This window comes from Homarus americanus, unplaced genomic scaffold, assembly GCF_018991925.1.
Source record: "Homarus americanus isolate GMGI-L3 unplaced genomic scaffold, GMGI_Hamer_2.0 scaffold48016, whole genome shotgun sequence".
Taxonomy (NCBI): Eukaryota; Metazoa; Arthropoda; class Malacostraca; order Decapoda; family Nephropidae; genus Homarus; species Homarus americanus.
This window is the reverse complement of record NW_024755055.1, coordinates 316,714-382,019: the sequence shown is the minus strand read 5'-3', so window position 1 is coordinate 382,019 and position 65,306 is coordinate 316,714. Positions and strand designations below refer to the sequence as shown.

The window sequence follows — 65,306 nt, the reverse complement described above, 5'->3', positions numbered from 1 at the left end:
GAGTACGATGCTAGTGAACCTTTGAGTACGATGCTAGTGAACCTTTGAGTACGATGTTAGTGAACCTTTGAGTACGATGTTAGTGAACCTTTGAGTACGATGCCTTGATTGTGATGCTAACTAAATCAAATGAATTAACCCAGAAAGTCATCCTTACACTTTGAATCGACTTTCCTGGTTTCGTATCCACATTGTTCCTTCGTAGTCGTCTCCTACACCAATAACAACATTACCAGTTAACATATATAAAAACAACCCGAGCCACCAACCGAGATACTACAAAATTCTGACTACCTGACTCCACACACACACACACCCGCCTCTCTACAAGACCTTCCTCTGAACTTAGTCTCTTAAAAGCCAAGGTGTATGTCCTATTCCAAAAGAAAATGTTTAGTTAATTTCATGGTATATTTTTGGGGGTTTAATTTCAAGGTAATCGCCTCATAAATATCAAGTTGTGTCTCCTGATGGCCAAGAATTAAATGACTCTTGGAAAATCTGACTTTGGCCATGACGACGAGACGAATTCTGTTTTTCTTGGGCATCACGAAAGACAACGTGAGATTTCTCCATTACTTAGCCACCATGTTACGTTAATTTCCACTGAGTTACAACAATGTAAACTAATTATTAACCCAATTTGGTAAACACGTTATTTGTATGGTATTGTTTGAAAAAAAGATTATCACATACTAGCTTGATTTACAGTAGTTGAGACAAAAAAGTGTGAACTAACATACATTTTTCCCCCATGAGTGACTAACGGCCTCAAATTCCCTGATTAGCATAAATATGAATGAACAATACGTGAGGAACCAGGGAATAATTAAGCACCTTACAGCCAGCTAGACCACAAGGTGCCAGACTAACCCTAAATCACGGAGCTTCATGAGTCAGCACAAGTTACAATGTATAGGGCCTGGACACACACACACACACACCCACCCACACATGTCCTGCACATACACCCTGATAATACATATACCCACACCTCTAAATATGACGCCACACTCACATCCTGGGCTCAAAGTAATCATAAACATAACATACCTTCAACTGAGTTCATAACATACATGAACATAATACCCATACACGAACACCAAGACTTTTACGACACAGGTGCACCCACACTCAATACACACACACACACACACAACAGGATTCCTCCACTCATGCGTCTACTACACAAGTTTACACAACCATGTTCAGTGCATTAAACTCTATGAACCACAACACACTGCATTGTGTTTTGTTCCCGGAGGTTGAGGTCGAGTCATGTCAAATCATCTGTTAAGAGACAAACACCACGAAATGTCATCCACCTGTTAGTGTCGGCGTGAGTCTGGTGCTACTATAGGTTACCTGACGTGGGACTACCTTACCTTTTGTCCATTAACACTTACAGCCATTTGTCGCCCCGTCATCACATCCTCACGTTCTTTTATAGCCGTGTGGTGGTGGTCATGAGGACACGGCCGTTCCCCCCAACACCCACCACTACCTCACCCAAACCTTAGCCATAAAACCTCTCTTCCATCCTCACTCCCAATTGAAGTCTTCGGCTCTCAGGTATACAGCCCATAGTCGCTCTACAGTCCACACCCCGCCCCAAGGTAGTGAAATATAGACGAATTGATTTGTGGTAATCGTTCGTAAGGTTACCTGTTTACAAATTCAATAGGAGTCAATCAATCACTCTAGGAAAGAACAGTAGACTCTCCCAGCCTCTCCATCCCCGTCTCGATGACCAGCCTACCTACCCAAGAGGGATGGGCTATCGGGGTTAGGAGAGAGGGGGGGAAGAGGGAGGGGGGAGAGGTAGGGAGGGAGGGTGAAAGAGAAGAAGATTTGGGGGTCCGCTACAGGTCCCGGCGTCCGAAACCCTCCCAACAGGTTATTGTTTTCCATACATTCTTCTCACGTGCTGAGATTATCACCAAACTTACCTCACACCGAGACAAAACACATCCATGGTAAACCAAATCCCAACAATGAAACCTTGACCAATTTCCAGAGACGAATAACAACAAGAGTCTGAGGGCTGAAGAAAGAAGGTTGTGTATATATAATTATAAACATTGGTCTGGGGAAGAAAAACATGACCAGGGTGTCCATCTCGACCCCCCTCTGGTCTTGGGTCCAAACGATGACTAAAATTTGTGACTAGAGATAGGAGAATGCACTCAACTGGTTAAAGTGTCAGATAAATCATATAACCTCACAGAGTATTAAACAATTAACGTACAAATCTACTTGAAAAAAACATACATTACTATTTGGTGTTACATGAGCGAATCTAGTTTAGGATTTAACCGTGTGATGTTATTTTTGTCCCTAACCTAACCTTGTAATGTTATTTTTGTCCTGACCTCTTGTAATGTTATTTTTGTCCTTAACCTAACCCTAACCTTGTAATGTTATTTTTGTCCTTAACCTCTTGTAATGTTATTTTGTCCTAACCTAACCTAACCTTGTAATGTTATTTTTGTCCTTAACCTAACCTATGTAATGTTATTTTGTCCTTAACCTAACCTTGTAATGTTATTTTTGTCCATAACCTCACCTTGTAATGTTATTTTTGTCCTTAACTTCTTGTAATGTTATTTTTGTCCTAACCTAACCTTGTAATGTTATTTTTGTCCTTAACCTAACCTTGTAATGTTATTTTTGTCCTAACCCTAACCTTGTAATGTTATTTTGTCCTTAACCTAACCTTGTAATGTTATTTTTGTCCTAACTTAACCTAACCTTGTAATGTTATTTTTGTCCTAAACTAACCTTTAATGTTATTTTTGTCCTTAACATGTAATGTTATTTTGTCCTTAACCTAACCTAACCTTATGATGTTATTGTTGTCCTAAATTAACCTTGTAATGTTATTTTTGTCCTAACCTAACCTTGTAATGTTATTTTTGTCCTTAACCTAACCTTGTAATGTTATTTTTGTCCTTAACCTAACCTTGTAATGTTATTTTTGTCCTTAAACTAACCTTGTAATGTTATTTTTGTCCTTAACCTAACCCTTGTAATGTTATTTTTGTCCTAACCTAACCTAACCTTGTAATGTTATTTTTGTCCTTAACCTAACCTTGTAATGTTATTTTGTCCTTAACCTAACCTTTTAATGTTATTTTGTCCTAAACCAACTTAGTAATGTTATTTTTGTCCTAACCTACTTGTAATGTTATTTTGTCCTAACCTAACCTTATCAATGTTATTTTTGTCCTTAACTCAACCTTGTAATGTTATTTTGTCCATAACCTCACTGTAATGTTATTTTTGTCCTTAACTAGCCTGTAATGTTATTTTGTCCCTAACCTAACCTTGTAATGTTATTTTTGTCCCTACTAACCTTGTAATGTTATTTTTTCTTTTAACCTAACCTTGTAATGTTATTTTGTCCTAAACTAACCTTGTAATGTTATTTTTGTCCTAACCTAACCTTGTAATGTTATTTTGTCCTTAACCTAACCTTGTAATGTTATTTTGTCCTTAAACTAACCTTGTAATGTTATTTTGTCCTAACCTAACCTTGTAATGTTATTTTTGTCCTTAACCTAACCTTGTAATGTTATTTTTGTCCTTAAACTAACCTTGTAATGTTATTTTGTCCCTAACCTAACCTTGTAATGTTATTTTTTCCCTAACCTAACCTTGTAATGTTATTTTTGTCCTAACCTAACCTAACCTTGTAATGTTATTTTTGTCCTTAACCTAACCTTGTAATGTTATTTTTGTCCTTAACCTAACCTTGTAATGTTATTTTTGTCCTAAACTAACCTTGTAATGTTATTTTTGTCCCTAACCTAACCTTGTAATGTTATTTTTGTCCTTAACCTTTTCAGTTCCTAAGGCCATTAATTGATTTTATTCTAGGCAACAACAAATGATTTTTTCACCTGAGTCACAAATGTTAGGGCAGTCAAATGATGAAGCTTGAGTCAAATGATGAAGCTTGAGTCAGATGATGACTTAGTCAAATGATGAAGCTTGAGTCAGATGATGAAGCTTGAGTCAGATGATGAAGCTTGAGTCAAATGATGAAGCTTGAGTCAAATGATGAAGCTTGAGTCAGATGATGAAGCTTGAGTCAGATGATGAAGCTTGAGTCAAATGATGAAGCTTGAGTCAGATTCATTCATACATAGACACTTGAAAGGAATATATACCATAATTTCTAAATCCAGACACTGATGCATAATATCAGACCAATTTCCTGTGTCTTCTCCACGCAACTCTCCAGACAACAAAAACAATGTCTCCTATTGTAAATGCTACAATGGTATGTCTCCTACCTATTGTACTTATGCTGTCACTATATACCAATACTACCAATGTTGGCTTCAAGTACAATGATCAAAGTATTTCCAGAAGGAGTTATTTCCCGGAATTGCCAGTGAAATACCATCGCTAATTTCCTGCTTGCTGGTATAAATTTGCGATTACCTAATCTCTCATTTACCCGCTTGCATTGAAACTCATCGGTCTTATTATTATTATTATTATTATTATTATTATTATTACTATTATTATTATCATCATTATTATTACTTTTATCATCATTTTTATTATTATTATTATTATTATTATTATTATTATTATTATTATCATTATTATCATCATTATTATTATTACTTTTATTATTATCATCACTATTATTTTTATTATTATTATTATTTTATTTAGCACGATAACCTCCACACCTGCGTTTTATTATAGGAAACAAATTACGTTGCCGTCACACAGACAGCAACCGACCAATAGACTGGCGCCAAGTTCAATTCGTTATATATCACGGGTCTGAAGCGCGATATGATTGGTCCAATTTGAATACTGTACTTGCGTCAGGGTAGAATGTGATATTAACTGAAGGACTCACACACACACACACAAGAATGACCTGCAGATGTTTGACTTTTTATTTTTCACTCGTAAAAATTCACCTGACTTCAATTCGTTTCCAAGGCGGAGCGAAGACAAAACCTAACCCTACCTACCTAACCTCTAACCTAACCTAACCTACCCCAACCTAACCTAACCTAACCTGCCCAACCTAACCTAACCTCAACCTAACCCTAACCTACCCCAACCTAACCTAACCTACCCCAACCTAACCTAACCTCCCCACCTCCTAACCCCTACCTCACCTCCCACCTCACCTCCCCTCCTACACCAACCTAACCTCCCACCCACCTAACCCCACCTCTCCCAACCTACCTCCCCACCCAACCTAACTCCCCAACCCAACCCTAACCTCACCCCAACCTAACCTACCCCAACCCCTAACCTAACCGTACAATACTCGTCACTTTCCGTACAATAGTCGTCACTTTCCGTACGTCGTCACTTTCTGTACAATACTCGTCACTTTCGTACAATACTCGTCACTTTCCGTACAATACTCGTCACTTTCCGTATATCTGTCACTTTCTGTATGAAATATTATGTAAATGTTATTATTTAACGTGTATGGACAGAGTAGTGAGCAGATCAGTAGGAATGGACGGAAAAAAAAACTAACAGGGCAACCGTCAACTAGTGTGCCAGAAAGAGAAAATTATGACGGAAATCCACAGCTCGTCAGAACTTCTCACCTCTCTCTCTCCCTCACTCCTTCCACCTCTCCCTCACTCTTCCACCTCCCTCACTGCACCAACTCTCTTCCTACCTAACCTAACCTAACCTATGCTTTAGTACAGTAAGTAAGAGATGTATTGACAATTTACTGGAAATAATATGAAACAATATTAACCTAAATATCTCTGTTCATATCAGTAGGTTCCATCATTTAGAGAGAGAGAGAGAGAGAGAGAGAGAGGGGGCTAGGTCACTTCCCATATGACCCGCATTTACCTTGACCTGATGCTGTCAATCCACCCACAAGTGATTTGACACCGCGAGAGTAGCCTGACCTAACTACCTTGTCCTACACTATCTTGTCCTAACTACCTTGCCCTACACTACCTTGTCCTACACTACCAGATGATCAAGCCCTTTCAACAGCATATCCTGACCTGTTTAAATCATCCCTAGAATAACCTGATGATTATACTCTAACTTATTTCACCTTAAGAATAACCACCCTAACATTCCTAACCTAACACTAACCTAATTTAACCTAAACTAACACTAACCTAACCTAACCCCCAGACAGCATTAGTGTGGTTTGTCATCAGGTTGAAATAAGTTTGAGGTGTGTTGAGTGTAAGATATTTCGTGAACATTTCTGTATTCATCCCTCAGTGTCGGTATTGTTTTGTTTATAAGAGGTGCCAGAACCTCTTGAACCCCCTCCTCCCCCACCCTTTGTAAACCTTCTATCATCTTCACCTCTACGCATTTGTAAATTTCGGCTTCTACCTCTACGCATTTGTAAACTCTCGCTTCTACCTCATGCCTTTGTAAACTCGCTTTACTCTACGCATTTGTAAACCTCGGCTTCTACCTCTATGCCTTTGTAAACTCTCGCTTCTACCTCACGCCTTTGTAAACTCGGCTTCTACCCTATGCCTTTGTAAACTCTCGGCTTCTACCTCTATGCCTTTGTAAACTCTCGGCTTCTACCTCTACGCATTTGTAAACTCGGCTTTACCTCACGCCTTTGTAAACCTCATCTTCTGCCTCTACGCCTTTGTAAACTCTCATCTTCTACCTTAACCTTTGTAAACTCGGCTTTTACTCCTATGCCTTTGTAAACTCGGCTTCTACCTCTACGCCTTTGTAAACTCTCATCTTCTGCCTCTACGCCTTTGTAAACTCATCTTCTACCTTTACACCTTTGTAAACTCTCGCTTTCACTGAATTCTATGCCTTTGTAAACCTCGCTTCTACCTCTACGCATTTGTAAACTCTTTCTACCTCTACGCCTTTGTAACTCTCATCTTCTACCTCTACACCTTTGTAAACTCTCATCTTCTGCCTCTACACCTTTGTAAACTCTCATCTTCTACCTCTACACCTTTGTAAACCTCATCTTCTACCTCTACACCTTTGTAAACTCTCATCTTCTACCTCTACACCTTTGTAAACTCTCATCTTCCTCCTCTACGCCTTTGTAAACTCTCTATCTTCTGCCTCTACGCCTTTGTAAACTCTCATCTTCTGCCTCCTACGCCTTAAACTCTCATCTTCTATCTACTTGTAACCTTTCTTCTACCTCTACGCCTTTGTAAACTCTCATCTTCTGCCTCTACACCTTTGTAAATCTCATCTTCTGCCTCCTACACCTTTGTAAACTCTCATCTTCTACCTCTACACCTTTGTAAACTCTCATCTACCTCGCCTTTCTACTTCTCTACGCCTTTTCTAAAAAACTCTCATCTTCTACCTCTACGCCTTTGTACGCTCTCATCTTCTACCTCTACGCCTTTGTCTCTCTCATCTTCTGCCTCTACGCCTTTGTAAACTCTCATCTTCTACACCTTTGTAAACTCATCTTCTGCCTCTACGCCTTTGTAAACTCTCATCTTCTATCTAGCCTTTGTAATGCTCTCATCTTCCTCTACGCCTTTGCTCTCATCTTCTCTTGCCTTTTAAACTCTCATCTTCCTCCTCACACCTTTGTAAACTCTCATCTTCTACACACCTTTGTAAACCTCATCTTCTACCTCTACACCTTTGTAAACTCTCATCTTCTACCTCTACACCTCATGCCTCTATCGCCTCTACGCCTTTGTAAACTCTTCTTCTACTCTACGCCTTTGCCTCTCATCTTCTGCCTCTACGCCTTTGTAAACTCTCATCTTCTGCCTCTACACACTTTGTAAACTCTCATCTTCTGCCTCTACACCTTTGTAAACTCTCATCTTCTACCTCTACACCTTTGTAAACTCTCATCTACCTCTACGCCTTTGTAAACTCTCACTACCTTTACGCCTTTGTAAATTCTCGGCTTCTACCTCTACGCATTTGTAAGCTCTCGGCTTCTACCTCTATGCCTTTGTAAACTCTCGGCTCCTACCTTTACGCCTTTGTAAATTCTCGGCTTCTACCTCTACGCATTTGTAAGCTCTCGGCTTCTACCTCTACGCCTTTGTAAACTCTCATCTTCTGCCTCTACGCCTTTGTAAACTCTCATCTTCTACCTCTACACCTTTGTAAACTCTCGGCTTCTACCTCTATGCCTTTGTAAACTCTCGGCTTCTACCTCTATGCCTTTGTAAACTCTCGGCTTCTACCTCTACGCCTTTGTAAACTCTCATCTTCTGCCTCTCCGCCTTTGTAAACTCTCGGCTTCTACCTCTACACCTTTGTAAACTCTCTATCACCTTCTACTTCTCTAAATCTACATATACTAAACAACCTCCATCTAATACACAGGGTTACCACTCTTCTTCAATGACTTACTCACTAGTCACTGAAAAAAATTATCTATTACAAATTGTGTTGGAAAAATATGACACAAAGGACGAAGGATTCTGACAACCGTAACGAGACAACAGGAGTCGTAGTGTTCATTGTGGAATTCATCGATCACCCCAAGTACAGATAGTTTTTTGAGTGACTGTACAGTATATCCTAATTACTTTCACCCTTATCTCCATGGTGTGTATGTGTGTGTGTGTGTGTGTGTGTGTGTGTGTGTGTGTGTGTGTGTGTGTGTGTGTGTGTGTGTGTGTGTGTGTATGTATGTATGTATGTATGTATGTATGTATGTATGTATGTATGTATGTATGTATGTATGTATGTATGTATGTATGTATGTATGTACCTGATTCTTGACGACATTCTAACTCCTATCAGTAGTAAAACCTGAAACACAAACATCCAGAAAATATAATGAATTTCCTAAAAGAACTACAGTTACTACAGCATACTACAGAAGTTCATATAGATCAGTTAGGCCTGTACTTTATGAAATAAATTTCAAATACAGGAAATTATGCCACTTATCCCGGATTACCATTTAGTACGGCCCATTGAGCTGTTTTTATATACGACACAAAAGAATATTTCTACCTGAGTGAGGGCATAAGGTAGGTATGTGAGATTGGTAATTAGTGAGGTGAAGTCGGGACGCACACTTGATTATACGCAAGTCAAGACGCACACTTGATTCTACACGAGTCGAGACGCACACTTGATTATACGCGAGTCGAGACGCACACTTTATACACTAAGACGCTAGGTGCTGTATGGAGGCTTCTAGCTACCTATGTCTACTAATATATACACAAATTAGACTCAACTTATTGCTACTTAGTTTCATCCTTAACTTCAGTCAAGTTTCATACATAAATTCAGTCAAGTTTCATACAAAAATTCACTCAAGTCTCATAAATTCACTCAGTTTCATCCATACATTCACTCAAGTTTCATACAAAAATTCAAGTGTTTCATAAATTCACTCAAGACTCAAATTCACTCTCGTTTCATACATAAATTCTGCTTAAGATTATAAAAACCTCCATAAAATTCCACACAAATCAAACAGAATTAGCATTAATACCTCACAAACGTGTCATAAACCGGTTCCTAATGACACAAATTCTACGAGGCTACAGTAGGGGCGGGCCAACTACTCGGATGGTGCAGTAAATGAACACCAGGGCCATGATTCATAAACTCCTGTATGTGAACATTGTACCATTGTCCCTTTACAGGTTACAAGAGAACGTATCTAGTTAATGAAGTCTTGGTATTTTTATGTGTTAAGAGTTTTAAGTGAATTAGTTAAATGTGTTTTTATACTTCAGTTTGGGGGAAAATTTAAGTCATGAATATCTGAGAATCCATCTTGGCGCAACAGCTGAAGTAAACTATTTATACAGTATATGTTCTCACGTCTACAGTTACAGTGAAACCTCTATTTAACCTGACTACGTGGAGAAGATAGACCTTTATATCGAGGGTCCATTAGATGTGAAGAGAGAAGTCCGCTATTTGGAGGGGATTTTTAGCGTACCGGACAATAATAATCTAACAGTATCGTAGCTCAGGTGAAGGTAGATGCGTTTATACATCTGTAGTTACTATGAAAACCTGACGGACGACCTTTAGAGAATGAGAGCCTCTTCTACCCTTCCCCCCATCGTTACCCACCACTGCCAGCTGACGGGATTGACAACCTCGGGGGGATTAAGAGAGTAATCCCTCTGGCTAGTAAATTATCCAGCCACTCCCTCGCTCCCTCTGCCGCGCGCTGCAAGGCTGGGGCGGGGCAATGACCTCAGTCCTAGGAGTTGTTGTGCTTGTGGGGGAGCTGCATGTTGCCAGACCCTCATCTAACTCAATACCTTACCATCAAAAATTAGGCCCCTTAGGAATGAACCCAAATCCCAAGGGTTATGTTAAGTGAGGGTCTAACAGGTCTGGGGGCCCATTAATCACCGTGGGGCCCACCATCCTTACCGTTCACTGTAAAATGCAAATGTACCACACTTCATTGCACACTTAATCGCCGATGTGTAAATCCAGTGAAGAAATTCTGCGTTCAACACACACCTTATTTGGCCTGATGAAGCATTCCTCCCGCCACACGTCTCTCTACCGGACAACTAATAACAATTACCTCGGCTTATTTAGTACTCAAGAGTGAACGTTCGTCGGTTAAGGCAGAGTTTTACCCACCGTTTTCAGACTATTGATCACATCTGGAAAGTTTAAGTTGTTGCCAGTAGAAACCCGGATTAAATGCACAATGCGATTAAATAAAAACAAAAAAACAAGCCAGGGTAGAAGGCATTAAATACGTAGTAATCAAAGCAACAAATTAATAACAACAACTAATCTTAGGGTGAAAATTATACTTCTACCGATTTGTTATTTTTCGTTTTAAGAAAATTCGCCGAGTTGCATAAAGTTTCGCTCAACAAAGAAGACGGCGACTGTTGCCTGAATCACTGGACACAAGTAAATATTCCTTCTTGCTCAGGAAGTAAAAGCGTCTGCATGTGGTAGGTGTCGCAACACTCAACCAAGTAAAATTGTCCTAATGAACACGCTAAATACCCCCCCCCCCACACACGCCAGACCCCACCTACAGTACTGGACACAAGCCGCAGTGATAAACTATAGAGTAATTATAGCCAAATATGTAAAGGTACAGATATAATGGATCACATGAAGAATCTCCACCCCAGCTTATTTCACCTGAAGATTAAGCACCCTAACATTATTTATACAGTCAATAAATATAATGTGTTATATATTTTCTTTCTATTCATATATAAGATTGATATTATAAAGTGGTTATATAACAAGATTCCGGGTATATATCGAGTTGGCTATATTGCTGGTTATATAAGTGTACAAAGTTGACGAGAGTAACTTTGTATTCTAGTCACTTCAAGTAGGAAATATATCACTAGAGTTTATTATCTAAGTCACTAAGCAGGTGAATGAAAGCCGAGGAACCTGGAGCCTCTTGTATTGATAGATTCATGTGCAGGTAAACACCGCTTTTCGTATCAACAACAAGACGATAAGTCAGGCGAGGCATCATCTCAAATTGCCACTCAGAGTAAAGATTGTCATTAACTCATTCACTATGAGGACGTCGCTAATAATACTTTGACTCAAGCCAGATGATTTTATTCAGCTCAGAAGGGGACCCGTATACAAGGTGTTAGTAGACTATCTCCACTAACCACGTCTGACTTGTCTCTGGGGTCTTGACAATGAGATAGAACCCTAACGCATGACTCCATAGTACCTGACCAAGATCTTCCCCAAGGCCAAGTTACAGAAAGTTCAAATCGTCAAAGTAAAAAATAATAATAATAATATAAATCACCACCACGTACAGCATTTACTTCAGTGTATCTTCTATTAAGACACGTGGCGTTTAATACAGTAATGCATTTATAATATGTAACGGAGGACATCCAATTCAAGCCAACCTGAATTACAACAAAATAATGTCAAAATATTATTAATGTCAAACGTGATTTTAAATTCATCTTCATAATTCACTGTATGGACTTCCTCTGTCTTGGTATTTTTTTAGTTTAACATTTCATTGGAGTAATTAACGTCTATAGCTAATACCTCATTTGGTGTTAGGTTTGGTGAACAGTCTGAAACATCAACAATGAACAATAGTCTGTAAACGGGGCTACCTATATCCTTGTAATTAGATATTCAAACTAACCTAACCAAACCGATTCCCAGCTTAACCGAAACTAAAATAATACCAAATATTCAGTCCACGGGGCCCCTTTTATCATCATTATTCACTAAATTCAACCATTTATCACGAAGAATTTATTCCTGCAACAACCATGGGAACACGCAACCATAATACCCCCCCCCCCTATATCTTAACCCACCTCAAGTATAGAAAATGGATTTATTTACGAGATACTTTCACTAAATACAACAAACTCGTTATAAAACCCTCTAACGTAAATCAGTTAAAGACACTGTACTTCAAAAAACCAGCCAGTAAGACCCAAACCCAAATACGGTACACAAGACTTGGTACCTGGTTTATCTTTGCGTTTCCAGTACAAAGTTGACCATGTAAGGCAATTTAGCAGATGTCCTGACCGCCCACTGAATACCTTATCTCTGACATGTGTAAACGGCTTCTGTCTTAGGTTACACCATTCACCAAGATCTCTGCCTCGCTTAGTCTCTCTGCCGCCGCCCTGGGTATGGATTTCAGTTTACTTTTGCTGGAGAGTCGGTTGAACCATAGCCTGTAGGTCCAGTACACAGTATAAACGACCACTGCACACTAGGGGCCGATATGCAGGGAGCAGCAGTGTAATATACAGCACAAATCAAACCTAACCTAACCAAATCAAACCAAACTTAACCTAACCGGAGATTGTTGGGTTGGGTTTAGTCACGTTACCCTCTGGTTGGTTTATGTCTGCCGCTATATGTGGTTACTCGTACACGATTTTGCACATCTGGTTCTATAACAAAATATTAATTGAAAGTCGAATCCCAGCAGGCAGACACAGATGTTCTTCCTTGTATCTGAAAGAGCGGAGAGAGACGCACACTGTTTTGGGGGTAATTTCAACTTTCCTCAAGTGATGATCTGAGTTTGTCTTCCCTTTATCATCCATTTACTTTGTTTTGGTCATTCCCGTTTACAGGTATGAAGGATCTAAGCTAATTTACCGTTGTTTGACATGAGTTACTGCATGTTTGAACTCTGTCTGTAAGCAGTTGTATATTATTTACATTTCGTTGTATACTGTACAGGTATATGGCATCTTATTAACACACGGATGACGAACACCTACACTTATGGGTACCGCCAAACTCTACAACAATATGAATACTCCAACATGACACAAACAATTAGGAGGAAAAACAATGTTATTACCTACCTGTTCTATACTGTGACGCACACGAGGTGACCCACAGGGAGAGAATCCCAAGAAGAAGGGAAAACATTTTCTAAATAGTCTCAGTATCCCTTCATAACGTTAATAATTCCATAAACATCAAGAGCCACTCAAGGATACTGGAACACTCGAGTCCTACGTCTCTACCCGGTCACTGCCAAGACACAACTGAGTGAGTGAGGCGAGTCGCGAGTGAGTGAGTGAATCGTTTGCCGTTTGGTATGATGCCAGCGCCGTGCCCAGCCTGCCCCGCCATCTACCCGAGATCAGACATACTAACACTGCACCTTACCCAACTCAGCCAGTCATGTCTGGGGCGGATCCAGACGGCGCGAGTCACTGAGAACTTAAAAACAATGGAGACTTGGAGAAAAAAAAACTCATTCAAAAGTGGTGGGGACATGCTGTGCTCCTTCCTAAACACACACACACACACACACACGTTGATAACTTTACATAACGAAAATGTTTTATTTACATTTACCAGTTTGTCTTTTATAATTACTAATATAACCTACATAAATATTTCGCTCCGCCTCCAGGTGACGCGAGAATAGCTCCAGTAGACAGACAGACAGACAATGGTTAACTCTGTCCAGACTAAATCTTGTACACAATACTGACCAAGTACTGTGACAAAAACAATTATTTCATTTTTTCCTCATATTAACCCCCTCCCCATTTGTATGTTCTATAAAGTAAAATAAATTATTCTATTCAAATTAATAAAATATTCAGGAAATAAAACAGAATATTTTATAGATAATTAAATAATCATATCAGCCTTCAGTGTCATAGAAGCAGAGGATGTGTGGGGAGGATGTGGGATGGGGTGTGGGGAGGATGTGTGGGGTGTGGGGAGGATGTGTGGTGTGGGGAGGATGTGTGGGATGTGGGGAGGATGTGTGTGGTGTGGGGAGGATGTGTGGGATGTGGGGAGGATGTGTGTGGTGTGGGGAGGATGTGTGGGATGTGTGTGGGGTGTGGGGAGGATGTGTGGGATGTGTGTGGGTGTGGGGGAGGATGTGTGTGGTGTGGGAGGATGTGGGGAAGATGTGTGGGGTGTGGGGAGGATGTGTGGGGTGTGGGGAGGATGTGGCAGATGTGTGGGGTGTTGGGAGGATGTGTGTGGGGATGTGTGTGTGGTGTGGGGAGGATGTGTGAGGAAGATGTGTGGGATGTGGGGAGGATGTGTGTGGGGTGTGGGGAGGATGTGTGTGGGGGTGTGGGAGGGATGTGTGTGGGGTGTGGGGAAGGATGTGTGTGGTGTGGGGAAAGATGTGTGGGGTGTGGGGAAGATGTGTGTGGGGTGTGGGGGAGGATGTGTGTGATGTGGGGAGGATGTGTGGGGAAGATGTGTGGGGAGGATGTGTGGGGTGTGGGGAGGATATGTGTGTGGGAGGATGTGTGGGGTGTGGGGAGGATGTGTGTGTGGGGAGGGATGTGTGGGGTGTGGGGGGGAGGATGTGTGGGGTGTGGGGAGGATGTGGGGTGTGGGGAGGATGTGTGGGTGTGGGGATGTGTGTGGGGTGTGGGGAGGATGTGTGTGGGGTGTGGGGAGGATGTGTGTGGTGTGGGGAGGATGTGTGTGGGGTGTGGGGAGGATGTGTGTGGGAGCATGTGTGTGGTGTGGGGAGGATGTGTGTATGTGCGTGTGTGAGGTGTGGGGGAAGATGTGTGGGGGTGTGGGGAGGATGTGTGTGAGGGTGTGGGGAGGATGTGGGAGGATGTGTGAGGGTGTGGGGAGCATGTGTGGGGTGTGGGGGAGGATGTTTGTGGAGTGTGGGGAGGATGTGTGTGGGAGGAATTGGGAGTGCGGAGTGGTTGTAAAGATTACACCCCTACACACACACACACACACACAGGTAACAAGAGGATTATTAATACTAGGTGATGAAAGAATAGAAGAGGTATAGAAGAATAAGGAAGATATGATAAACATGAGAAGAAAGGATAAGTGAAAAGGAAAACGGGACGACAATTCACACTTACTGGACAAAATACAAGTCCACTGAAATGACTCGCACAATTACTACACCATATACCTGTATCTAAGTTTTTCTGCCCAAGGTTATTTTTGAGTGTGTGTTTCAGACTAAATTATGATGACCTCACAAGTAAAGGCTAAATACGTGTTATGGACGACCGAACTGAACGACGATTCCCTACAACGTTTGACCAGGAACCAACGACCCAATGAGACCTGTGAGGAGACTAACAGTGTACTAAAACAACATGGTGGAGGAACGCCAAGAACATCGGAGGAAGAATGTTGAACCCACACAGGCTGCCATCGGAGGAAGAATGTTGAACCCACACAGGCTGCCCTCCACAGAAACATAAGGAAGTCCATCCGCCGCTCCAGCACCGAACTGTAAATTCCACGTTCAACTGTGCATTAAGTAGTGCGTATACGGCTACAGCTCTACACACTAAGCTTCAACTGGTTCAGCGTCTCAGAGTGGATGATCATATCAAATGGAGAAATTATACCATGCTCGTGTGCCACAGTCTGAACAACACCCTGAGTACGCGAGCTGATGTGTCATGTTCTCCGGCGGGGCAACATACACACACTATTCTGGGCGGGTTATAGACGATCTTGGCGTGATGTAAACAGTATGGGCGGGTTATAGATGATGTGGGCGTGATGTAGACAGTGTGGGTGGGTTATAGACAGCATGGGAGTGATATAGACAGTATTGGCGTGATATAGGCAGTCAAGGCGAGACATAGACAGTGTGGGCGGGATATAAACACTGTAGGCGTGATATAGACACTGTGGGCGTGATATAGACACTGTGGGCGTGATGAAGACACTGTGGGCGTGATCATGTATGACTATAGGAAGGGAAGATTAAGGATAGAATCAAAGTAAAACAATATTAAAACAAATATCTCAATGCAATGATTTATGGAATGCTTATATGACGAGCCCCTGTAAACGCACAAGTGAAGGGGACTGTCCATGTACTGTATTTGCACTGAGTCGAAGAGTTCTAATTAAGCCATATATATTAATGTGGTTATTATAGCAATTAACTTTCAATTATTTCGTTCTGGTTAATACTATGTCTGGTAATAAACTCACTAATCAGCTACAGTGGTAATTAATCTCTTAGTCTCAAACGAGCTAAGGTAATTCGCGAGATAATTTCCTTATATCTAGCAATAATTCCCCTCAACGCCGCCAGAAAGGTCTCGTAGTAATTATCTCGTGTTATCTCAGGTGTAAGTGGTGACCGCGATGACTCTCCAGCTTAAACAATTTACTGGACTTAGTGTGTATATGTGGAAGTGTGTGTGTATGTGGAAGTGTGTGTGTATGTGTATGTGTGTGTGTATGTGTATGTGTGTGTGTGTGTATGTATGTGTATGTGTATGTATGTATGTGTGTGTGTGTGTGTGTATGTGTATGTGTATGTGTATGTATGTGTATGTGTGTGTATGTGTGTATGCTAGTCTTTGTTCTAACCTGGCCTCCCTACTCTTCCAGTCCAGCATGAAAACATTATAACAACATCCACATCTAATGTTTATCCTCGTATGTTATTCTGAACATTCATTACTGTCAAGGTAACTCAAGCTTACATGAATCTGTTTATTCCAAGACTGAAATTCCTACACTTCGAGACGGCAAGTCGAAGGTCAAGGCTCTAAACCTAACAGCTTCTGGTTAAATGGGTCCCAACCTATTCTAACCACCAATAGTGGGACTCCTTGGAACTCTGGCTCGTTAGAACTTGATCTAAAACTTAAGGATTAGATCAAGTTAGGGTAGGTTAGGTTAGGTTGGGGCCCGGAAGGACAGAGTACCATCTAACTACTATCTGGTGTCTAATGACGATCGAGACGCCTTGAAGCACATTGAATTAGTTAAGATGACAATCACCTGTGTACAACTTGGACTATTATACAGTAATAATTTGTAAGCTGTAAAACTAATAACACGTTTACTGTCACATAACTAACACCAAAATGTAGTTATATTTGTTCAAGCTATCACGTTTACATTGTTCCTAACGTACACGAGACCACAGGGACAGACAAAGGAATACTACAGTAGTTCTCTATCTTCCATCGTGCAGGAGGAAAACACCCCAAGCAAAACAAGAAGTTAAACTAAACAGTATAATCCCTAACGAGGCTACAGGTACAGCCTATGTTCCTCGATAATTCATAATACAAGTTTATACAATCGTTTCATTTTGTATTTATCATAACGTAGATATTTATTTTTAATCTACATAATCATTCAGGAGTGATCACCATAGCCTCCCCCCACCCCTCTGTGTACGCGTTATTTTCATAAGTCTACTCTCAACCCGTAAAATTTTCTTCAATAAGCATCAAAGAAAATGTGTTATTATTACTGAGTAGCTATATTATTTCACTCACTGTTAGTAATATTTTTAAACGTAATAAATACATCTATGTAAACAGTTTGTATGCTGGTCTGGATATTTGACTGATATCTGGTGTTTTAGAACTTGGGTTGGGTTAGGTAAGGACTCACTGGACTCACTAATGATTTAATTCACTGTTTTGCTTATCTCAGCCATCATCACCGTCAACACTTATAAACAAACAAGGTAAATATAAACAACAATAGCGGGTTCAACCTTCACTCTGGTAGTTTACAACCCTCTAAGACAAACCAACCCTAACCTAACCTAACTCTCCAAACCTTAACTTAACCTAACATAACCTAACCTAACTCTCCAAACCTTAACCTAACCTAACATAACCTAACTCTCCTAACCTAACCTAACATAACCTAACTCTCCTAACTTAACCTAACCTTACCTTACCTAACTCTCCTAACCTAACCGAACCTAACCTTAACCTAACCTAACCTCAACTGAGATACTGAGTCATAATTCACCACACATACGCAGTGCTTATGTATTTCCATGCAAATTCGACCATTCAGGGCCATGCGATTCTTACTAGGGATTTAGATAGATAGATAGATAGATAGATAGATAGATAGATAGATAGATATTCAGTAAAATTATCAAAATGTTCACAAATTGATTGACGTGTATATAGAAATTCAGGTATACAATTCAGCATGCATATAGAAAAACGCAGGTATACAGTACTTCACTAGTGCGTTAACAGGGGTTTGTTTACATTCGACAGAAGGAAACTCACAATAGTAAACATAAGGAATCAAAGTAAAACAATAATAAAACAAATATCTCAATGTAATGATCTGTGGAATGTTTATCTGACGAGCCCCTGTAAACGCGCTAGTGAAGGGGACTGTTCCTAGACATAGTAGACAGTGGATACACAATGGTAAACAGCTGGGCAGTTTGACGAGGGTTACCCAACAATGTCATCAGATACTTATTTCCAGTAAGGTCGTTTGTTTATAGTAATTACCATTTCCATCCTTTATCAACTTACTAGCTGGTCCGAGTCAGTCACTTCTCGGTTATACATTGTGTAATGAAGTGACAAATGAACAGACCACACCACACCCCCATCCGCCTCCTCGTGGAGATGGGATGGCTCCTCGTCCACAGTAGTCCTGGGTTCTGTTATTCTGTACCGTGGGTCACATTGTGGTAGTTATTGTTCCACTATGGCAACATTTTCTAGTCAGGTTCCATGTATCGAAATTCCGTACACTATTTTGGTTTAATTAGCTTCTAAACAACAAACTGTAAGACCCTTCACTGGGACCTGAACGGTTGATGAGGAACAAGACTTAGGCGTCGTGACAGACCCAACACTGACAGATTACCCAAGCAGACTGGGGGCCTTAGGACTGACAACACTCCAGACAAGACACAACGGGGCTGATTTCATACATTCAAAACCTCGCAAGGGCTGGAAGACATAAACCCAGATCAATTTCTCATTATATCACAAGTTCTAATACAAAAGGACAACTACAATATCGTCAAAGTGTCAGGCAGTACTTCACACAAAGGGTGTTGGACCTATGGAACAGTCTACCAGCACAACCCGTGGAAGAGAAAATGGCCCTGGACATGGCTATCAAGAACAATGGAGGAATCCTACAAAGGCCACAGGTCTGATTCCCCCCGTTTTGGCCACTTGAAGGTTGGGTGGCCTGCACGTGTCTTGGTCCTGATGTCTCACGGTGGTGTTCTGTTTCTGGAGGTGCACATTTTATGGTGATGTATGTGTTCTAGTGGTGCACGTGTTCTGGTGCAACACACGTGCTGCTGGTGCAGGTATGCGAGTTAAACGTGTTCGAGTATTACACGCGAGCTATAGTGTTATAAGAACTCATTTAACAGGTTACAATGTAAACACAAATATAACCTATTTTAACCAATAAGATTGTGGCCTATTCCTAATGAGCCACAATCAAAATGGTTAAGTTAAGGTCTATTAAGATTGATGCCCAGCTGACCTGCGCACGGTGCCTACACCACAGAGAAACCTGCCGCCGAGACCCAGACTCACGGGAGGGGACACGAGCTTAGGGCAGCCTCCCTCAGCTTTTATAAATTCAGTCGCCACTGGAACACGAGAAGGGAAGGACGTGCGCCGAGCAGCTCCTACACCCAACTACTGCTACACAAACTTGCATTACGTATTTCAACAACACATTTCACTACGCTGGATATACGTAAATAAGATCTAATCAATTATACTATATCTCTTAATTATGTCATCGAAAAAAGTGATTAAGCAATATTAAACGACTAAGACACTAATTAAAACTTATTCTGACGACAACAAACTGAATCAAGTAACGAATAGAAAAAAAATTCACACTACGGAACTTGTCTCTCGGTGCCTGCAGTAAACAAACACAGTACAGCGGCCGGTGAGAGTGTGTTGAGACAGTGACATGACCCAAGTGTGTTCTACCCACCTCACCTCACTCACCTAACATGTCCACACTTCTCTTCTTCGCTTGTATTATAGGTAAGTCATATCTAACCCACACTAGCATCTACGAGTTTTAATTAACCCATATTAACCCACACTAGCGTCTAAGAGTTTTAATTAACCCACACTGGCATCTAAGAGTTTTAATTAACCCACACTACATCTAAGAGTTTAATTAACCCACACTAGCATCTAAGAATTTTAATTAACCCACTCTGGCATCTAAGAGTTTTAATTAACCCACACTGCATCTAAGAGTTTTAATTAACCCACATTAACCCACTCTGGCATCTAAGAGTTTTAATTAACCCACATTAACCCACTCTGGCATCTAAGAGTGTTAACCTCACAATAACAAGATATATCACACAGTATCTAAGAGAAACAGTGTTAAGAGAGTGACCACACAAAGCCACACTAGTTAGTTTGTTTGTGGGGGACGGCGTTAGTCTAAAAAAATCCTGACCTTTATCTGTCTCCTGGTTAAAATAGCAATCGGTAGGTGAAAGGGTTTAATTTGGACGAAGACTTTACACCTGTATACCAACACACCTGCACAGTATACCATCACACCTGTACAGTATACCAACACACCATCACACCTGTACAGTATACCAACACACCATCACACCTGTACAGTATACCAACACACCATCACACCTGTACAGTATACCAACACACCTGTGTACCATCACACCTGTAGACCAACACACCTGTACAGTATACCAATACATTTGTACAGTATACCAACACACATGTATACCATCACACCTGTACAGTATACCAATACATCTGTACAGTATACCAACACACCTGTACAGTATACCAACACACCTGTGTAATAAAAGGGCCGCCCACACATGCCTACACCTACGAGAGGTAATAAAAGGGGCGCCCACACATGCCTACACCCACGAGAGCACGACTATCGACCGTTATGAGAACTGACCGGGATGTTTATAGCCCCGGCCTTCAGACCAGATGACCCAATTGGTCACTCTCAAGGAAAAACTGATATAAGCCTGGGATAACTCATGACGTGACTATGACCAGAGCGTGAACTAACCAATGAGAAAAAGGGAGCCAGGAGAATCTTTGAAAAACACGGGCTCTAATTGGTCACTCAGAATGTGTTCTCAGCGGCTGGTGAGCAGTGTTGGAAATACAGGCAGTTTAGCATTGGGTGCGATTTAGTGTGGCGGTTTGTGGGTGGGCCTGAGGAGTGATAATGTGTATTAAATGTGGGTTTTTTCTGTAGTAGTACGAGTGTATAGTGACCCCCCCCCCCTGACATTATCTCTAGATTGGAATAGGACAAACACATGTAAGGTCATAATTATCACGTGTTTGATGAATAAATTTAACTTGGAAAACATCTCTTCAGGTCTACCATTAGACAACATATTATGCTGCCAATATCTTCCCAGGCGGTAGTACCTCCCTGTTTGGTAGCTGCCTACTACCTAGCTGCTAGTTATGCAACCTTGACCCCTAAACAAGTTATATTCTCAAACCTAACCTAACCTGTTTTAATGACCTAAGTTAAATACACAGCGGTGAGTGTTTTGTCCATCGACTTGATCTTGACGGAGAGAAGTTAAAGTGTGTATGTTTGTATGTGTACGTACGTTTGTATGCTTCCATGGACGGACTTATGTATGTATGACCTTGGCTAAATGACCCCTTAATGTGGTTTAATTGGGATCGGACTGGTTGTTAGATTTGGTCCTATATGTCTCTTGTAGATTTCACAGGTATTTTAATTTGGATTATTCTTTTTCGCAAAATTTAAAAATAAATAATGTTTATTTTATTTTGTTAAAAGCCAAATAAGACGATGATTTAACCCTTTGACAACGATGATTTAACCCTTTGACGACGATGATTTAACCCTTTGGTGATGATGATTTAACCCTTTGACAACGATGATTTAACCCTTTGATGATGATGATTTAGCCCTTTGATGATGATGATTTAACTCTTTGACAACGATGATTTAACCCTTTGACGACTATGATTTACCCTTTGACAACGATGATTTAACCCTTTGACGACGATGATTTAACCCTTTGGTGATGATGATTTAACCCTTTGACAACGATGATTTAACCCTTTGACGACGATGATTTAACCCTTTGGTGATGATGATTTAACCCTTTGACAACGATGATTTAACCCTTTGATGATGATGATTTAGCCCTTTGATGATGATGATTTAATCCTTTGACAACGATGATTTAACCCTTTGACAACGATGATTTAACCCTTTGATGATGATGATTTAGCCCTTTGATGATGATGATTTAACTCTTTGACAACGATGATTTAACCCTTTGACGGCTATGATTTACCCTTTGACAACGATAATTTAACCCTTTGATGATGATGATTTAACCCTTTGACGGCTATGATTTGGCCTTGTGATGATGATGGTTATCTTGCGAGCAACGATGAGTTTAACCTTTGACGACTACTGCTGAGTTGCCTTTGACAACGATGAAGTTTAGCCTTTGATGATGATGATTGAACCGGCACGATGATGATGATTTTGCCCGCTTTGATGATGATGATTTTAACCCGCTTTGATGATGATGATTTAACGCTTTGTTGATGATTTAACCGCTGATGATGATAGTTTAACTCTTTGAGCAACGATGGTTAACCTTTGGCCTTCTGAGTTTACCTTTATTAAACGATGATTTAACCCGCGGTGATAGTGGTTAACCCGCTGACGATGATGGTTTAACCCTTTAATGATGATGATTTTAACGCTTGACAACGATAGTTTAACGCTTGACATTGTTAGTTTAACCTTGGCGACGATGATTTAACGCTTTGGTGATGATAGTTTAACTTCATTTTGTCGACGATATTGCCAGCTTCAGACCTCAAAGGTTCATTCTGATGTATGGCTCATGTCTTCAGTGTTGGAGCATAATTTTACGTTACTCTATATGTTGCAAAATTCAATGTGAGAGGGCAAGCCACCTGACACCATAAAAGGTTATTAAAACTTAATCTAACCTAACCAAACATAACCAAACCAAACCTAACCAAACCAAACCTTACCTAACCAAACCAAAACAAACCTAACCAAACCAAACCTAACCAAACCAAACCTAACCAAACCAAACCAAACCTAACCAAACCAAACCAAACCAAACCAAACCAAACCTAACCAAACCAAACCAAACCAAACCTAACCAAACGAAACCTAACCTAACCAAACCAAACCAAACCTAACCAAACCAAACCTAACCTAACCAAACCAAACGAAACCAAACCTAACCAAACCTAACCTAACCAAACCAAACCAAACCTAACCTTACCCAAACTGTGATCGGGTTAAGATATACACAATAGTTGCTCATCATGGGAAAACTAGGAAACTTTTGTCAAGGTAGAGTTGGAGGAAAGTTGTTTACCTATTTCCCTATTCTTAACATCTGTAAGGCTAAGGCAATGCTATATAGTCCGTTTTATCGAGGTTTCTTAGATAAGAGACCTCCTTAAACGGACTATATTATACCTGTTACATTAATATCCGTTAATTGAGGTTTTATTGCACATACATACATACATACATACATACATACATACATACATACACACATACACACATACATACGGCATACATATATACATACATACACACATACATACATACATACATACATACACACATACATACATACACACATACATACACACATGCATACATACATACATACATACATACATACACACATGTACATACACACATACATACATATACATACATACATACATACATACATACATACATACATACATACACACATACACACATACATACATTGAAGTTGATAAATATAATGACGGAAAGGTAGACAGGGACGAATAAACGTATATGTATAAGGTGATACATAAATACATACATAATTATACATTAATGGGCAATCATGTATAAGTTGTTGAGAATATGGAAATGAAACACACATTCAGACATACATAAACACAGACAAACAAACACATAACGTAAGAATGGAGGAAACTGCAGTGTACCTATTGGCCCATACTAGGTAGCCCCACCATACTAGGTAGCCCCACCATACTAGGTAGCCCCACCATACTAGGTAGCCCCACCATACTAGGTAGCCCCATTTACACCCAACCCCTATTGCTCATATATCCACCCAACCTATGTTTGAAGCTATCCAGCGTATTCGAGTTAATGATGATATTTGGTAACTTGTTCCATTCATCCACTACTCTGTTTCCAAACCAGTGTTGACCTATTTCGCGCCTAAATCTAAATTTGTCTAATTTAAAACCATTGTTACGAGTTCGCTCCTAGTTGGATAATAAAGTAACAAGTTAGCCGTGAACACAGAGTCCCGCCCAGGTTAGTGACTCTTGAGGGATGAGTAATATAATTAGTTATTTTCTTGATTAATTAATTTATTTTCTTGATTAATTTACTTATTTTCTTGATTAATTAATTTATTTTCTTGATTAATTTACTTATTTTCTTGATTAATTTACTTATTTTCTTGATTAATTTACTTATTTTCTTGATTAATTTACTTATTTTCTTGATTAATTTATTTTCTTGATTAATTTACTTATTTTCTTGATTAATTTACTTATTTTCTTGATTAATTAATTTATTTTATTTATAGATTTTGATAAAGTAAGCTGCTTAAATTCTAATCTTATTTTAAAGGCTATTAAACCTAGTACTAATCAGAGTTACAGATGACCAGATTGGGGCCTATCAGAACTGGGATTAACTCAGGGGATTGGGATTAGGATGGAATCTCTTAGGATTGAGTGGCTAGATTTGGGCCTATCAGAACTGGGATTAACTAAGGGGATTGGGATTAGGATGGGATGTCTTAGGATTGAGTGGCTAGATTGGGGCCTATCAGAACTGGGATTAACTCAGGGGATTGGGATTAGGATGGGTAATTTTAACATCTCTTACATCAAAGCAGGCCAGACCTTTGATGTGGGGGAGTTATTATACGGTGTGCTGCAGGTGTGTATTAGTCAAGTACAGGTGTGTAATAATCAAGTACAGGTGTGTAATAATCAAGTCAGGTGAGGATTATTCAAGTACAGTCGATAATTAAGTATGTGTATGATAATATGTGGATTAATCAACTACAGGTGTGGATTAATCACAGCTACATGGATAATCAAGTACCGGTGTGGATTAATCAACTACAGGTGTGGATTAATCAAGTACAGGGGTGGATTAATCAACTACAGGTGTGGATTAATCAACTACAGGTGTGGATTAAGTAACTACAGGTGTGGATTAATCAACTACAGGGGTGGATTAATCAACTACAGGTGTGGATTAATCAACTACAGGTGTGGATTAATCAAGTACAGGGGTGTAGTAATCAAGTACAGGGGTGTAGTAATCAAGTACTTTATTCCTAAATATGAACTTCTACTCATATACCTGAAATTGCTTTGGGCTTCCGTTAATTAGGGTAACACCTGTATGGTCCTGTTGCTACCTGGGAATTAATATACCTGTACATATAACACCATCCATTATCACTACCTATAACACCACCCATCATCACTACATATAACACCACCCATCATCACTACATATAACACCACCCATCATCATCACTACATATAACACCACCCATCATCACTACATATAACACCATCCATCATCACTACTATAACACCATCCATCATCACTACATATAACACCACCATTATCACTACATATAACACCATCCATCATCACTACATATAACACCCATCATCACTACATATCATCACTACATATAATCCATCATCACTACATATACATCATCATCCATCATCACTTATAACACCATCCATCATCACTACATATATACACACACACCATCCATCATCACTACATATATAATCACCATCATCATCATCACTACATATAACACCATCCATCATCACTACATATCAACACATATCCATCATCCACACATCCATCATATCACCACACCTATCATCACTACCTATAACACCACCCATCATCACTACATAACACCACCCATCATCACTACATATAACACCACCATCATCACTACATATAACATCATCCATCATCACTATATAACACCACCCATCATCACTACATATAACACCACCCATCATCACTACATATAACACCATCCATTATCACTACCTATAACACCATCCATCATCACTACATATAACACCACCCATCATCACTACATATAACACCACCCAGCATCACTACATATAACACCACCCACCATCACCACATATAACACCATCCATCATCACTACAGATCGGTAAAGTAGTTTCCGAGATTCTCGTGCGGACACACAAACATAGACATACTTCTTTGTTTTATATAGATAGAAGAAGCCCTAATGAGGGTAATTTAGGGCTTAACAGGAAGACGACTAATTGAATCTGCAACCATATATAGTAGGATAATTTTAATAGATATTTGAAAATTACTTGAAAAAGTTAGAAATGCAACTTTTTTTTTTATCACTGAATCCTGCCCTCAGAAATTAAGACTACCTAGTATACAAAATTATCCTTTCGGTGAAACGCCCTACCACAAGGCACCAAAGGTTTAGTGGTTCAGTTTCAGGTAACTATTTACATACATTCTTATATCGTCTATTTAAAGGGAACATATTCATCCTACACAACTGAGAATCTAGACAAGAGTATCTCAAACTACCGGCTGGCTGCCCATTAGTGGCTCTCAGTAGTAATGTGATCCTGACATAAAGGTGCAGCCCTAGTAAGTAAACCTCAGAACACACAATGGTAGCGTTGATATAAGTCTGGATCTGGTCCCCGAAGAGAGTGCTATTCCTGACCTAAACCACTGAAAAATCATCTGAATTTAAAGAAAGGTTTACTAGAAAGGTTTACGTTCATTATCTTTTTAAATGTCCCTGGTTCTATAAAAATGCCCCAATAATAGTAATAATAATAATAATAATAATAATGATGATGGTACGAGGACTATACCCCAAGCTTAGATAATACTTGTACTAACGGCGCCCACATTGCCTCTTCTCCAAATTATTTCCACCCGGCCGCTGTTTCCCCAAGCTCAGGGCTGAGAGGTGTTCATTATGTCCACTTACCTACAGTCCATTACACCTACAGTACATTTCCACTGTGGTAAATACTGTTCCTTTCCTTGTTTCCACTACCAATGTTATTAAATACCGTACATTAGGTAAACTAAATCTCAAAAAATAAAAATTGAGGGGTCTAATTCTGAAGCGAAACATGTAGCAGACAATCCGGGACTATTTCTGTTTGTTTGACTAAAGACTAAACCAATAGTCGTCAGCTTTAATACTACACTAACTAGTAAAATTTACCTGCCGTTCAAATTTACCCAAGTTACTTCTATTCTGACAAACTTCTAAGACCTTAATTGATATAACCGAGTAGTGTATACTGAAGTCAGCCGCCAGTCGTATATATCAACAGTTATCTTCACAGTGTATGTTGTTAGTTCACTGGTAAAACAAACAATAATTACTGGTAAATATAACAGTATTTACCGGGGACAGTATTAGTCGACATATGGGATTAATATTAATAAACATGTGATTAATTGTGGAACCTAAACGCCTACAGGTTTAATAACTCGTCCATAAACACGTTGAAAAACATTGCACAATAATAACTCCCCATCATTGTCCACCCAACCGTACTGTACCTTCATGCATCCCAAGCCTCTCGTCCATAAACACGTTGAAAAACATTACACAATAATATTTCCCCATCATTGTCCACCCAACCACCTTCACACACACCTCACACACACACACACACACACACACACACACACACACACACACACACACACACACACACACTATTTACTAGACCATAAATAAGACACTTACTGACAATCCTTCACAACGTCCTCCTACGTCTAATAGTCCACTCCTTTGTTCATCTCACCACAACTACCCACTTGAGGACCTGTGATCTTGTCAGTGGGAGTAAGGTCTTGTGTGTACCGTCTTGTCGTTATGACCTAAGGAGCTCTGTGTCCCATGTGTGTGTGTGTGTGTGTGTGTAATACCATGATACAGTACACTACCTGGAACCTACAGCAATAATTAACAAACATTTAAGGTAATAAACTTTTAAACTATACACAACTACTGTACTGTAGTTGTCTCACTGCGGCACGACCAATTAGTTTGAAGCTCCAGTGACTTTTATTTGTTTGTGAATGTTTGTGTCACATGGGATGCTTTCAGGTTGAGTCTCATTGATACCAACACCACAATGGTCAGTAACCCAACGTCCTGGTTAATGTTTACAACTGTATGACTGTATGTGAGATGCTACCTGTCTTCTCTCTCTTGAAAGTATACATCTTCCTCTTCTCATCTTGTTACACTGTAGCTGTTATGATCTCCAGTACAGGGCGAAAATTTGGTCAAAAAGTTAGACATACGATTCTCCCAAATTACATCTATTTGTCTTGCTTTCTGGTCCACTACGATGGCTGGTGCAGTATATATATGTCTTCATTATGTCTCAGGTCGACTGTAGTTTATGTCGTCGACTGTGTAGTGTTTAAATGTTATACAGTATAGGAAGATTTACACCTCGATTATACTGTACAGTCACTCCCCAAAAAACTATCTGTTCTCGGGGTGATCGATGAATTCCACAATGAACACTACGACTCCTATTGTCTCGGTAGGGTTGTCAAAATCCTTCATCTGTTGTGTCATATTTTAACACAATTTTGTAATTTTTTCAGTGATTGCAGATACGAGAGAAAACAACTATAGATTAATTACATTCATAAAACTTAACACTATAACAAAGATGACATACTCTTGAACACTATGCCTCACACCCCTTGACTAAACAGGTGTAAGAACCACATCGTAGAAAATAAAAATCCACCCCCAAAAATAACCAAAAATCACGAGTACGAACATTTAATACCACCTGCTGACCCTCCTACACCTCACCTCCCCTACGTCAGAAGAACGTTTCCCCCCCTCCCTCCCTCCCTACCCCCCCGTCCCCTCTCAGGCCGGCAATAGAGGTGTTTTTCCCCCCAGATTTATCCCCCTCTAGTAAGCTTTAAACCTCTTAGTGAGTGACATATTAAAGGTCAGGGCCATTTAGCGGAGGTCAGGGCCATTTAGCGGTGCTTGGTCGTTGAAGGTTAAGGGTAATAGAGACACATTACCTTAACAACTTAATGATGAAAAATTGCCACTACCCTTTATTGTGTTAAGGGGAGTGGAGAGAGGAAGGGAGAGAAGGAAGAAGTGGTGGAAAAAAGGGAGAGAGAGTGGAAGGGGAGTAGATGGGAAAGAGTAAGGGGGAGGGAAAAAGGAGAGAGGGACGCAGAGTGGAAAAGAAAAGTAGAATGGGGGAAAAGTGAGAGAGAGAGAGAGAGAGAGAGAGAGAGACAAAAAATAACTGTAAAGGAATTATGAGTGATTTATTTTCAAGGAAGAATATTCATAGACAAACAAACACACAAACACACACACACAAACACACACACACACTTCTCTCCACTTATCAAATCTTTAAACAATTTATCACACGTGTAAGTGAAGGTAAAGAACAGTGTGTGTGTGTGTTGCGAGATCAATAGATTTAAGTACACGAGTTTAATAATAATGATATAAATGGAAATAATAATAATAATAATAATAATAATAATAATAATAATAATAATAATAATAATAATAATAACAGATGGAAATAGGAGGAAGAAGCAGATAATTCGGACAGACAAACAGACAAGATGTAGCTGTAGAAGAAATAAAAGAACACGTCACTACGGCTACTTTTAACTTATATCAATAACATATGATACTAAATAATGAGTTAGGTTAGGTCAGGTTAGATCAGGCCAGGTTAGATCAGGTCAGGTTAGGTTAGGTTAAGTTAGGTCAGGTCAGGTTAGGTTAGGTCAGGTTTGGTTAGGTTAGGTTAGGTTAGCTGGGGAAATCATTAGTTTGTTGGGACTTGATATAAACGTAAGGGTTGAGCTATGACGTGTTGAAGCCGCCTTAATATTCCTGCTGTCATGTTGGATTTTGTTTGATTACGACCCACACATCCCCCCCCCCCCACCACACACACACAAACACACCTTACACCACTCAAACACCTTACACCTACACCACTCAACACCTACACCACTCAACACCTACACCACTCAACACCTTACACCTCCACCATTCAACACCTTACACCACTCAACACCTTACACCTACACCACTCAACACCTTACACCCAGTATCTCGTCAATCCTCGCTCTGTGGAAACCCGCCCTGCCAAGAGAGGTAAAAACGCCACGGTCTAACTCACTTAACCTGAGGCACAAAAGTTATGTTAAAAGAAAATGTGTTGCAAATTACCTGTTAGAGTGTACCATTACTAAATTTGGTTTCTTAACTACATAGTGAGAGCTACGAGGGGGGGTGAGGAGCAGGAGAGAGGAGATGAGAGAGAGATAAACACACACACACAGACAGACAAATAGACAGACAGGCAGACAGAGAGACAGAATAACAAATAACAGGAGGGAATAACAGGTAAAAGAATAATAATAATAACAACAATAACAATAATAATAATAATAATAATAATAATAATAATAATAATAATAGCAATAATAATAATAATAATAATAATAATAATAATAATAATAGCAATAATAATAATAATAATAATAATAATAATAATAATAATAGCAATAATAATAATACTAATAATAATGACAATAATAATAGCAATACTAATAATACTAATAATACTAATAATAATAATAATAATAATAATAATAATAATAATAATAGCAATTATAATAATAATAACAATAATAATAATAATAATAATAATAATACCAACAGTAATTATAATAATAATAATACTAACAATAACAACAATAATAAATAATAATTTCCCTTAACACAGTAAATAAGCAACTGGATCTCAGTTTACAAAGTGTAGAACAATATAAGAGTTTAAAACTGTAATAAATAATGTAATAAATATTTTACAGATCATGACGGATTTAACTAAACAACTACAGTATACCAGGGTTCAGTGGATGAACCTCTCGCCTCCTGTCTGAGGGTTTGTTTCACGATATTTCTTAATCTATACGGAACCCAAGCAGCCAGGAGGCGTATTCGTTCTTCAAGGCTTATGAGTCCACTCCTGGTTCTCGCACCAACAATTACGTGCAACACACACACACACACGCACACACTACTTACTACTACTTTTCTCTCACTCGGAATCGAGTATGACTATCATCCAGTTATGATACAATGGTATGAGTTATTAAGGATGTCACCTTCATTGGTGATGTTTGAGGTGACTAAAGAGGCAGATACGGGACCGGTAGGGTCGTTCACAGATGTTGCACATGTGGAGGGCTACATTTAGTGCGGGAGGAACAGCGGCACCATGTTTCCGGGGTTGGTGCTTGTCTGCCTCATTATGCAGTCAGGCTAACTCGAAAGTATTGACACCTTCTCGTGTGGTGCTCCTCCAAGCGTTACGGTGTGGAGTAATCGACTCCCAGGTGAGGGGGTCGATTTGGCACTTTTTCAGGTTTGTCTAAAGACTATCCTTATACCTTTTCAGTTGTCCGAAAGCGTTACATTTACTATTCGTAAGGTGACTGTAAAGTAGCTGCTTCGGCAGTCTACTGTACTGTCGTCCATGCGGGTAACATGGCCAGTCCAGCGTAGATGTTCATGGATAATGGTAGCCTCAATGCCCCATCGTTGGTGTCTGCAAGAATACTAGCATTTGTTCTCTTGTCTTCCTAGCGAGCTTGGTGAAAGTTTTCAAGTGCCTTGAGGTGCCTCCTCGATGTGACCCATGTCTCGCTGCCATATAGAAGGGTGGGGAGGACCACTGCTCGATATACGTGTAATTTTGTAGATAATTTCAGCTCCCTACAGCAGAAGACACAGTTTCGGAGTCTGACAAAAGTTTGAGATGCACCTCTGATCCGATGCTGAATCTCTTCATCGATGTCTGCGGTAGTGGACAGGTGGGAGTCGAGATACCGAGGGTAGTACCGTTAAGCTGGATGGATTGTAGACGTGTGGCTGAACCAGTGGCAGGTTGAACGAGAATCAAAGTCTTATGTACATTTTCCTCAAGGCCGAAGTGTGCATACGATCTAATTAGGTGTTCAGGTCGTCTGCATACTGAAGTTCAGTAATGGAAGCTGCCGACACCTTTGTTCCTGCCTGGAGTCGTCTTATGTTGAAAGGACCCTTCATCCGGTACTCGACGTCCATCCCGCCGGCTAAATTAGCACTGGCACGAGTAAGGAAGGCAGCCAAGAAAATAGAAAAGAGAGTTGGTGCCAGTACACACCCTTGTTTAGCCCCCGTTTGGATGGGGAAGAACTCAGACTTGGTGCCATTGTGCAGGACACTGCCGTTCATGCCACCGTGGGGTTGCCTCACAATGGAGATGAATTTTGGTGGGCAGCCAAAACGGCTGAGGGTCCACCAGAGGGCTTCCCTGTTGACCGAGTCGAAGGCCTTGGTTGGGTCGATGAAAGCCAAGTACAGGTCACGACGCTGTTCTCTGCACTTTTCTTGTATCTGGCGGGCAGCAAAGATCATGTCAGTGGTGCCAAGTGATGGTCTAAATCCACATTGAGATTCTGGGAGGAAGTTTTCCACCTCAGGAAGAAGTCTGTTTAGGAGGACTGCGATAATCTTGACAGCTACGGACAGCAGCGAGATCCCGTGGTAGTTGCCACAGTCTGACTGGTCTCCCTTGTTCTTATAAATATTGACAATGGAGGCGTCTTTAAGAGCTTGGGGGAATTCCTCCTTTTCCCCTATATTCTCCAGGAGAGAGTGGAGACGGCTGATAAACAGAGGTCCTCCTGCTTTATACACCTCGGCTTTGTTATTTTTCATGTGTTTCATGGCAGTAGCTACCTCATCCAGGGATGGAAGATAGCTGAGGTGGGTCAGCTCTGGATGCTGAGGGACCTGCAGGGTAATCAGGACACACACGCACACAAATTTACTCTGACAAATTTATACGAAATATAAGAAAATACAAACTCCCTGAATCTGGAGAACTCGGCAGCAACGAGTTAGATAGTCCACAAAAGGAGGCAATTTCAAGCATATCTTCCTGTGGCCCTTGAGAGGTATTCAGGAAACAAGAGAGAGAGAGAGAGAGAGAGAGAGAGAGAGAGAGAGAGAGAGAGATAAGGAAAGAGAACAAGAGAGAAAGAGAGAGGGATAAAGAAAAAGAGACAGATAAAGAGAACAAAAACAGAGACATAGACAGAGGGAGATAAAGAAAGAACAAAAGAGAGAAACAGATAAAGAAATAACAAAAGAGACAGAGAGGAAGAGAGAGATAAAACAAAAAAATAGAGAGACAGACAAAACAAAAGAGAGACAAAGAAAATAAAAGAGATAGATAAAGAAAGAAGACAGGAGAGAGAGACAGAGGGAGAGAAGCTTGACAAATTATAACTGGAGGTAATTCCCGCTATGATTAAACCAGACTCCAACCTCGCATCACTTTTCGCTGTACACAATACGGTTTCCCTTTTAATTAATCACAAATCACTCGACCGAATTTTGTTGGTGACCTGTGACCTGGTGACCCTATTGAGGCGATATGTCCCACATATAGATGACCTGTGACCTCCTGACATGGTCAACTAGTCTGCTGACCACAGTACCAACCGTCAACTAGTCTGCTGACCACAGTACCAACCGTCAACTAGTCTGCTGGCCACAGTACCAACCGTCAATTAGTCAGCTGAACACAGTACCACAACGTAAACTAGTCAGCTGGCCACACACCACACCATCAACTAGTCAGCTGGTCACAGCACCACACCATCAACTAGTCAGCTGGTCACAGCACCACACCATCAACTAGTCAGCTGGTCACAGCACCACACCATCAACTAGTCAGCTGGTCACAGCACCACACCATCAACTAGTCAGCTGGTCACAGCACCACACCATCAACTAGTCAGCTGGTCACAGCACCACACCATCAACTAGTCAGCTGGTCACAGCACCACACCATCAACTAGTCAGCTGGTCACAGCACCACACCATCAACTAGCCAGCTGGTCACAGCACCACACCATCAACTAGTCACAGCACCACACCATCAACTAGCCAGCTGGTCTACAGCACCACACCATCAACTAGTCAGCTGGTCACAGCACCACACCATCAACTAGTCAGCTGGTCACAGCACCACACCATCAACTAGTCAGCTGGTCACAGCACCACACCATCAACTAGTCAGCTGGTCACAGCACCACACCATCAACTAGTCAGCTGGTCACAGCACCACACCATCAACTAGTCAGCTGGTCACAGCACCACACCATCAACTAGTCAGCTGGTCACAGCACCACACCATCAACTAGTCAGCTGGTCACAGCACCACACCATCAACTAGTCAGCTGGTCACAGCACCACACCATCAACTAGTCAGCTGGTCACAGCACCACACCATCAACTAGTCAGCTGGTCACAGCACCACACCATCAACTAGTCAGCTGGTCACAGCACCACACCATCAACTAGCCAGCTGGTCACAGCACCACACCATCAACTAGTCAGCTGGTCACAGCACCACACCATCAACTAGTCAGCTGGTCACAGCACCACACCATCAACTAGTCAGCTGGTCACAGCACCACACCATCAACTAGCCAGCTCGTCCCACATAAAACAGACATAAAAGAGAAGTTTGGCGTCAACTCAGCTGGAAGATTGTCTCCTTCTCCCGGAGTAGCAATGACCTACTCTTAGACACAGGCCAATAAAACATCAAGTATATATCTTCCTAACTCCTCCAGGTCCAATATCGATGTTGTTGTGAGTTGAGTCTTCCAGTTAAAGAGTGTGTGTGTGTCCGCCAGTGTGGAGGAAAATATTACAACAAGGTTTGCTTTTCCTGACTGTGATAAAAGAACTTAAATGCTTCATAGAATATCAATATCTCACTTCACCTCACCTCACCTTACCTCACCTCACCTTAACTAACCTAACCAAACCTATACTTGGGTATAAGATAATTTAACTTATTTCTACCAAGTCCTAACACAATTTCGATGCTATTTGACTAATATAGGTCAGTAAGATATGTTCTCAAGTCGAAAGTTAGAGGAAAATCGTCTTATGCATTAGTGAGGCTCTATCTGGCCCCGAGTTAGATTAATGTCCCCACCCTCCTGTGACATGTCGTAAAATTGAGGTCGATAGTGAGGTGATTTGTAAGCTAAACCCGACCATCGCTCCAGCCATCACGAGTCGATTTTAGGATTCAGTCCTTTTAGTGTAAAGTGGCTTCCTCTAAGAATAATTTGTTAGTTTTTTATTTAAGAAAGAGTTGCCCTTATCTACATCCTCTCCCACCACCTTATGATTAAAATTATGGTAAATGTTATGTTGAATAAGTAAATAATTATGGAATAGAAAAATCTCTAATTGAATTTTCCTGAGGTTAACGAGCGTAAGTCAGCACCTGTTTTAGCCCAGAATACTATTTACCCCAGGAGGATCAGCGTATTCCCCTACCATAACAATGTGTATATTAAGTGTACATCTCTTTTCCCAGGATAGTCGCCGGCACATGATAACAAAGAATATAATTTCTTCCAGGATAGTCAGCGCCAATAACATGAACTTATTAACTTACACATTCCTTCCCCAGGATGGTCGTCGGGGATAACTCAGTGCCCCAACAAGACAGAACTGGACGCCTGCCTGGCCAAGATAGTGCCTCATATGCCCAAAACCGGCTTTCCCGACCAACCAAAACAACTGGCCAACACGTGCAGGTAAAGTAGACCCCGCAGCAACGAGAAAACACCTGTCTATCTGTTTACCTTTCTGTCTGTTTACCTGTCTATCTGTTTACCTGTCTAACTGTTTACCTGTCTGTCTGTTTACCATCTGTTTACCTGTCTGTCTGTTTACCTGTCTATCTGTTTACCTTTCTAATTGTTTACCTGTCTAACTGTTTACCTGTCTGTCTGTTTACCTGTCTAACTGTTTACCTGTCTGTCTGTTTACCTGTCTAACTGTTTACCTGTCTGTCTGTTTACCTGTCTAACTGTTTATCTGTCTATCTGTTTACCTGTCTAACTGTTTACCTGTCTAACTGTTTACCTGTCTGTCTCATTTATGGTTTTACTGAACACATAGATAAAAGACCCAAAGAAGATAGAAAGACTTATAATGATGAAGTGGATAAATTATTGTTATTATAATTATTAATATTTTTTTTTGGGGAGGGAGGGGGGGAGGGGGGAGGTACTGGATACAGCCGGTCCAGATGTAAACAAAAAGACTAGGATGTAAACAATACTTCTCGTAAACAAAACAATACATCCAACTGTTTACTTGAGGTTAAACCCCACAAAACACTTTACTTGGAATAGAGAATTTATTGATCCATTATTGTCTGCCCTTAACTTCTAACTGTTGCCATGTGAGTTGTGTATACTTAAGGGAGACTATCATTGTAATATTGAATTTATGTTTGTGTATTTGTTTGTCCATCTGTTTGTGTGTTTGTTTTGGTTTGTCTGTTTGTGTCTTTGTTTGTCCATCTGTTTGTGTGTTTGTCCATCTGTTTGTGTGTTTGTCCATCTGTTTGTGTGTTTGTCCATCTGTTTGTGTGTTTGTCCATCTGTTTGTGTGTTTGTCCATCTGTTTGTGTGTTTGTCCATCTGTTTGTGTGTTTGTCCATCTGTTTGTGTGTATGTGCTTCAGTATTCTACAGACAGAATCATGAGATGTTTATACTCTAGCTCATCCATAAGTCAACGTAACTCATCCTTAACCTAACCCAACCTAACCTATTCTTAATATAGCCTCACCTTTACATAACCTAACCTAACCCAACCTAACCTATTCTTAATATAGCCTCACCTTTACATAACCTAACCTAACCTATTCTTAATATAGCCTCACCTTTACATAACCTAACCTAACCCAACCTAACCTATTCTTAATATAGCCTCACCTTTACATAACCTAACCTAACCCAACCTAACCTATTCTTAATATAGCCTCACCTTTACATAACCCAACCTAACCTATTCTTAATATAGCCTCACCTTTACATAACCTAACCTAACCCAACGTAGCCAAGGAGGTCCCGGCTCCCAGATGGCGACTCGTTTCACTGTGTCAACAAGCTATAACAGACATCAAAATGGTCGAGGGGAAGGGGAGGGGAGGGGAGAGGTGGGGATGAGAGGAGAGGTGGGGAGAGGGTAGGAGAGGGAGGGGGTGGGAGCGGGGGAGGGAAGGGAAAGGAGGTGGGGAGAGAGGGGTGTGGGAGGGGAGAAGAGGGGAGGAGTCTGAGGCGCCCTTATGACAACTTCTTTTGTCTTCGGCTTGACTCTCTCTTCCATCGACACCCCCCGTTTTCTGTCCCTTCTTGCACACTTTCTTTGGTGACTCTCTCTCTCTTTATCACTTTCTATCTTCATTTTTTCTCAAAACAACACCTGCCTTTCTTTTTTGTACATTTTCTTTAAGGGACTCTCTCTCTCTCTCTCTCTCTCTCTCTCTCTCTCTCTCTCTCTCTCTCTCTGTATAATATATAATGCCTCAAGCTTACGCTCTCACTTCCGATACTTTCAATCTTCATATGTCTTTCACAATTTCCTCTACACAGTATTCCACTTATCTTAGTTTTTCCTTATTAATCAATCCATCTTTCACTGTGTCTCGTCTCCTACGGATCGTTCGCTACTCAAGAGTAATTGCATCAAGAAACTCAAAGCGCTTCCATCCACCAAGTTAAGATTTATAGTCGAGAAGTTTAGTAATGAGTTCCTCGGGGTATCTTTGTTGCAGCTGGAGGTATTTTCTGGGGGTACTAAAATCCCATAAAGCTCTCTCTGTCTCTCTCTCCACAAACATAGATTTTTTTTTTTAGATTGCCCCCGAGGGAGCTAGTTTATTGGGCAAGGTGAAGCGCAGAAGCTTTTACAGCGCCCATCTGGGAAGCATGCGTAGTTCATGCTTGCCTTTATGACTCATGCATTAAGGACGTAAAAGCCTGAAGGGTCATGGGTTTTGTCAGCAAGTTACATAAAGTGACAGAATGATGAGTGTGTGGGGGGAAAAATTCCCGGTACAATTTATCTGTTTATGGCAAAGTGTGGCAGGTCCTAATAATGTCAAGTGCCAGGCCTGTCTCTAGGAGGGGGGTATCTGGTCAGGGAGGGAAGAGGTGTTGGTAACGGCTGGGGACCTGTAGGAGGAGGTCATAGGGCAAGTGAGGATGTAGTGAGAGGGTGTGGTGTCCTCAGGTCCAATAGGTAGCCCTGGTGGAGACAGCTCAGACACAGGAGTGGGCGCGGCTTGCGGTGGGTGGAGGACAGGTTGAGGCACCACGTGTCGTGAAGATGAGGCAGGACTTCGCTCGGGGGCAGGACACACCAGAGCAGGCCCGGTAGGTGCTACACCAGTAGTGATGGCAGACGGCGGTGGAGTAGGTCGTGAGCAGGGGGGGCTCACAGGGGGACTACCAGTTTGTGTCAAACCAGAAGAGAGGAGTGACTGGGTAGCAACAGATGGCAAGATTAGGTCGGAGATGGTGATACAGAGTGTAGTGAAGAGTTTTTCAATACGGTTGGTAAATTCTTGGAAGAGGGATATGATCTGTGTCATGTCACTGGAGGGAGGTTGTGGAGTTACTGCACCACGAGGCCTATGTGACCTCACACAGTATGGCAAGAGACCAGCCCGGACCATCAGCTGCAAACTATAATAATTTGTATGTTCAGTTCATGTTCCTTCTCCTTTCAGTAATGAAAGCTTTTGTTAAACGACCCACCCACCCAATGTCTTTGTATGTAACAAGTAATTTTTGTCTAATGTATATTTTCAGCCTTCGGGCTACAGAACTTTTTCAATAACCCGTTAATTATTATTATTATTATTATTATTATTATTATTTTTATTATTATTATTATTACACACTACATATTGGCAGACCTTTACCAATAATAATAATAATAATAATAATAATAATAATAATAATAATAATAATAATAAAACTCTTAGGATGCATTTGTTTACAGGTTTGATATTATGATTAAAATAATGATTATTTACAACACCATCACTCTGTATCATCAGTATCCTCACTAATGCTTAACTATTACCCGGTGTGTACAGAACGTTCAAGGGTGGGATGCGGTGTGTGGACGGGTACACCGCTCAGTGTATGTCCCAAGTAGAGCGGGCTGGTCTGGAGGAAAACCTGAAGGGCGCGCGCTACACCCTAGCTTTCCTCTGTGACGACCCTATCTTCCAGCGAGGTGAGTTGCTCTTCATGGATACAATGCTTCTTCCAGCTTGGTAAACGTCTCTTTCATAGTTGCCTGTGCCTACCCCAGCTAGTTTAACGTCGCTGTCAGGGAGATAACTGAACCCTTAAGACAAGAAAAGTTATGTTATCAGTTTACTCGGTACTGACAGAGCTTCCCTTAAGGTCGATGAACTTTACAAGAGGTTCATTGCCCCTATTCCATCCATTGGTGCTACAGATAAAGTGACTCTCTCCAACTCTTGTCTTAAATGGGGTTTATCTTTATCAACATATTTTAACAGGTCACTGACACCAAAAGCTAGGTTGTGTCCCTTTTAACTAGGTGTGTGGTCCTCTGATGGATGTTTCAGCCGCTTGGAGACGTGAGATACCTTCGGGATTAACTTCCATAGATGTCAACGTTCTTGCTGTGTGCATTTGTGAACAAGAGGTTATGTCATCACCCAAATGAGGGAGAGCTGGACTGAACATACAAGATTACAACATTACTAAACCTTCCACATATCTCCCAATTCCATATATCTTAGACTCCTCGACCACACCCACAATGGCTGGTGTTGGTGGGCGGCCAAGACACATCCCGCCGCCAGGAAGACGAAGGACGTAGACGACATACATTACTAACGAGTCGGTGATAAATGACCCCCCCGGGATATAACCTAGATCGGCCATCCGTCCTCCAGACTCATACACACACAAAAAAAATATTGGCTGTTTGTCCTTATCGCTCTGGCCAACCCGATGGGACATTTTCTTGTTATAAATGACGACAGCGAAGATGATATTTTTAAACCCGACAGATATCACGAGATAGGGCCTACGACATACGACCAATGGAACCCTTGCTAGCCATATACTTCTCTTGTTTTAATATATGACTTACCAACCTCTTGTTTAACTTTATATTGGTTTATAATCCACAGTTTGGGTTTAACTTTCGGATATTGAACAAAAGATGGACTGTAAACGAATCTTATAACAAATATGTGTTATAGTATATAGTTCTTGGCAGAGTTTGAGTTAATTAGTTAGAGATAACTGAAGCGTCTTCTTCTCTGAGTGTTAGTTGTTATCTTTGTTGATAAGAACTTTATAACTCCGTATAATGAAACAACAGATGACTAATTCAAGCATCAACACACACACACACGCACCCCCTACACACACAACTCCGTACACATACACACACACACACGCACCCCCTACACACACAACTCCGTACACACACACACACTCCCACCCCACCACACACCCCCTCCACCCCCACCACACACCCCTCCACCCCCACCACACCCCTCCACCCCCACACACACACCCCCACCCCACCACACACCCCACCACCCCTCCACCCCACCACACACCCTCCACCCACCCACACTCCTCCCACCCCCCATCCCCCCAAACACCCTCCACCCCCCCAACCTCCACCCACCCCTCCACCCCCTCCCACCCACCCTCCACCCCCACCACACACCCTCCACCCCCTCACACACCCCTCCACCCCACCACCCACCCCTCCACCCCACCACACACCCTCCACCCCACACACACCTCCACCCCACCACAGAACCAAATACGCAATGTGCTTGAATACCTCTCACGTAAATGTGAATAACAAAGTGTGAGGCCAGACATACTGCCTCACACGCCTGTACTCACGCATTTGTGAATAAGTTACCCTTTATGTATAGAACTAAACAAATAATGTAAATGAAATACTGTGTAACTTTCAGTGCCATAATATCCTGACAACGGGGGTTAATTATTATGACCCTTTGTAAACCCTACTCTGTAATCCTTTTGCGCTACCGCTCACAGGATGAGTGTGGGGTGCACAATAAAGTAGCCGCTGCAAGCGGCAAAATCAATCCCCTCCACCCCCCCACATACCCCTTCACCCCCTCACACACACACACACCCCTCCACCTTTCCCCCACACACCCCTCCACCTTTCCCCCACACACCCCTCCACCTTCCTCCCACACACCCCTCCACCCCCACCAATTCCCTACCTGTAGTAATAAATTAAACACCCGTAGAAGTAAAAGTCACCAATTAAAAAAAAAATAGAAAAAAAAATCATAATATAAGACTAACGTAGATATATAAGGACAAGTGAGACGGTAAACAGGATATAGCTCAGGATATAGGCGTGTTATATGACAGGGATAGATTCCATATCTCAGGATATAGGCGTGTTATGAGGCAGGGATAGATTCTATATAACTCAGGATATAGGCGTTTTATAAGACAGGGATAGATTCTATATAACTCAGGATATAGGCGTGTTATATGACAGGGATAGATTCCATATAACTCAGGATATAGGCGTGTTATGAGACAGGGATAGATTCTATATAACTCAGGATATAGGCGTGTTATGACAGGGATAGATTCCATATAACTCAGGATATAGGCGTGTTATGAGACAGGGATAGATTCCATATAACTCAGGATATAGGCGTGTTATGAGACAGGGATAGATTCTATATAACTCAGGATATAGGCGTGTTATAAAGACAGGGATAGATTCATAACTCAGGATATAGGCGTGTTATGATATAGATTCTATCAGGATATAGGCGTGTTATGACAGGGATAGATTCCATAACTCAGATATATAGGTGTGTTATGACAGGGATAGATTCATATAACTCAGGATATATGACAGGATAGATTCATATAACCAGTATATAGGTATGAGACAGGGATAGATTCTATACAACTCAGGATATAGGCGTGTTATATGACAGGGATAGATGCTATATAAGGGAAAGCCAATTGACACCCCAGGATAGAAGGATAGGAAGATGGATAAGGAGTTAAAGGAAAGTATTTTACATAAGAGAGTATTTACAGAGAGGACTCTTGCCTAGGTGGTGTCAGTCCCTTGTACTCCGGTGACTTATAATCTCGATTTAATATTAAACTTCCAGGAAAATGAAACATGACTGGAGTTGTGGATACTAGATATTTATTTTGAGAGGTCGGAGTTGGGAGGTACTTATGTAAATCAATCTGTGTGTGTGTGTGTGTGTGTGTGTGTGTGTGTGTGTGTGTGTGTGTGTGTGTGTGTGTTGTTGTGTGTGTGTGTGTGTGTGTGTGTGTGTGTGTGTGTTGTTGTGTGTGTGTGTGTGTGTGTGTGTGTGTGTGTGTGTGTGTGTGTGTGTGTGTGTGTGTGTGTGTGTTGTGTGTGTGTGTGTGTGTGTGTGTGTGTTTGTGTTTGTTTGTTTGTGTGGTGTCTCCCCACTCTTATAGCCCCAAGAGAGCCTCAACATCCCACTCGTTATAACCCCAAGAGCCTCAACATCCCACCCCAAGAGCCTCAACATCCCTCGTTATAACCCCAAGAGCCTCAACATCCCACTCGTTATACTCCAAGAGCCTCAACATCCCATCCTCGTTATAACCCCAAGAGCCTCAATCCCTCGTTATACCCCTCAACATCTCGTTATACTCAAGAGCCTCAACATCCCACTCGTTATACCCCAAGGCCTCATCCCCTCGTTATGCTCCAAGAGCCTCAACATCCGTTATAACCCTCAACATCCCTCCAAGAGCCTCAACATCCCACTCGTTATACTCCAAGAGCCTCAACATCCCTCGTTATACGAGCCTCAACATCCCTCGTTATACTCCAAGCCTCAACATCCCCTCGTTATACCCAAGAGCCTCAACATCCCACTCGTTATAACCCCAAGAGCCTCAACATCCCACTCGTTATACTCCAAGAGCCTCAACATCCCACTCGTTATAACCCCAAGAGCCTCAACATCCCACTCGTTATAACCCCAAGAGCCTCAACATCCCACTCGTTATACTCCAAGAGCCTCAACATCCCACTCGTTATAACCCCAAGAGCCTCAACATCCCACTCGTTATACTCCAAGAGCCTCAACATCCCACTCGTTATAACCCCAAGAGCCTTAGATCTCCTTCAGCCTTTGACATCTAATGGACTCAGTGGGCAGAGGACCTCCCTGGTGGCCATCTTAGTTATTATTGATCCTCCCTCGGCTTCTGTGTGATCCTTCCTCGGCTTCTGTGTGATCCTTCCTCGGCTTCTGTGTGATCTACCCTTGGCTTCTGTGAACGTCGACAACCTCTGCCTAATTGATCGATTGATGGTCTACGACTCGACATGTTGTATCAAATGCTCTCTCAAATTCAAAGGAGCTTTACCCACCCGCTTACATTTCTCACATATACATAGGCTTTCTCACTTTAGTATGGCACATTCCTATACAGTACAAGTTGTATGCTGTATCTTTCTGTAGGTCTGTATTTGCTGTATCATTCTGTATGACTGTATTTGCTGTATCTTTCTGATGGACTGTATTTGCTGTATCATCTTTACATTTGTGGTCAAATGTATGATTTCCCACAGAATACATGTTCAACTTATACCGAGATTGACTTGCATTATCCATATTGAGTTTTCGCAGTTTTCAGGTTAGGTTAGGTTGAAGTGAGGTGAGGTTAGTTTAAGCAGTTTTCCGGTTCACACAATAATGCTGTAACTGACTTCAGAACCAAGTACCTAAACTATTAATAAACAATGTCTTTAAATGTACGTACTGTACTGGCAATTACCCGGAGGACCCAAGCTTATTAAAAGAGATTACTGTATACACTAAATAAAAGAAAGTCCTATCACTTGAAACATCAAAACAGAAGAGGTAGGTGCCGTAGTCTTGAGTCAGGGCTTGGCTACACACACATACACTACAATCCTGGGGGAATCGTCAGGAAAAACACTTATCTAAATACTCAAACACAAATAACAAACATAGAAACTTAATGTCTTCAGTAAGTCATAAAATTTCACAAGAATGCACCAGATTTTATCGTTTTATTATTTGTTTCTCAAGTGTTGTGTTGTACTGTACAGTCCTCCTTCACTTGTGCGTTTACAGGGGCTCGTCAGGTTGTGTGTAGTGTGGTAACCCTGTGTTTGTTTATATTCGACAGAAGGAAACTCACACTAGTAAACAAACTCTGGAATCAAAGTAAAACAATATTAAAACAAATATCTCAAAGGTAATGATTTGTGGAATGTTTATATGACGAGCCCCTGTAAACGCACTAGTGAAGGGGACTGTACATGCCTCAAGCGTTCCTCTCGGTACATGCTCTCCATCGTTCAGAGCAATTTCGTACTTAATTACTACCTATTCAATTACTACTTGTTTAATTAGTACCTGTTTACTCAGTACCTGTTTAATTACTACCTGTTTAATTACTACCTGTTCAATGACTACATGTCTAATCACTCTCTGTTTAATTACGACCTGGTTCCAAATTATTAAGATGATCACCGTGCTATTACGATAATTCTCACACTATAACGATAATTCCCACACTACTACGATAATTCCCACACTATAACGATAATTCCCACACTACTACGATAATTCCCACACTACTACGATAATTCCCACACTATAACGATAATTCCCACACTACTACGATAATTCCCACACTACTACGAGAATTCCCACACTATAACGATAATTCCCACACTACTACGATAATTCCCACACTGTAACGATAATTCCCACACTACTACGATAATTCCCACATTGTAATGATAATTCCTACACTATAACGATAATTCCCACACTACTACAATAATTCTTACACTATTACGATAATTCCAACATCATAACGATAATTCCCACACTACTACGATAATTCCCACACTATAACAATAATTCCCACTTATAATAATTCCAACACCAACAATAATTCCCACACGTACAATAATTCCCACACTTACACTAATTCCCACACTTACAATAATTCCCACACTTACAATAATTCCCACACTATAACGATAATTCCCACACGTACAATAATTCCCACACTTATAATAATTCCCACACAATAACGATAATTCCAACACCAACAATAATTCCCACACTTTCAATAATTCCCACACTATAACGATAATTCCCACACGTACAATAATTCCCAGGGCTATAATTTAGTTTCCGTACTTCACACAACTCTCTAGGTATCGTAATTATGATGAAAGCGTTCGGCCACACGAGGCGAGGGAGTCAGACCAGAAATTCAGGTCCAGTGATAGAGACTAAACTTGGGGCGAACGACACTAAACCAGAGTTATCCACGCTGTGTACTTCATTATTAACCTTTTGATGTCTAGAGCAATTGCACAGCTGGTGAATATCTGTAGAAGTCAGTAACTTAATAACTCAGCTAAATAATCCAGGCAGCAGGTAAATAGCAGGCAGCAGCTAAAATAGCAGGCAGCAGCTAAATAGCAGGCAGCAGTTAAATAGCAGGCAGCAGCTAAATAGCAAGCAGCCAGGCAGCAGGTAAATAACCCAGGCAGCCGCTAAATAACCCAGGCAGCAGCTAAATAACCCAGGCAGCAGCTAAGTAACTCAGGCAGCAACAAAATAATCCAGGCAGCAGCTAAGTAACCCAGGCAGCAGCAAAATAACCAAGGGAGTAATTTACAATAATAAAAGAACGTGTCTTTGTGTGAGTGTGTGTGTGTGTGTGTGTGTGAGTAGTGAGTGTGTGTGTGTGTGTGTGTGTGTGTGTGTGTGTGTGTGTGTGTGTGTGTCTTTGTGTGAGTGTGTGTGTGTGTGTGTGTGTGTCTGTTTTCACCATAACTCTAAAATGGAGGCAGTTAAGAGACCTGAAACTTTACACATATATCAGATGGGGCCCAAGGCTTTGCAACTTGGTATTATTACTGACCACGGGCCCCCGGGTGGTCCTGACAAGAACCCTAAATATTCCACGACTGAAATATCACCACAGATATAGTGAGAGAGGAGACAAACTGTGACGGTCAATGTTGGGTTGAAATGGTTAGGTTAGGCAAGGATAGGTTGGAATGGGATAGGTTAGGTTAGGTTAGGTTAGGGTATTCTGTGGGTCAAAGTTACACAGTTTCTTCGGTACTTAACTCGTGGAAAGTCAGATAATTTTGCGAGTTATTAATAAGAAAGGCAGTAATTAAATAACACAGAATGGATACAACTCCTTAATACTTAGAAAATGTGCTGTGAGATTCTTATAGATAAAAACTCTGCTCTTCCCCCTCCCTCTCTTTTCTGGTGGTGATGTGTGTGTGTGTGTGTGTGTGTGTGTGTGTGTGTGTGTGTGTGTGTGTGTGTGTGTGTGTGTGTGTGTGTGTGTGTGTGTATTTTTGTGTGTGGGGGGGGAGAAATTACACCCATACCATCAGTCAGTCAGGGAAGCCGTTCATGGGATGGTCTAACGCAACATTTTAATAACATAGCCTCGACTTATCTTGCCATGTTCATCGTTGCAGCACTTGTGTTCTTCAAGGTACAGTCCCCTTCACTAGTGTGTTTACAGGGGCTCGTCAGGTTTTGTGCAGTGTGGCAATCCTGTGTTTGTTTACATTCAACAGAAGGAAACTCACAAAAGTAAACAGACTATTGAATCAAAGTAAAATAATATTATAAAAAATATCTCAATGTAATGATTTGTGGAATGTTTATATACCGAGCCCCTGTAAACGCACTAGTGAAGGGGACTGTACACTTAACTGAAGGTCAAATCGTAATAGCTTCCCTTCACCTAACTGGAGCGGGTTTTAATATTCTTACATTTTCACTTAAAATTTCTTCCTTAACGAATTATGTAAGAGAGAGCATTTATTCTTTCTTCTCATCAATGACACACAAACAGTGGGTCAAATCATCTCAAAACTGCACTCCCATTCAGATCGTAACTAAATTATTCCATCTCCTGATATGAGAAAATTTACCTTACAAACCACACACAAACGTAACTCGGTACATCACCTCTATCCAGTCATAACTAACGAGAACCTAAACCTGCGTCTGGAAACATATATATATACTGTATATATCAGGACGTCACTAGGAGAGATGGTGAACCGGTAATAGCAGTGTCCTGGGCTAGCCAATACTCCCTCTAATTCAAGGTATTTAGAGTTCGATGCCAATCAAGCGTTCATATGGTCGACTGGGTAGGGGAGAGAGGGGGAAGGGTGGGGGAGAGTAAAGTGAAGGTGAGGAACAGGTGAGAGAGAGAGACAAGTGAAGGTGAAAGAATGGAGAGAAAAGAGGGAAGAGGGAGAAGACCAAAGTGAAGGAAGTGAGGAAGGAGAAAATCGAAATACGTGAGGTAGGGAGCGAAGGGTGAGGATGAGATAAGAGGCTCGGATTAGAAACACGAAAGAAAGAGAGTTTTGCAGAAGATAAAAATAACAACACCATAGCAAGAACCACACCCCATTATCAAGCACCTATCGATAAACAGACAAACAATTAAAGGGGAATAACGACCAATACCACATGGTGTTATGCCACAGATGCCTCCCCATTACGAAGCGAATCTAAAATTACATGAAGGTACTCGTTACAATTATCCCTGTTTGTGTTTACGATTCAGTCATCATTAATAGGGACATTTAGCTATTTATTTGTCTCGAAGCTCTTGTATCCCTTGGCTATATGACACCGAGGAAAGAGGTTGAAGGTGCTCACTGGGGTTGGAAGACACAACACAACACAGATGTGAGTGGGCTGGTGATGGTAGTAGGGGTTATGCATGGTAGCCCACACGAAACAGCGCCCCTCGTTTCACTCACCACTGTCTTTGAAGGGCCTCAGAGCGCGTGAACAAATTCTGTCAAAAGTTTCCTTCCCTTTATTGGAAGTGGAAATGTTAAACGAGCATTACAACCCGCAAACATTTTACGCACACACACACACACACACGCACACACACACGCACACACACACACCAGTTGACTAACGAAACCCAACTCTGTTTTCACTCACCTAACCTAATCTAAACAAACCTAACCTAACCAAATAATGGTTGCCCCCACGTACGAGGATGGCCGGCCCAAGGGCCACCTAGGCGTGAATTTGTTAAGGTGTAGAAGCTGTCGCCAACACAACAACCACACCCTGAGTTAACGAGCTGCATGACCCAGTGTCAAGGAATAGTCCGAGAAGACCGGACAACTCGCCAACTGCACTGGCTAACCATTACCCCGGAACACGATCCGCAAATCGATTAACATCCAGGTTCCCAATTACTGCTGGGTAGACGGAGGCAAATGGCGTAAAGAAACTTGCCCATAGGACCACCGATGTCATAGCGTTAACCAATCAGAAAGAAGGAAAAGGTGTTGTTTACTTACCTTATATTCCTAATGGCCAGCCAGTAGAGGTGGCCATGCCGAGGGAAGGAGGCCAGTTTTTCCGTGTTACATTCTTCCATTGCTTTTTATATCAGGCTGAAAGAAATAAGAATGAGAATGAGAATAATAATAATAATAATAATAATAATAATAATAATAATAATAATAATAATAATAACAATAATAATAATAATAATAACAATAATAACAATAATAATAATAATAATAATAATAATAATAATAATAATAATAATAATAATAATAACAACAATAATAATAATAATAACAATAATAATAATAATAATAATAATAATAATAATAATAACAACAATAATAATAATAATAATAATAATAATAATAATAATAATAATAATAATAAAAATAATAATATTCAATAATAATAATAATAATAACAATAATAATAATAATAATAATAATAATAATAATAATAATAATAATAAAAATAATAATATTCAATAAGCTCATTTAGGTCGGCGTTTTTGTCAAAGATAATTGCTAATTCGACTTAACAAAGTTAATAGTTAGTTGGACCCAATAATTGGTGCAGTTTAAACGAGTGTAACTGTTATTCCACTTACAATAAAAGTTTTTAATGTGCATATAAAATTTTGATGTTCCGGCTCAAGAATTCAACTGTACTTTTACAGGGAAAATCTTGGGTTAGACAACAGAGAAAAATGGTCGAAAAACTTTAAACAATTTTATTTTGCCATATTATTAAACTGTACTAGTGACGTCACGTGTTGTGGTACCTTGTGACGTCACGTGTTGTGGAACCTTGTGACGTCTCGTGTTGTGAAGGAGTAACCGTAGTGACGTCATGTGTTGTGTAGGACCTAGTGACGTCATGTGTTGTGTAGTACCTAGTGACGTCATGTTTTGTGTAAGACTTAGTGACGTCATGTGTTGTGTAGTACCGAGTGACGTCATGTGTTGTGTAGGACCTAGTGACGTCATGTGTTGTGTAAGATTCAGTGACGTCACGTGTTGTGTAAGACCTAGTGATGTCATGTGTTTTGGAGGGCCTAGTGACGTCACGTGTTGTGCAAGACCTAGTGATGTCATGTGTTGTGGAGGGCCTAGTGACGTCACGTGTTGTGTAAGACCTAGTGATGTCATGTGTTTTGGAGGGCCTAGTGACGTCACGTGTTCTGTAGGACCTAGTGATGTCATGTGTTGTGGATGGCCGAGTGACGTCACGTGTTCTGTAGGACCTAGTGATGTCATGTGTTGTGGCAGGCCTAGTGATGTGCATGTGTTGTGTAAGACCTAATGATGTCATGTGTTGTGGATGGCAGTGATCACGTGTTCTGTAGGACCCTAGTGATGTCATGTGTTGTAGAGGCCTAGTGACGTCACGTGTTGTGTAAGACCTAATGATGTCCATGTGTTGTGGATGGCCGAGTGACGTCACGTGTTGTGTAAGACCTAATGATGTCATGTGTTTGTGTGGACCTGGTGACGTCACGTGTTCAATATAGACCTAATGATGTCATGTGTTGTGGATGGCCCTAGTAGCGTCGTGTTGTCATGAACCTAGTGATGTCATGTGTTGTGGAGGGCCTAGTGACGTCACGTGTTTATCATGGCAAACCTAGTGATGTCATGTGTTGTAGGCCTAGTGACGTCACGTGTTATGTAAGATAATGATGTCATGTGTTGTGGATGGCCTAGTGACGTCACGTGTTGTATGTAAGACCTAGTGATGTCATGTGTATTTGTGGAAGGCCCTAGTGACGTCACGTGTTATGTAAAGACCCTAGTGATAACCATGTGTTGTGGAGGCCCTAGTGACGTCATGTGTTGTGTAAGACCTAGTGACGTCACGTGTTGTGTAAGACCTAGTGATGTCATGTGTTGTGTAGGGCCTAGTGACGTCACGTGTTGTGTAGGACCTAGTGATGTCATGTGTTGTGGATGGCCGAGTGACGTCACGTGTTCTGTAGGACCTAGTGATGTCATGTGTTGTGGAGGGCCTAGTGACGTCACGTGTTGTGTAAGACCTAATGATGTCATGTGTTGTGGATGGCCGAGTGACGTCACGTGTTGTGTAAGACCTAGTGATGTCATGTGTTGTGTAGGGCCTAGTGACGTCACGTGTTGTGTAAGACCTAATGATGTCATGTGTTGTGGATGGCCTAGTGACGTCACGTGTTGTGTAAGACCTAGTAACGTCATGTGATGTGGAGGGCCTAGTGACGTCACGTGTTGTGGAGGGCCTAGTGACGTCACGTGTTGTGTAAGACCTAGTGACGTCATGTGTTGTGTAAGACCTAGTGACGTCACGTGTTGTGTGAGACCTAGTGACGTCATGTGTTGTGTAAGACCTAGTGACGTCATGTGTTGTGTAAGACCTAGTGACGTCATGTGTTGTGTAAGACCTAGTGACGTCACGTGTTGTGTAAGACCTAGTGACGTCATGTGTTGTGTAAGACCTAGTGACGTCACGTGTTGTGTAAGACCTAATGATGTCATGTGTTGTGGATAGCCTTAGTGACGCTCTTTCGCCGTGTTGTAAGACCCACGGATGTCATGTGTTGTGATGGCCGAGTGACGTCACGTGTTGTGTAAGACCTAACGATGTCATGTTGTGTAGGACCTAGTGACGTCACGCTGCACAGGTAAGACCTAGTGATGTCATGTGTTGTGGAGGCCTAGTGACGTCACGTGTTGTGTAAGACCTAATGATGTCATGTGTTGTGGATGGCCTAGTGACGTCACGTGTTGTGTAAGACCTAGTGACGTCATGTGTTGTGTAAGACCTAGTGACGTCACGTGTTGTGTAAGACCTAGTGACGTCATGTGTTGTGGAGGGCCTAGTGACGTCACGTGTTGTGGAGGGCCTAGTGACGTCACGTGTTGTGTAAGACCTAGTGACGTCATGTGTTGTGTAAGACCTAGTGACGTCACGTGTTGTGTAAGACCTAGTGACGTCATGTGTTGTGTAAGACCTAGTGACGTCACGTGTTGTGTGAGACCTAGTGACGTCATGTGTTGTGTAAGACCTAGTGACGTCATGTGTTGTGTAAGACCTAGTGACGTCATGTGTTGTGTACACCTAGTGACGTCACGTGTTGTGTAAGACCCAATGATGTGTTGTGGATGGCCTAGTGACGTCATGTGTTGTGTAAGACCTAGTGACGTCACGTGTTGTGTAAGACCTAATGATGTCATGTGTTGTGGATGGCCTAGTGACGTCACGTGTTGTGTAAGACCTAGTGACGTCATGTGTTGTGTAAGACCTAGTGACGTCATGTGTTGTGTAAGACCTAATGATGTCATGTGTTGTGTAGGACCTAGTGACGTCATGTGCCAACTGTTGACCTACTTAGGTGTAGGTCTTAAGTGCCAACTGTTGACCTACTTAAAAAAAATCGATTGACCTAAAAACTCCTCCATAACCCGACACACGTTCAGTAAATAATCGCCAATAGTTTGTGAGGAAAACTTTACGTTCCAATCAAAAACTTTTCAACCTTTTTTTCTTCCTCGCGGGAGTATAAACTAATTATGGACAAAACTTTGGTGTAAATATTTTGGAGATAAAGTTTGTTACTTTTTATTTACGTATCAATGTGAAGTTTGTTTGTTTTTGTAAATTATTTTTGTCTATATCATTTTGTCTATAATTTAAAGTTTGTTTTTGTAAATTATTTTGTCTATAATTTAAAGTTTGTTTTGTAAATTATTTTGTCTATAATTTTATCATCTGGGGAAAACTGATTCTAATTTTCCTTCTAAATTAAGTTGTTTTCAATATCTGGGGAGAAATGTATCGAATGTTCAATCTGGACTCTCATTTGGACTCAAGGCTCAATGGACTCAACGGGACTCTTCAAAAAACATATTACGAATTGGTGGTGGAAAATTTAATTGACCTGGACTGAAAATAATTAACCGAACAAGTTAACTTAATTACATTTTAATTAACAGGTGAACGCTAACACCTTCAAGAGAATGAGACCGAGACGATATTGATAACCTATAGTATGACCCTGAATATAAGGTCAAAGGTTAACATAAGAGGTACTTACTATAGTGAAACAACCTATTTAACGGACTATATGGAGAGAGAGAAGTCCGTTATATCGAGGATCTATTAGATGTGAAACCTCCAATTAACGGAATGCATGGAGAGAGAAGTCCGTTATATAGAGGGTACTACAGTGAAACCTAAATATAATGAACTATATAGAGATGGAAGTCCGTTATATAGAGGGTACTACAGTGAAACCTAAATATAATGAACTATATAGAGATGGAAGTCCGTTATATCGAGGGTCTGTTAGATGTGAAACCTCCAATTAACGGAATGCATGGAGAGAGAAGTCCGTTATATAGAGGGTACTACAGTGAAACCTAAATATAATGAACTATATAGAGATGGAAGTCCGTTATATCGAGGGTCTGTTAGATGTGAAACCTCCATATGTAGGGACTGGGGGAACTGAAACACTGGTGGAACACTGAAACACTACAGTCACCTGGAGTGTAGAATAGACTGGGAAGTGACCGCAGAAGAGCGAGACAGTTACAGTCGTTTCAGAGGCTGGCACCACTTTCGTAACTGGTCGTCTTTTGGGCGTTCCAGAGTCCGAGCGGCAACGACTGGTATTTATTCTTTCTTCCTGTTGCTATTATCACCATAGTCTAGCTTCAAACACACTGGCTGAATTAGTCTCAGTCACAACACGTCATACACCCACCGAGCCCCAACCTAACACAGCACTGGCGTCCATCATTATAGACCCCGTCCTAACGGGTCATGTTCTTAAAGGGACACAGCCCTAATGATTAAATTAGGTTAAGAAGTGGTGTGGAGGGGGGGGGGGGCCTGCTGGAATGGCGTGTATCAGGATTACAATCTATTTAACCTCTCAATATTTATACAAAGATACAGAATCATTATGAACCACTGTTAATGTTAAACCAGGTCGATTCATACAAAACCAGTTTCTTAAAATTCGCACATGGATCGTTTCGTACACAAAGCAAGTACTGTACAGTACGTGCAGTAGTCGTTTTTCCAGTACTGTATTTGTTTTAATTGTCCAAATCTCCAGAAAGAAAACTCAAAGTATCTGTATTTGAATACTGTGAGAATACCGTACAGTATATGTATTCACTGAATATTTGCATGAAAACGATACTTTTAGTGCAATAAAGTCACTTTTCGGTATTACTATGATTACATACATAAAATATGTCAGTAATTTTGCTATTAATTTTTACATGAAAAAGTATTAGTCACTTCAATATATCAAAATTCACTCGTTGCTATTTCACTGACAACAAAATGTTGACGACTTTCTGAACATTTTAGGCAAAGTCACTGTTTCCAAAATTACGAAAATAAAGCCCACATTCGCTATTAATTTTGAGATTTTTGAGTTATTTGTTATTAATCTTACTGATCTTGTGTCATCCAGATAGAGTGTCTTAAGATGGATGCGTTCACTCACACTCAAATGGGATCAATGATAAAACCATAATCCACAAATAATTGGATAATTGTCTTCACATTAGTCAACTTTCTCCTCTCACATTTCATGGTCTTGCTACCGTGATAAAGGCTCGCTGTGGCCTCTGTCTCTATATTACCCGTAAGGTAAAAATAGGGATAGATATATATAAAACAGTCCAATAGTGAGTGAAGTAAGTGACTCGTTAAGCCAACCCTCGCTACACGACACCTTCACCAACACTGTACTGCCCCTGTTTCTCAGCTGCCATTAATGATAAGTGACATTTTCAATCCATGCAATATTTATTTGAATTTTATCCAACTTTAACACTGAAACACGAACATCCCATAAAAACAGAAGGTGAGTACTACCCCATGTTCCGGTATCTCCTGTCTCCCTGAAGCGTTTGTTTAGCTACTGAGGGAAGACTTTCAACACTGACCGCTGCTGCCGAACTGACAAGACAGAATGGTGCTCATAAAATACAAAGGACATTCTTCTAAGTCACCAAACACTTGCTTAAGTTATCATACATAGCTACAGTGCTGAGTTAGGCAAATTTCCACACTATTAACCAGTTTTGAATAGTTTTAGGTTAAGTTTTATCATTACCGCACAGATCAGTCAAAGTATGCAGACAAGTATTCTTAACTTAATTCTTATTTTGCATTTATAAAAATACCTGTATAAAGTAAAGATACTGTATTTTTATTTGAATACTGAACTCTCTATTCGTCCCAAACCTGATGATTTCGAATTCAAAAGTAATTTTGTAGTCACACACACACACACACACACACACACACACACACACACACACACACACACACACACACACACACACACACACACACACACACATATTAATTTATATTAACTCCATATGATCATTTAGACAAAGATAATTACAGTTTATATTTAAAATATCTGTAAAAAATTCCGTGTGCGCTGCCCGGATTTTAATTCAGAAATCAGCCGAGTGCTAAATGCTAAGAGAAACATAATTATTAATAAACATGTAATATAACAAACATGTAAAATAATATTATGTATTTCATAAATCCATAGAAAGTCCATTATTAACTTCTATTTTGGTCACAATTTACATGGTGAAACAATACTGCACATTTATTCATTTTCCGAGTGAATGACCCGTGTTTGGGTTGTCTCGTCACCAACAAACATGTACTGTATATACACTCCGCACGTATATACTATATATGCAAATGTATAGATCAACATGCATATGAATGTATGAAGGTCCTGTCCTAACCTAACCTAACCTAACCCACTACAGTGAGTCTACAATGTTTACTGAGATCCATCGACTCAGTAAAAATACGTGCCTGAAGTGTGTGTTTCTGCTTATAACTTGCAACTCCTTAATAAAATTTGGCTAGACACCCTTTATGGTTTTGTGTGAGACATTTATGACAAAGGACGAAGGATTTTGACAACCCTACCGAGACAACAGGATTCGTGGTGCTCATTTTTAAATTAATTGAACCTCTCCTTTACCACAGAATAATCCACCTGAAGACATACTGTACATACAGACATAAACACCTCAGTCAGCAGTCAGCGTTACCAGATCAGTCGTTGGTCTCAAGGTATACAATACTCGAATTGACTAAGATAATTTAACCTATAATTGGTAACATTGAGTGATGTGGAGTGGGTTGTGGATACGACATATATTTTGAAATGATGAATAGGGCCGCCGAGAGCTGGCCATGGCCCCGGGGGAAAAATAAATGTATGGGCCCCTTTTACAGAAGAGCATTTCATATTTATATCCCCCTTTTCCCTGGCCCTTGGGGATTTATTCGGGCTTCACCGTTCTCTCGGCGGCCCTGATGATGAAACATTTATATTGTTAAAAATTTATCTTTTTTTCAAGTATTAATAAATTTCTTCAACCTTTCAAAATCCATCTATAGTTATGTAATCTAAATGAAAATCCCACAATGGTTTAAATAATGTTTAGTCATCTACTGGACGCTTATAGAAAATATCATTGCGACAGATCTAATAAATACTCTTATGAAAACTAAAATAAAAACCAACTTTCAACTATTCTGGACCGTAATTATTTTCAACGGAGCTTTACGTTGAGGTATAAAATGGTACAAAATATTTACACACTGCTTAATTGCGGTGCTAGATTTCAAGAAACTCATTCCCATGATTTACGTGTCATTTGTGTGAGAGAGAGAGAGAGAGAGAGAGAGAGAGAGAGAGAGAGAGAGAGAGAGAGAGAGAGAGAGGCAACATTACAAAGTATCACAATATATCCACCCCGTTACTTATATGATCTCAAGACTTGATCCTTCCTTGACAACATAATGAGAAAAATCAACACACACCTCTGGGTTAGATTCTCACTGTGACAGGATAAAGTCACTAGGCTGCCTTCTCCCCTTCTGCCACAGTGAGGATATGTCTGTCTCTATGTATGAGTGTTTCTCTCTGTCTCTTTCTGCCTGTCTGTCTGCCAAAAAGAGGATGTAAGTCATAAAAATAAGTGTCTTAAAATGAAGCATCGTATCCTTCCAACTAACCAAACCCAAGTTCCTTAATAGCCATTCCTAACTTATTTAATTTCCCTCAATACGCTACTCATTCAAGAACCTAACCTAACCTAAGTCGTGTTTTACTTCTGGTTCCTTCCTCATGAAGTGTCCCGAATATTCTCCCGTATTTCATATTTGTAAGTCATAGGTCTCTGATTGTACTTAATTCCAACCGTAATTCTCACTAAATGTTATAAATATTTTCCCGTATTCTTCTTCCAGTGACCAGCTCTTCCCACAGTGACTAGCTCTTCTCTGGTACTTTTCCCACAGTGAATAGCTCTCCAGAGTACTCTTCTCAATAACTAGGTCCAACAGACTACTCTCCTACAGTAACTTTGGTTTCCTTAGAGTACCTGTCACATGGCGAGTGCATCAAGGAGGTACGGGAAGACTGGGACCGCTGCCACAACCACTTCAAGCACCTAGTGGGCCTTCAACACACCCACGCCAATCTCACCCAAGCCCAGCGTGACCACAACATTTGCTGGTTAGTAACGAAGCTTTCACGGTGTATCCTATACGTTTGCTGGTTGGTATCAAGTAGACCCTATGGGATGGAGCGTAATGAACGCCACTACATCTGCTGTTGCTTACTTATTAGACTGCAGACGACCACAAACATGACATACAGTATTATACAAGTTACTCTGTGCTGGAGTTGACACAGACATCAATGTTTAATTTGATCACTTGACTCACAGAACACTGGTTGACGGAATGACAAAAGATGGTGATCAAGAGTATTACTGTATATCATAATTAAAGTTTTCTTAGCGATTTATTTGTTGGGGTTACTCTGAAATTCGTTCCTGAGACATTATTCTCTCTCCTACAGTATTCGTGAGGGATTCCTAAACTGCGTGTACGGGATGAGTTACCTTAAGTGTGGAAAATTAGAGGCGGTATTCCTGAAGAAGATGACGGCGACGCTCTCCTACAGCGACGTGCACCAAGAGAAGTGTCGGAACGTGACCCGGCGAGTGTGTTCTTCCTCCCCGCCTTCCCTTCCTCCCTGCTCCTCAGCTCTACATAGCCTCGTGTTGCTTTTATTGTTTATCTCGTCTCGTTGAGCATTTGAAATTATAATCTAAATACAGTGCACGTGTCTCTCTCTCTTTTCCGAGACTTTCAGTACTATATAGTTTTGTTGATGTTTATTGTGTAGGATGAAACGCTCACGATACAGTAAATCTTTCGGTAATTTTGTTGTGGTTTATAGAATAAGATAGAACACTACAACAAACTTAGATTATCTTATACAACATCTCCGTTTTAGCTCCGCCACTTTTATATCTTATGAGTTTTGACGGGATCTTCACTACTGTTTATTTTACTGCAAAGAATACAAAAACGGTGTGATGCAAAACCCGAATATGTAAACGAATTATGAAGCAAATCACAGGAACAAACCAAACCCCCAAATTGAATATTATAAAGAAATATAAACACTAATAATGTGTTATTTCATACCTAGTCGCCATCTAATAGTCTTATCTGAACAAATTTCATTCATTCGTTGGAAAAGGTCTCAGTAAGCCAACGACACGAACCAAATTTCTATATCGTCAATAATAGGAATATTTGTAAACAACGCATCCTGCCTTTTCCCATTTTCAAGTTTTCATGTAACTACGCTGGTAAGATGACGTGAAAAAAATACAATTACCAATACATATACTGTACTGTTAATTTTTACAGATATTAACATCTAATTTAACCTAACGATCGCGAATTAATTCCATGTACGATAAGTTGTTTTGTGTCGCCTGGAAAAAAAGTGATGTTCCTATACAAGGTAACTCTTTTAATATTGGACATTTGAATCATGTTCAATCGCGTGTTCTAAAATATACAAGACACTACACAGTACATCCTCTATTAAATGCACTATACCTGCAAGTTAATAACAAAATCGGTTTAGTACCTCAAAGGAAGCAAAGCCAACATCAAAATCCACCCAACAATTTCCTAATTTGAACACCACTGACGGAATAAGATGCACCATTACCTTATCACTGGTAAACGTTCACTTCAGCTCTGCTACTTTTGACTTATTATAGGCAGAGATCTTGTTTATTTTACGATATAGATTTTAATACCGTTAGGAACAAAGGAATAAGGGGTTACCATCATACATAACCTAAGATCGTTAAGTTAGGTTAGGTAACGTGAGGCCAAGCTATAGTTTAAGTTAGGTCACGTTAGGCTAGGTGGGTTAGTTTGGTTTGGATGGTTTCTGTCGTATGCTGCTTACAAGTTTTATCCTTGCAACATTACCGGATTTGTTTTGTGTGCATAGTGAGTGAAAGCAGATCCCGTAGGCGTGACGGTCCGTTATAAGTGCAGATACAATATATTTGCAAACTTAGCATTTTTGAGGAATAAAGGGATGCACTGCGGCCAGAACAACGCCTCGACCGTGTTTCCGGGTCCAACTCACAGATAGATTCACTGGAATGTTAGACACGAACCAGCCACCCTAAAGACAGCCGCCGCATCCTGCCACACAAGTTACATCAGTCAAGTTCCCACCAAAACATAAGTATACAATGGTAGAACTAAACAGCACAACACCACATTTATAACTAACAAGGAATAAACTTACCTCATCTCTTCGACGAGCACCAACATGAATATGGTAGACTGTTTACTGGGTTGGATAAAGCCGTGTACCGTAATCTGCTTCTCTCAATATATTCATGAGAGCTTTCATCTTCTCCCGTGTGTGTGGTGGAAGCTGCAAAGGATAGAGATATGAGCATCATCGCTAATAATAAAGGGCACAAGGCCTCGGGAGCTTAGCCGGCGATTGTATTTGTGTTTATGGTCTCACAATGTAATTTTAAGTCTTGTGGTACAGATGTATTTAAGTGTACATGTATAATAAAAGATTTAAATGACATGGTATTATTAAATTCCCAATAAAACAAAATGATTACAATAATAGTAACAGTTTCATGACTTCACCCTTATTATTCACCCTCAGAACCTTATATATTTGTTCCAGGTAAGTTATAACTAGGGTGAAAAAGTGTTAATATATTGTATGCTGTTCTCACTTTATTTACTTTATCCTCTTCAGTCGGTCAGTTCTCTTACACACTATCGGCAGATAAAAAACAGACGGGCTTCGTATTTTTCTCTGGGTCTTCATATATTTGTTTGTTTTAATGCACTGAACGGATTTCAAATTTGAAAAACAATTAAGAAGCAGACCGCAAGATGCATCAAAAACAATACTAACATTCTTTGGTTAGGTTAGGACAGTATGGTCTGCACCGTACATGGTTCTTGGGTAATAATCCAGATAACACCGGAGAATTATTTAGCATAAAAAAAGGTTTATCTAGATTTTAGACCGATTTTTTATTGTGTTCAATGGTGTTACTGACTCCCGACACATTACCGAGACTAGCCACTCCTCTCCGAGCCCTAATACACCAATTCTCGGTCTCAGATTTCACCTGGAAAAACAGAATTTCCCAAAGGAACTATATATATATATATATATATATATATATATATATATATATATATATATATTAAAATAACCTACAAAAGCTTAAATATATAGAGATGTTTTGTTTGAGCACCGGTTATCGCACATTTTTCCCTTAATTCCCCTACCTAATTTTCATTATGTATACGCACATTAAATAAACAGGAGTCAAACTAATATCATAAAATGGCGAAGATGAATATAAAATTTTCCCACCTTAAGTCATTTGTGTTGGTCGGTCGTCAATATATCCGCAACTTAAATTAATTGTAACCGAAAATCTTCATGTATAAAAAGATAAATATTTTGGTTATAATTATGGCAGCAAAGGAAACTCGGGTGAGAGAAAAATTTACTCCTGACGTTCAGTTACCCGATGAACTTTAAAAAATAAAAATAAATAGGTTTGTCTGCATTTGACATTATATATTAATTTATTCAACAACTTCATTGAATACGTTTCATTACCAATAAACGGGGGTGCTGGTGGTAGAGTGGTAACGCTCTTGCCTTCGCAAGCGAGATGTCACGGGTTCGATTCCCGGGCCAGTGGAAGTTGTTTGGACATACTTCCTAACCCCCATTAGTCCCTGTTCACCTAGCAGTAAAGTAGGTACCTGGTGTAAGTTGCGAATTCGTATTCAGGGACAATGTTGGAGCTTCCAATAACTTGATGACATAAAACCAATTGACTCTTCAGGCTTCTATGCCCTTAACTCATGAGACATAAAGGCAAGCATGAACTTAGCATGCTTCCCTGTTGGGCGCTGTAAACGCTTCTGCGCTTCACCTTACACAAGGATGTAGGGGAGTGCCCAATAACAAACAAAAAAATACCACTAATCTGTTAGTCAGTCGTCATCCAAGTCCCTAGATGCCGTCGACAATCTGTATTTAACTTATTACGTCAGTTACATGAAATCTAAAACACATAAAAGAGGTAGACCTTATAGTAAAACTCACTTGTTTGTAAGCTTTTGGTGTTGGAAGTGGTGCACGAAAGAAAAACGTAAAAGAAATTCAAATTCGCGAGTCCCCACGCATGAGCAAAATGGCTGACTTTGTGGACAGGGAACACGAGCCCTCCTACCCAATGTTGCCACGCTATAATTATTTCATAACCAAAACAAGTATGCCACACAATATCTTTATATATCAATAAATATTATAAAACAAAAAAATACATTCATATCATCTATAAGACGTTATAAGATATAAATCAGATTGAGCTTCATTGGTTTAGGTTGGAGCCCAACCAAACAATTAAAAATTAAAGTCCCAGGTTGCTGAACTGACTTTGTGCCTCATTTGCACACAGTTGCAGGTCTCAATTGTTTCTCTTACCCTTGGCACAACATACTTATATTGTTTCTCACTCGATTTTTTTTTCATTTTTGTATATCTTTATGGTTCTTTGTTATTATAATTACTATCATTATTATTAATATTATTACATTTTCGTCTCCCAGGCCCGATGTGGGTCAGTGACGTGTGCCCGGGTGGGCTAATCCCCGTAAAAAAAGAGCTTCAGCCAGTCAAGCGAAAAGCTTTTTTATCATTTTCCCAGATCAATTTTGGGTGAAAAAAATTGCCTCTGGTGACAAATGACAACCGTTGCCTTCCAGGTATTTTTATTTGTTATCGCGACAATGCGGATTATTCATTATTCGATACTGTTTTTACATATAGTCTGTCTCCAAGACCGCCAAATATACACCATAGACTATAAATCCATTTACTTTTCAGGTGATTCGAATCAGATCTGTGATTGCCCAAGCAAAATTACTCTGAGGTCATTTCGTTAGGCTACGTAATTTTAGTTGTATAAGAAGAAATAGCGGCCCAGTTTGTGGTCGTTTCTCTAACATTAGCCATATTTAAAATATACAGTACGTTTGTATCCTTTTTCAAACGTGTGTACACAGTAAAAAAAAGTACCGCACGGATTATGTGCCAAATAATATGACACCACGGACGAGGGATAGTGGAATATGCCTTGTAAGGCAATTAATGTAATGGTGCTGATGATATAATGCCGGTCCTGTGGGACGTAACTAATATGGCCCTACCAGAGGTAGGTAGAAACCTTTGCCATACAGGCACGCATACCAACCCTCCCAGCTCATCAGGTTATGTATAGAGCATTACGGAAGTCAGCTGACCCCCCCCCCCCTGAGCAATAATTTTTTACTGTGTATACACACAAGTGTTTAAAAATTAAATGTATCTTTTCCACAATTATTTTGTCATAATAATCTAAAGACTTAAATCTGCAGCACGAGTTCTATTTACACACTAATTTCTTTGCCGTTAAATCATGTTACATTCGATATAGCCTAATGGGAAGCATATGTAAACCAATCACACATACCTGTACATAACCCACAAAGAGATGCCACATACTAATAAGAGAAAAGAAAATTTTTGCCAATAAAATATATATTCTGAGCCAACAAAAGTGGTAGTTTCTTGGAAGAACAGGTGGCTAGGACACTACAAGAGAAGGTATACAAAAATATGGGGAAATGAAACAAAACAAAAACAGAAAAGATTTGCAGCAGCCTGAAACCAGCTGTCCCTTCAGCACCATTCAGTGACACAAGTTTATTGTAGCCTCACAAGGTTAAGGTGTATGGGTCTTGTGCCGCCCTCTACAACGCTAAGGACATTGATGCGTCACTGAGATGTTCGTGTCTTGTCAGCAGCGCCTTGTTACGGTCGTCCACAACAGGTGTTCAACTCGGCACCTCACCCACAGGTATTGAGGCTACCAAAAGTCACCTGCCACACACATCACATGCAGGTGTTACCACCACATGTGTGGCTCTAACATTTTCTTCGAAGGCAAATTCAGGTAAAAAAATATATAAAAGTTGTAAACTTTTCACAAACCATCCCTAACATAGCCTATAATTACCTCGCCAAACCCAGTGTAGAGTCTGAAAATCTACTCCTTTCCGGGCAGACTCTCGGGCCTACAGAATTTACCCCAGGTAGTTTTTGGATTCTACTCCAGGGTGAAATCTTATCCTTACCTCCCTGGGCCTATAGTGCCTACTGTAGGTAGTGCAGCACATTAGTGTGCAGGTATAAGGCTTGTTTAAGTATCAGGGCCCAGTAATGATATTTTTACATTTTCTTACAAGTGTTTCCTTAATTTTTTAGTGCGATTGATTTTAGTTTCTTCGCTCCCTATCTCACTGACCAGTTTAACTCTGTCCCCGCTGTTCAGACTTAGTCATCAATAATATCGGAGCAAAGTTAAATAAATTATATATCGTTGCTTTTATATGTAATAATGCCTGCAGAGCAAAAAACACATTATATTAAACTCATGTACAGGATATTTATGAGTACAATTCCATCATGTTTACATTTGTATATTAATTGACAAGGGTGTACAGTAGATAAAATAATAGGATTTTCCAGACAGAATTGGACTGGATATTTGTACACTGACGTATTATATAATAGGAGGTAGATTCCAAGAGTAAAATGTAGATTCCAGAAACTACATCGGGTATTATCTGGGAGTACCGTGAATCTACCCGAATATAATTTAGGAAGGGGTATAATTTAGGACCTTTCCGTTAACGTTAATATTTATATATATATATATATATATATATATATATATATATATATATATATATATATATATATATATATATATATATATATATGCTATTACTGCTCTTTAATAGGTAAGGTCTTTAAGCTGGTAGCAACGTTAGTAATTACACTTGTCTAAGTATGAAATTTCTTCTCTAATTCCGGGTATTTTATTTTGTCATTATATATTACTGAGCGGAAACCTGGGACCACATACATTGGTAATAAAGGGCTGAATGTTGGGACGATACTGTTATTGAAACCTATGTGTGTGTGTGTGGGAGGAGCCTCACTAGAAAGCCCCACCCACTACGGTATATAAACGACCGTCTGCCACATATCTATTCACACATCTCATACAACAACGTAAGAGAGTAAGTTGAGACCTTATCCTTCTTTGTGTTGTTATAATTAGAAGTTACTTGAATATACTATGTTGCTGCAATACTCACGTATATAAAAACATAGATCGTAGGTGGTTAATAATCTTAATAAATTATGCATAGATTCTAATTTGAGTAGTGTGCAGTGTGCTATACGTAAAACAGTGTGATAAAATTATGTAAGACAGAAGTAATGTTTAAAATAGACCTTGTGAGACATTACTAGTTAAAAACAAGAGGCAGTATAAGATGAGATGTTACTGTAAGATAACGACAAACAAACTGTTAACTATTGTGATAATTCTCTCCAGAGTTCCACCAAGATGAAGCTGTTGACATTAGCCTGTGTTCTGTCCGTCTCCCAGGTGAGTGGTAGTTTTTGTCCCTACCGCTACATAGGCTACCCAGTGTCATTTTATTCTGTATCTCATTTTCGTTATACAGTATTCACTGTCACGTCCCATTGTCATTATAATCCATATGTTTCATTTTATTCATTGATAAAGGCGATGGTGATGAATACTACAAGCGAACCTGTAACTGTTGGTGAAGACTATGAAGACGAAGATATGGCCTATGTGGATGTTGATGTGAATGTGAACATCCCAGACTCCAAACCGATGACTAATGTGGATGTTGATGTGAATGTGAACATCCCAAACCCCAATGTCGATGTTGACGTGGATGTGAATGTTGGTCAGTAAGATATTTTCTATTTATCGTGTTTATTACTTAATTCAGCGAGAGAATGTCTTCACTCATTACACTACACTACACTACACTTCATTCACTACACAACAGTAGTTAAAGTTTTGGAAATAAGAACTGTAATGGTTATATAATACATTTTCGGTTTTTAATTGTCATTTTTTTTCACAATTAAAGAGGATATCAGTAGGCATCAAAATTTTGTTTTAATGTGGGAACGATTTCCGAAGTTAACATTCACGTTGATAATTGTTCCGTATGTTAACCAATAGTTTTTTCTTCTTTTCCTTTTAG

General features: G+C 40.3%; 1 protein-coding gene across 1 annotated transcript; it reads left to right on the top strand.

Annotated features, from left to right (window-relative positions):
• The first annotated feature begins 19,769 nt into the window (after positions 1-19,769).
• On the top strand, positions 19,770-59,677 carry LOC121856257. Its single transcript, XM_042351653.1, has 5 exons — positions 19,770-20,222; positions 35,923-36,049; positions 39,411-39,553; positions 57,159-57,297; positions 57,646-59,677. Exons 1-5 carry the CDS (start codon positions 20,189-20,191, stop codon positions 57,878-57,880), a joined length of 678 nt encoding a protein of 225 aa, XP_042207587.1. The 5' UTR covers positions 19,770-20,188; the 3' UTR covers positions 57,881-59,677.
• The last annotated feature ends 5,629 nt before the right edge of the window (positions 59,678-65,306 follow it).

Excerpts from the sequence above, each read along its gene's own strand:
- LOC121856257 (XM_042351653.1), top strand. The coding sequence starts at position 20,189 with ATGTCCACACTTCTCTTCTTCGCTTGTATTATAG. Across the intron at positions 20,223-35,922 it reads CTTCTTCGCTTGTATTATAG|GATGGTCGTCGGGGATAACT; the intron begins GTAAGTCATATC and ends TTCCTTCCCCAG. Across the intron at positions 36,050-39,410 it reads CAACTGGCCAACACGTGCAG|AACGTTCAAGGGTGGGATGC; the intron begins GTAAAGTAGACC and ends CGGTGTGTACAG.